The sequence below is a fragment of the Triturus cristatus genome, chromosome 5_2 (assembly GCF_964204655.1).
Source record: "Triturus cristatus chromosome 5_2, aTriCri1.1, whole genome shotgun sequence".
NCBI classification, from domain to species: domain Eukaryota; kingdom Metazoa; phylum Chordata; class Amphibia; order Caudata; family Salamandridae; genus Triturus; species Triturus cristatus.
In genome coordinates this window covers 630,178,782-630,250,870 of record NC_140588.1, presented here as the reverse complement: position 1 = coordinate 630,250,870, position 72,089 = coordinate 630,178,782, and positions in this window count along the sequence as shown.

Here is a 72,089-nt window from a genome sequence, read left to right as displayed (position 1 = left end):
AACTAGGAAGTGTTGGCCGCCATTTTGTGATTCCATCAAAGCGAGTAAGGGGAAAAAAGGGCAAAAAAAGTGGGAAAGAGGAGGGTAGGAGCACTGTAACCTCTGTGGGGTGTTTAGGGTGTGCTATAGACGGGTTGTGAAGCAAAGTATTCACCCCTAGCAGTGTGAAAGTGCTGAGCTGCAGAAATTAAGGGGCATATTTACAAGCTGGTGATAAAAATGTATCGCCGCTTTTGCGTCCGTTTTCGGCAGAAAAATGGCAATAATTTTATCGCCTAATTAGCAAGGCCACGGTAACGCGTGAAACCTTGCTTTAGCGTCAGGATTCCTAACGCCCAGCTTTGCATCTCTAATGAGATGCAAAGTGGGCGTTCCTGACCTAACATAACAGGAGAAATGTCGCTAAGCGACATTTCTCCTATCATCAAGCCCCACGCTATGAAGCATAGCGTCAGGAAAAGTAGCGATAACCCCTGTTATCGCTACTTTCCTTACGCCTGCTTCAGGACTGACTTAGCCATGATATCCTATGGAAGGTGGATATCATGGCTAAGTTTGTGAGTCCCTATCAGCAAGCTAACGCCAAACTACGTGAGATTATCACTGGGTTTCCAGCGATAATCTCACGTTAGGCAGTTGGCGTGAGGATTTTTATCGCTGAAGAGATACGCGTTGCTAATAGCATGCTATCTCAGCGATAAAAATCCACATTACCCGGCGATAATTATCCTCATGCGAAGAGCGCTGAGCGATAATTATCGCCGGTTGTTGCTGATATGCCCCTAAGTGAGGTATTGCCTAGAGTCTGATGCGGCTAAGGTGAGCTGGTGCGGGAGTTGGGGATTAAAGCGTGAGCCCTGGCCGCTGCACTACACCTGTGGAAGTAGTGTCAGCATGTGTTTATACCTACTAGGACGAACTACTGACCCGTACTGGTCTAAAAGTCCTGGGGGATGGAAAATATGTGAGGTATAGTGTACATTCTCATGGTGCTAGGCTGAACTGCTGCCGGACTCGGGGATGAATGCGTGAGTCCAAACAGAGTGTCATATGCTGTAAAGCCATGTGCTCAGGCCGCTGTGCCACATCTGTCCAAGTAGTGTCAGTATGTAGTTATACCTACTCGGAGGAACTTTTGTTTTGAACATTGTAACTTGTGTATGGTACTTAATGTTATACAGGGAGTGCGAAGGTAAATTTGCGCATATCAAATCAATTCGGTATTTGTAAAGTACAAACTACTCACTCGTATGGGTCTGATGGCGCTGGGGGCGTAAGTTGAGTTGCTGCCGGACTCGGGGATAAAGCCACTGAACTACTGACCCCTACCGGTCAGAAAGTATGGGGTACAGAAATTAAGTGAGTTATTGCCTAGAGTGTCATGCTGCTAAATTAAGCTGCTGCTGGACTCGGGTATGAAACCGTGAGCCTGTGTTTGCTATGCTGTGAAGTCATGTGCTCTGGGTGCTGTGCCACACTTGTCCAACTTGTATATGGTGCCTAGGTGTTATGTTATGTTATGTTATTTTTCATTTATAAGGCGCACAGATGCCACAGCCAAGCGGCGTCCTGGCGCTACAAAGGACGAGCAACACAACCAACAGATGTAACATGCTAACCAAGATCGCTAGACCAAAGGAAACAAGAATGTTTTCACCGCTTTCCTAAAAGGAAGCAAGTCCGGAATGGATCGAACACTGAACGGCAATGTGTTCCAAAGGCTGGCCGCCAAGACACCAAATGAGCGTCCGCCCATTCTGGCTTTTTTAAAGCGAGGGACTGTGGCCAAAAATTGACCGGTTGAACGAAGTGTTCTAGCCGGTGTGTAGTAGGAGATAGTCTGAGACAAAATAGGAGGGGAAGCCAGTTTCAGAATTTTAAAAACCAGGCAAAGTACTTTAAATTTTTTCCTCTGCCTAACGGGCAGCCAGTGAAGATCAGAAATGGCGCTCCTAACTGAGCAAAATTTAGGCAGACCTATCAGCATACGAGCAGCTGCGTTTTGTACGCGCTGAAGGCGTGTGAGCTCTGCTTGATTGGTGCCCAATAAGAGTGCACTGGCATAATTCAATCTGGAAAGAATCATGGCCTGCACTATAAGTTGCCTGGTAGAGGCATCGAAGAATTTAAGAATAGGCCTGAGACTCTGAAGAACGCCAAAACAGGTGCCCGCAACTTTCTTTGTGTGGGGGGTGAATGATAGATTGGCGTCAAGCAGAATCCCAAGATTCTTCACCTGGTTGACTGGTGTGGGAGTTGGGCCGAGCTCTAAAGGCCACCAGTCGTCTCCCCAAAGATGGATTTCCTTGCCCAGCACTAAGACTTCTGTTTTTGTGGCATTAAGTTGGAGACGATTGTCGGTCATCCAGCTTGCCACCTCTCTAAGAGCTTGTTGAAAATTAGAGGAATTCAGCGTGGTAGAACCATTAAGAGCCACAGCTAATTGGGTATCATCGGCGTAAGATACCATAGTGAGACCCCATTTATTGGCAACTTCCGTCAATGGTCTCACGTACAAATTGAACAGGGTCGGACTAAGTGCCGAACCCTGCGGAACTCCTTGGGAAATAGGGCGGGGAGAAGACTCGTAAGGGGGAGTACAAACCTTGAAGGTACGCTCGGCCAGAAAAGAGCGAAACCAACCCAAAGCAGTGCCGTTTACTCCCGCTTCTCTCAGCCTCTGGAGCAAGATCGGGTGGGAAACCGTGTCAAAGGCGGCACTGAGATCCAGCAGGATCAGTCCCGCCGTCTGACCAGAGTCTAACATAGTACGAAGATGCTCAACCATAGCCACCAGGGCTGTCTCAGTACTATGGCCTGCTCTAAAGCCATTCTGGGAGGGATGAAGGATACCTGTATTTAAAAGGTGGCCAGAAAGGATGTTATTGACATGAGCCTCAGCGATCTTGGAGACCCATGGAAGCAAAGAGATGGGCCGGTAGTGCTCTGGCTTCGCAGGATCTAATGTAGCCTTTTTCAGTACCGGCATAACCATAGCTTGCTTCCATTTTACAGGTACCGACCCAGTACTGAGAGATAGCTTAATGAGACTGAGAAGAAACGGAAGACACAGCTCTGACAGGTCCCTGAATTGTGCGGGTCTCAGAGGGTCCATAGGAGAGCCCGACTTGACCCTCACAACCAGGGAGTCAAATTCTTCCTGAGAAGGCGCAGGAAGCACCAGTAATGGACTAGAAAAGTCATTCATAGACGTTACAAGGTTAAGAGAAGAAGAAGGGGGGGGGAAAGATCTATAAATCGCATCCACTTTTTCAACAAAAAAAGACGCTAGTTCATCACAATGAGCCTGAGAGCCATTCCCCAACGTAACGGCTTTCCTGCTAGTTAAATCTTTAAGAACCTTAAAGATTAACTTAGTTGGATTTGCACTGTTCCTGAATTCTAAGGAATAGAAGGAGGCACGTGCTTTGCAGATGGCTCGATGGTATGCCTTGACCTGGCTCGATAAACCTGCTTAAGAGTAACGTCATATGCCTTACGCCAGGCTCTTTCTGCCCTTTTACAGGCAACCTTAAGGAGCCTGAGAGATTCGTCATACCAAGGGCTAGAGTGGCCAGGTCTAGTCTTACTCCAGCCCGCTGGAATTAAGGTGTCAAGAGCCTGGATAAACCAATTGCAAAAAAGGTCATATCCAGAGGTGACATCAATGGGAGGTTCTGGTATGTGTTGTGACAGCAGCAGCTGAAAAGCCTCCAGGTTCAACTTCCTCCAAGGACGTTTAAAAATGACAGACAGATGTAGTATTTCTAGGAGGAGAAGCAGCCAAAGTAATCCGAATGTCAATAAGATAATGGTCTGTCCAGATAATTGGTTTCGGTGGCAGTGCTTCCACGCAATCCAAATTCGTCAGGAAGGGGTCCAAGGTGTGACCCCCAACATGAGTGGGCCCATGGATTAGCTGATGTAGTCTAAGTGCCTCAAGATCTGTGAGGAAACTACCCACCACCGAGGATAGAGGAGCATCCATATGAATATTAAGATCTCCAATTACACTGAAATTAGCTGATCTAAGGGCTAAGGCAGAGACTACCTCTGGAAGGGCTGACCGAAAGGCGTCGTCGGGACAAGGGGGTCTGTAAATAACCAAGCCCGAAAAAGTAAACTGGGGAGTCAGCGAGATAGCGAAGTGGGCACTTTCACAGCCCACAATGCTCACAGCGTTCCATAGACAAGGATAGCACGTTCTTAAGACCGCTGCGATCCCACTACCTCTCGAGTTACGGTGTAAGGTGTGCATGGTGTAGTCTGCAGGCAAGGCAAGGTTAATTGCCGCCGTGGCATTATCGTGCAGCCAGGTCTCTGTTAAAAACATTATATCCGGCTTTTCATCCGTGAGCACAGTAAAAACATCTAGATGATGACAGACTAGGGATCTTACGTTTAGGTGAAGTATTTTGAAGGTGGACGAGCGAGGGGGGACGAGAGGGCGGGTAGCAGAGTTACTATCATTGGAAAGGGGCTCTAAAGCCCTAACGGGCATGGGCAAAGGAAGTTCAAAACTGCACCCAGGGCATTGGTAAGGGCCCGAAAGGGGGTCCAGAGGTCCATGCATACAATCACTCACCCTGTTTCTGAAGCTGCGCAGATTATCAGCCGTAAACATGGTCGTCCTCCTGCGCAGCCTGCCGAGCCCTGCCGAGGCGCGGACGAGCGCAGACGGGCAGGACTCTGGCACGACTCCGGCGCAGTGAGGGCGCCCACCACTGCGCGTCACCGCTGCGCGTGTGAATGGCTGATTTAAATGCGCCGGCCTTGCCTAGATAGCCCGCCTACTCCTCCAATATGGTGCCCAAGAATGCCCTAGCAGTTCCCAAACCAAAATGGCGTCTGCAGGTCATCCACACTTTCCCAATGATGAGAACCCGCAAAACAGCGGTGATGGTAAACTTTTAAAGTGCAAGTATGAGGAACATGATGTGGTAAGATCAGGGAGAACAAAATAAAGACCAAAGCAAATACAATAACGGGAATCTTAAAAGCGAATAGCGAATAGCGCTAGCGTTGTTAGCAGGTAGAGGCACAGTCACCTAGTCCAGCTGACGCGAGCGAGTGCCCGGTTTAAATGCGCCGGCCTTGCCTAGATAGCCCGCCTACTCCTCCAATATGGCGCCCAAGAATGCCCTAGCAGTTCCCAAACCAAAATGGCGTCTGCAGGTCATCCACACTTCCCCAATGACGAGAACCCGCAAAACAGCGGTGATGGTAAACTTTTAAAGTGCAAGTATGAGGAACATGATGTGGTAAGATCAGGGAGAACAAAATAAAGACCAAAGCAAATACAATAACGGGAATCTTAAAAGCGAATAGCGAATAGCGCTAGCGTTGTTAGCAGGTAGAGGCACAGTCACTCCCTGTACAACACCTAAGTGGTGTTGTACAGGGAGTGCGAAGGTAAATCAAGACGGTAATTGTAAAGCGCACACTACTCACCCCTATGGGGGAGTAGAGGTGGTGATCAAAGTGAGAGCTCTGTGCTGCAAAGTCAGATGGTCTGGCCGCTGCGTCACAGCTGTGTGGAGAATACATTTTGGCGAGGGTCTGGGAGTTGCCATTACCTCGCCCTAAAATAGCGGGCCTAAGTTGTCAGTTATAGGGTGGCTCTAAAAAGAGCCCTTGTGTTGATTAGTTGGAGCTACATATAAGTGCGGATGCACAGCTTCAAGTTATTCAGGAAAACTCAATTTCCGTGATCTGTGAAGTGTACTCCATCACTTCTGTAGATACCAGCCATATCAAAACATATGTTGTTGTTGTAGATGGACCCCATTTTGTGGTCTCTGAGGTATGCAGACACAGCTTTGTTGAGTTTCTTCCTAGATTTTTCAATCTGAGGACAAAATTGTTTTGACCATTTCCACTTCTGTCTTTGGCATATATTGGAATATACAAAGACAGTTTGTGGGAAAAGTAACATCAATTGTCCAAAGGTGTCCTTCATAAGCATTTCCAAACCTACCCCAGTCAATGTGCCTAGGTCGTTTCCATCACAGCACACAATCATGAGGTCAGGGTGTTGGAGATGCAAACAGGATTTAACCAAAGGCAACAATTGGTGCCACTTCAATCCTCTCTGTGCAAACCATTTAATGTCCACATTTTGTAAACCTAGGTCTAAGTCAATACGTCTCTGTTCTGCTTACCTATTGCACCAGAAAATATAGCTATGTCCTACGATCCACACTAGCATTTTGAAGGTATGGCTGGAAGGAATGGGAAGATGTCTGGAGCTCATGAAGTTCCTTGGTAGAATTAGAGATATGTTTAAAGATGGGGAACTACTTTTTATTGCCATACAAAACGATACATGATTGGGAGACGAAAAGCATTCTTTTTTAAAAGTAGGGTGCAGATTTGTTTTGTGGAAAAACATCTTTGTGATTTGTTCAGAAAAAGCAGTTTCAACATGGAGTACATTTCATAGGATAAAAGTTGTCAACTCAACCACACCTGCTACTTGCATTTGGAAGGCACTGTTTGAACTTAAAACAATTGTGAACTTTTAACCTGCACGTGCCGTCAAATGTTCGTGAAAATGCTACAAAAGAATATGGTTAAGTTTAAAAAGATTGATGAACTTTTAACCTGCACGTGTTGTAGAATGTTCTAAAAAGTGTGTTGATAGAATACGTTGCACTTCTGACTTCTATGTGTTGTTGAATATTATGGAAAATTAAAAAGAAACCAAGCGAGAGATGTTTTGAAACCTAAAGGAATCAAGGAACTATTCTAATTTGTTCTTTACATGTATTTATGTATGGAGCAACAAAAGTATAGACAGAACAGCACTAGGAAGAGGAAGAAGCAGGGAGTGGGGGGATGGGGGAGATGGGCAGAATGGCAGCTCTGCACAATTAAGTATAGCACAAGTATAGACAAACAATGGCCAAAATGAAACACACCAACAAGGAGCACAAGTCACACAACTCGCCAACATCACACCAGTGAACGAGCATAGAAGTGAAAACCATGCTGCATTCATAGAGGATGTGTACATAGGTGGGTCGTTGATGTTGTGGGATGTCTGCGACCATGGTCATCATGGATGAGATGCCCAGCACGTGGCACATGGGCGAGTTCACTGTCTGTTACTTTGCAAACAGCTGCTCCTCCCTCCCACGAGCTCCTACACTTTTGTACGGTGCGCTGTTGTATCATGTGCACTCGTACGGCACACCATTGTAATGCCTATTTGCGCATGTGCTGCTGCATTCCAACTACACCATCACAGTGCCGTTTGGAGGTGGTGCATGCCACTTTACAACATCAACTGCTGCGGACCTAGTGGCAGGCCACACCAGAACACAGAGACACACTTACCGCATTTCCTGTACATGGAGATGTCCGTACACCCCGTTCCCATTGTCGGATAGGCACACCCCTAAGGGGGAGTGGAGGTGGTGATCAAAGTGAGAGCTCTGTGCTGCAAAGTCAGATGGTCTGGCCGCTGCGTCACAGCTGTGTGGAGAATACATTTTGGCGAGGGTCTGGGAGTTGCCATTACCTGGCCCTAAAATAGCGGGCCTAAGTTGTCAGTTATAGGGTGGCTCTAAAAAGAGCCCTTGTGTTGATTAGTTGGAGCTACATATAAGTGCGGATGCACAGCTTCAAGTTATTCCGGAAAACTCAATTTCCGTGATCTGTGAAGTGTACTCCATCACTTCTGTAGATATCAGCCATATCAAAACGTATGTTGTTGTTGTATATGGACCCCATTTATTGGTCTCTGAGGTATGCAGACACAGCTTTGTTGAGTTTCTTCCTAGATTTTTCAATCTGAGGACAAAATTATTTTGACCATTTCTACTTCTGTCTTTGGCATATATTGGAATATACAAAGACATTTTGTGGGAAAAGTAACATCAATTGTCCAAAGGTGTCCTTCATAAGCATTTCCAAACCTACCCCAGTCAATGTGCCTAGGTCGTTTCCATCACAGCACACAATCATGAGGTCAGGGTGTTGGAGATGCAAACAGGATTTAACCAAAGGCAACAATTGGTGCCACTTCAATCCTCTCTGTGCAAACCATTTAATGTCTACATTTTGTAAACCTAGGTCTAAGTCAATAAGTCTCTGCTCTGCTTACCTATTGCACCAGAAAATATAGCTATGTCCTACGATCCACACTAGCATTTTGAAGGTATGGCTGGAAGGTATGGGAAGATGTCTGGAGCTCATGCAGTTCCTTGGTAGAATAAGAGATATGTTTAAAGATGGGGAACTACTTTTTATTGCCATACAAAACGATACATGATTGGGAGACGAAAAGCATTCTTTTTTAAAAGTAGGGTGCAGATTCATTTTGTGGAAAAACATCTTTGTGATTGGTTAAGAAAAAGCAGTTTCAACATGGAGTACATATCATAGGATAAAAGTTGTCAACTCAACCACACCTGCTACTTGCATTTGGAAGGCACTGTTTGAACTTAAAACAATTGTGAACTTTTAACCTGCACGTGCCGTTAAATGTTCGAGAAAATGCTACAAAAGAATATGGTTAAGTTTAAAAAGAATGATGAACTTTTAACCTGCACGTGTTGTAGAATGTTCTAAAAAGTGTGTTGATAGAATACGTTGCACTTCTGACTTCTATGTGTTGTTGAATATTATGGAAAATTAAAAAGAAACCAAGCGAGAGATGTTTTGAAACCTAAAGGAATCAAGAAACTATTCTAATTTGTTCTTTACATGTATTTATGTATGGAGCAACAAAAGTATAGACAGAACAGCACCAGGAAGAGGAAGAAGCAGGGAGTGGGGGGACAGGGGGAGATGGGCAGAATGGCAGCTATGCACAATTAAGTATAGCACAAGTATAGACAAACAATGGCCAAAATGAAACACACCAAAAAGGAGCACAAGTCACACAACTCGCCAACATCACACCAGTGAACGAGCATAGAAGTGAAAACCATGCTGCATTCATAGAGGATGTGTACATAGGCGGGTCGTTGATGTTGTGGGATGTCTGCGACCGTGGTCATCATGGATGAGATGACCAGCACGTGGCACATGGGCGAGTTCACTGTCTGTTACTTTGCAAACAGCTGCTCCTCCCTCCCACGAGCTCCTACACTTTTGTACGGTGCGCTGTTGTATCTTGTGCACTCGTACGGCACACCATTGTAATGCCTATTTGCGCATGTGCTGCTGCATTCTAACTACACCATCACAGTGCCGTTTGGAGGTGGTGCATACCACTTTACAACATCAACTGCTGCGGCCCTTGTGGCAGGCCACACCAGAACACAGAGACACACTTACCGCATTTCCTGTACATGGAGATGTCCGTGCACCCCGTTCCCGTTGTCGGATAGGCACACCCCTGCGCTGACCTGTGTACTCTGGACCAGCACATGCCGGTTGTGCATCCAGGAGGATGCGTGCGTAGCTACATGTCCAGGCTCACTGCCAATGCTGAGGTGATTGCACAGTGTGATGTTGCAGGGCTGGGGCCTATCATGCTAACACAATGACCAGAGGGACACACTTGCTCAGATGCGGGTTTGGGGGGCTTTGGCGGTCCCAGAGCTGTTCAGACGAGTCTTGTGGCCCTCATGGGTATCCCTGTATCATTTATTCTATGGCACCTGTGGGTGTTCTGGTGTGGCTCTTGGCTGTGTTCTCTTTCATGGTGCAGGTAGTCGTCCTGCTTAACACCATCAGAAAGAAGGTGTAAAATCCCTGGTGCTAACGTGGCTTATCGCCGAAGTTGGTGTGAAAGTTGTGATGTGATTTTTTGCGTGTGCAGGACAATATACGAACTGGGCAGTGTATCTCGTCAAGATCCAGCACCTGACGCCCGATTCCCAATCAATATAAATACAATGAGGTTTTGTAAATGATTTTGTGTGTACACTGTGAGTGCAGCCACTACGTCAGTGCAATTCAATACAGGATTTTAGTATTTAGAATAAATCGCAAAGGTGCACCTCGTGTCTTTTTGCACTGGAATGGCTAGTCTGCATTTCATTATCAGCACTTTAATGGAAGTAAAGTTGAGATGAATCTAACACACTATTCAGAAGTTGGATGAAACTGCAGACATCACCAGTATTCCCACGATAAGTCCTCCAAAATGTAAGACCATGGTGGACTTCATCAAATAACAGTAATAAGAACAAGAAAGAGTTGCACAGCAGTTACGAAAACAACCAGAAACATTATTTTTTTTTTCAAACTTTATTTTTTTATTAACATATATCAACAATAAAGTAATAAACAAAATTTATCAAAAAAAATACAAAATAACAAGGTGGAACACTGCTGTGGGGACCATGGATGTGGACGAGAGAGCCTGGAAAATAAAGCACAAAATAAGGATGTGTGTAATGCGCATATCAAAGGAGAGAGACATAGAGAAAAAGAGAAGGGAAAAAAAGCCAGGGAAGGAAAGAAAGGGAGTGAGAAAGGGAGAAGGAAGAGAGAGAGAGTTAGATAGATAGAAGGAAAAGAAGGAAGAGAGAGAGGGGGAGAGAGAGAGAGAGAGAGAGAGAGAGAGAGAGAGAGAGAGAGAGAGAAAGAGACACTGCCACCCCTGCGCATCCATGAGCATATAATTTCATGGTGCCACCGGAGTGTGAGGCAGTGGGCACTCCACGTGCCCGTCAAAACTCATCCCAGATATGTCTCTGAGTCCTGAGTAATGAATGGCAGAGACCACATCAGGTGCTTGGCGGATCGCACAGATGTTGCTGAGTCCTGAGTTATGAATGGTGGAGAACACATCATCTTCTCCACGGCCCGGCAGATCTCACACATGTTGCTGAGTCCTGAGTCATCAATGGCGGAGACCACATCAGCTTTTGGGGCTGCTAGGCCTGTGGAAGTTATGTTCGTGCCTTGTGGTGGTAGGCCCCTGATGGCCATATGAGCTTCGGGTGGTACTAACCCTGTGCATCTCAAGTCCGCGCAAAGGGGGTGGTAGACCCCTGAGGGCTATACAAATTAGGGTGCGAGTAACCTTCTGCACAAGTGTTGAAAGACTCTTTATGGTTAAGACACGTGGAGCGTCCGGCATCTAGTCAGCACTGGCAATAAAGGATGTGACGTTGTTGATCTATTATATTTGCGTGGTCACATGGCCTGTGACGCATGTGCCAGACGGGTGTGGTGTGTGGGTAAAGCTGCCCTCACGGAGTGGGCGGGAAATGTGGAGAACTAGAACACTGACCTGCACAGGAACAGCGAGTACGCCTGTGACAGGTAGGTATGTGGGGCCATCCCCGGAACGTATTCTGAGTGGCGTGGCGTGGCGTACGACAGAACAGGGCAGGGATAGCTACAATGGTGCGGACGGCTCATAGTGCTGCATCTGTGAGTGGAGTGGATGGGTCGCAGCTGTCCCTCTGCGAGCCTGGGTGCTAACTGTTCATAACTCACACTACATAGGTATTGAAAAATCATTGTGTGATTCAGTCTGTCAGCGGGCATTTGTCCAAGGTATTTGTGAAAACATATCGGAGTTCTTTCTGTGATAGATACCCCTTTGACGCTGCCTCTCCCCACATCAGCAGGTAACGCACCCTCTTCCCACATTCTCATCATACCCCAACAACCTTCTTGGGCCCGGAAGTGTCCCTGTACGGTTGGACAAAGAAGAGTCTTAGACATGTACAGATTTACATATAAAAAAATTATTTAAAGAAAAGAGCAACAAATAAGATTGAAGGGAGTCTGGTGCAGTGGTCGCTGCCACGAAGTTGGGGTGACTGCCATTCAGGATTCAGCACACAGTTACACATGTGAGATCGGTTTGTGTTAAAGAGGGTTAGTGGCACTCCATGTTGCCGGCCTTGCATATCAAAATATGCCTCACAAATCGGAGGGAGTATTTTGTGTGGTTGCTTCCTCGTACTTGGGGTCACTGCCATTCAGGACTCAGGACACAGTTACACATGTGGGATCGGCCTCTGTTAAAGAGGGTTAGTGGCACCAGAAGTATTGAGAGTGTATGAGCCTTTGATGAGGCTTGGTGTGGACGGACCACACTGGGAGCAATGTGTCTTGGCTATAGGACTGCATCATATGGAATCACGACTCTATCTGAATTGTGAGACCTGCTGATCGTAGTGTAGGCCAGAGGTAGCGGTGAGCAAGGGCCCACAGCCACGTGCATAAGTTGGTGACCTCACCGGCCTGTGTAGTGCAGGTTCAGTGGCACCACTTGTCACCAGCCTTCAATATGAAAATACCCCTCACTAATCGAAGGGAGTGTGGTGGTGTCGTCGCTGCCATGAAGTTTTGGGTCACTGCATATGGAAATATGTCTAACTGATCAAAGAGAGTTTGCTGCTGTGGTGGCTGCCATGGACTTAGGGTCACTGCCATTCAGGACACAGGACACAGTCACACATGTGGGATCGGCTTGTGTTGGACAGTGTTAGTTGGCACCACATGTCCAAAATTCAAATTGCGAGGTCTGCTGCCCGCAGTGTAGACTGCTGATTGTTCGTTTGTACTTGAAAATTAATTTGGTGATTGTAGTAAAGGTATAACTGATATAAAAAATGTTCAAGAAGAAAGGATACTAAAAGGAAATTATGTAGATTTAAGGCCTGTAATAGTTACTTGCCTAGTGGACTCTGTAGTTAATGAATGAAGAAATAATTTCCATTGGGAGCCCTAGTGAGTGCAGAGTAGGCGTATGATGAAAAGATGAAATAAGTATAGAATACACTGACAAAGTGTTGTATTTTCTGAGTACAATCTTGTTAGAAATTAGCATTTAAAAATGGAATTGCGAGCTGCACTGCCTGCAGTGTAGACTGCTATTCCATTTTAGTTTTCATTTGAAGATTAATTTGGTCATTGTAGTAAAGCTATAACTGATATAAAAAAAAGTTCTTGAAGCAAGGATACTAAAAGGATAATATGTAGGGTGTAGAACTGTGATACTTATTTGCCTACTGGAGTCGGTAGTTGCATATGGAAATACCCCTCACTGATCAAAGGGAGTGTGGTGGTATGGAGTTTTGGTCACTGACATTCAGGACTCAAGACACAGTTACACATGTGGGTTCGGCTTGTGTTGAACAGAGTTATTGGCACCACGTGTCGCCGCCATTGCATATGGAAATATGTCTAACTGATCAAAGAGAGTATGCTGCTGTGGTTGCTGCCACGGACTGGGGGTCACTGCCATTCAGGACACAGTTACACATGTGGGATCGGCTTGTGTTAAAGAGGGTTAGTGGGACTGCGTGTTGCTGGCCTTACATATTGAAATATGCCTCAGTGATCGAAGGGAGTGTGGTGCTGTGGTCGCTGCCACAGACTTGGGGTGACTGCCATTCAGGACTCAGGAGACAAATACACATGTGGGATCGACTTGTGTTAAACAGGGTTAGTGGTAGTACATCTACATTCCTATTTTGAATTTTATAATGAATTTGCCAGCAATAAATATAAACATAGTTGGGATTTTCACCAGAAACTATTTTAAATTTTGTTATTTCTTTTTCAAACTTCACAACTTTATTATATTCCATTTGTAGATCAACACCTAGACATATCCAACTGTTTTTTTCTGTACAGCTCTCTTGACTAGCAAAGAAACGTAAGTCTATATTATCACAAATTTGTTCTTTTACATTTATATTAAAACTCGAGTTATAATATAATATATATGTAGACTTATCCAGATGGTTCCTGTTGACTTTGAATATAAACTTACAGACATCTATCGATCCGAACATTGGTAGGATCCAATTTCTCGATGTGAAAGTATCTTCAAACTGAAGCCGTACATTTTTTTCCTAAGTGTCTTCTGTGACATTTCTTCCCACATTTCTTTCAATTCTGTCTTCTCAGAGTTGGTAATATATGACGTAATATAGTGAGAAACAGCAATTGAGTTATGTGCATCATATTGTATGTTCATATTTGCATTTCACATCTTCAAAATCTCCGCATTGTAATCATTATTGTACTTCGATGCTTCTGTTCTTTTTAAATTATAAGTATTTTTGGGTGATTTTCGAGTGATGGTATGTCTCATGGCTGACATAAAACTGTTCACTCTTCCTTTGGAAATTACTGGACGTGGAAAGGGAAATCGACAGTTTGTGTAAAATGTATCTTTTGCGTTATCTTTTCGTCGTCAATACTTTCCACATTGAAGACTTCGATATGCAAATATGCCACACTATTTGAAGGGAGTCTGGTGCTGTGGTCGCTGGCAAATTGGGGTCACTGCCATTCAGGACACAGTTCCACATGTGGGATCAGCTTGTGTTGAAGACAGTTAGTGGTACCATTTGTCGCTGGTTGCCCACAGTGTAGGGCAGAGGTAGTGGTAAGCTAGGGTCCACAGTCATGTGCATACGTTGGTGACCCAAACAAACCTTGCGTAGTACAGGTTCAGTGGCACCACGTGTCGCCGGTCTTCCATGTGGAAATACCCCTCGGTGATCGAAGGGAGTCTGGTGTTGTGGTCGCAGCTATTGAGGACTCAGGACACAGTTACACATGTGGTATCAGCTTGTGTTGAACAGGGTTAGTAGGCACCACGTGTCACCAGTCTTCCACAGTGTAGGCCGGAGGCAGCGGTCAGCAAAGGCCCACAGGCAGGTGACGTTGACTTGAGCTGCACAGATTGGGAACATTTGGTCTTCTTAACCCATTATAGTCTCTTACACAATTTGCGTCACTACTAAAGTTGAATTGTGAACCATGTAACTACAGTGTAGGGTGGAGGCAGCGGTCAGGATGGGAGCACAGCAACGTGGCGTTGAGTTGAGCTGCACAGTTAGTGGCACCTGGAGTACTCAGCGTGTGCGCACCCCAGCGATGAGACGTGGTCCCGGCGGGCCGCACTGGGAGCAATGTGTGTTGTCTAATGAATTCTGCATTGATAAGGCCACGTGGTGATGACTTATGGTGCAGTGAGCTAGTAGTACCTGAAGCACACAGCGTGTGTGCACCCTGCGATGATGCGTGGTCTGGGTGGGCCGCACTGGGAGCAACGTGTCTTGTGAACTGGACTGCGATATCTGCAATCGCCCCTACATTTGAATTGTGAGCCATGCTGTCCGTAGTGTAGATCGAAGGCAGTAGTCAGTACAGCCATAAATCTGCAGTGCTGTGCCGCTGGATTCACAGGGGCGCTTTGTCGAGTAGGCCCGCAGTTATGGCCGCTGCCACATGAAAGGGTGAGGGCTGCCGTTCTGACAGACTCATTGGTCTTCCCACAAATGAACCACGCCTAGGGCCTGGTCTATTTATTCATACTCCTACGCTGGAGTGGCGTACATTGGAGCAGCCCACTTCGCTTCCACTTCCAGGGGGGGACAACACAGCTACATGACCGAGATCTTCCCCACTGCCTGAGGTAACATGGTTGCATCCACTGTGCACTACACTACAAGTATCAATAGTATATCTCCACATGGAGAGGTTTGTGCTTTGCATAGTGAGGCCTGTGCAGCACATGAGCATTACACTTGGCATTGTGTGCTTTATCAGTGATGGGTGACTTGCCTCCTTCATATATAGTTGGTTGCTCATCTCCCAACATTCAGCTATTGTGTGGCAGAGGGGCATGGCGTTTTGGGAAGGTCCGTTGTTCTGTTTTTTGCTGCCTCGGTGGTAGTAGGAGGGGTGCTCCGGGGGAGGTTCTGGTGGTGGTGGGGCTGGGTGTTGTGGCGTTGGTGGGTGTCGGAGTTGCATGATCAGTAGCTGTATCACGTGTTGGTCTTTAGATGTGGCTGTGAGTTGGGTCAAAATAACGGAGTAGATAGTCGACCTCCTTACACCAGTTAGAGGTTGATGGTAATTTGTTACTGCTAACTTGGCTTTTCGCCTGCTTTTTGGATTGCATTGCAAATTTGGCTAGTCGTTGAAAATATGAGGAAGTGGTGTTTTCATGATTTTTTGCACGGGAACGCCTACTGTGCATTTCATTAGCGTTAGATGTGGCTTTTGTTTGTTTGAGAATGGGATGATAATTAAAAAAACACAGAAAAAAAGATAGATTTAATAAACGTTATAAATAGAAATGAGCATTTAAAAAACCTTTGAAATTCACTGAAAAAAACATAGGTTTCAGGGAAGTTATAGTTAGGAATTAGCATTTAAAAAAACCTTAGAAATTCACTGAAAAAACCATAGGTTTCAGGGACGTTATAGTTATTAATTAGCATTTAAAAAAACCTTAGAAGTTCACTGAAAAAATCATAGGTTTCAGGGATGTTATAGTTAGGAATTAGCATTTAAAAAAACCTTAGAAATTCACTGAAAAAATCATAGGTTTCAGGGACGTTATAGTTAGTTGCACATTTGACTCATAAAACCAGAGAAATTTGCCTGTTATAGTTAGTTGAGCTAACTATAACTCGCGCCCGTGCAATGCACTGCTGATGACATCGCATATTACATCACTCATGACATGGTCAATAACATCACTGATGACACCACTGATGACATCTCAAATGACATCACTGATTACATCACTGATGACATCATCCACTTGAAAATCAGATGCACCTGATCAGACCCTAATCAAACACTTGATACCCCCAGTCTAAAATACAGACTATAAATTTCGAAACCGTGAACACACCAATACCAGTTAGTGCATATCCACTCTCTAATTTGTAGGTCTACACACATCCATTCATTCACCTATACACTCACTCATACATACAGTCAGCCATCAATATAGCATTATCATATCCAGTAACATTTCTATACAGACACTCACACACTGCCTCTCATTCTTAGAGTTATTCACACACCTAGTCAGCAATGGAAATAATCAATAACACTTTCATTTACTCACCTATACAGTTATACATATAGGCGTCACTTATTTAAACATATACTAACACATACTTACACTCTAATACAATAACTAATACAAGGACACACTGATCCATACAGACACTCTCACAATCACTCATTCTCACATAAAGTCATTTATATAGTCCAACACTCATATATACTGCCTTTCACATATGGAGTTACTCACATGTACCACTGAGGCATCCATTCAATCACCGAGACACTCATACACACACTCACTCAGCCATACAGACCTTCACAGATACAGACTTGAACACATATACCTAGTGAATTAGCCATTCACACCCCCCCACATACCCACACAGATACTCATGTACTCATACAGGTACTCAGACAAGCAACAAATTGCTCATATAGATCCTCATTTAGTTATTAACCAAATCATAGAACTGCTTACACACCAACTAACAACGTAAACTGTGTGAATGTCTATATCAGTCGCAAACACATGCATTAAGCAAGACACAATTAATTAGTCACTTATACAGTTAATCACACACCTACTTAATCCTCCATCCTGAGTCTTATACACTCATTCATTCTTCAATACATCTTGGCATATATATATTTATAAAACATATTTAAACTTTACAGAAACACACATTCACTGGATGATGTCATCAGTGATGTCATTTGAGATGTCATCAGTGATGTCATCAGTGATGTCACTGACCATGTCATGAGTGATGTAATCTGTGACGTCATCAGCTGTGCATTGCGGGGGCGCGAGTTATAGTTAGCTCAACTAAATATAACAGGCGAATTTCTCTTGTTTTAAATAAGTCAAATGTCCAACTAACTATAACGTCCCTGAAACCTATTTTTTTCAGTGAATATATATATATATATATATATATATATATATATATATATATATATATATATATATTACCTACTGGCGGTCGCCAGTAGGTAGTTATAATTAGGACCCCTTTTCCATAGGAAATCCGCAACATTCTATTTTGAATAACTTTGGCGCCGGTCGACGAATCCTCGCGAATTTCTCAAAATAGGTGGGGCGCTGCGCTCCGCTCCTACCCTGAAAGTCTCGGGGGGATTCGTCAAGCGGGGGCTGAGATAAAAGGGGGTCCCAAAACGCGTTTTTCCCATGCATTTTTCCATAGGACCTTTAGACAGGGCTACAGCCCGAACGGCTGAACAGAATTACTAGAAATTTGGCAGAGAGGTAGTCCTCAGGTCAAGGAAGTGCCTTTTGTAGGTTTGGTGTAAATCTGTTCAGTAGATTCTGAGAAAATAGCCTTTAAATCAATATATATATCTGAGCCAGCTTACGGTACGCTTACCGTAAGCTTACCGTACGCGTACGGTGGCGTGCGCGAGCGAGATTCTGATTGGCTCTTAGATCTTAGTAAACATTCGAAACAGCCGAAACCAGGAAGCGGCGGCCGCCATTTTCTCTTTCGCACTGAGAGCTAGGTTGTTAAATAAAACCAATAAACATATAAAGGGGCTGTTTAGACAGCTCCCACACACATAGCCATGTTGAGGGAGTCCCCAAAGACCCCCCAAGATCAAAAATGCGATTTTTATTTTTTCGCTAATTTCACCGATTACGCTTACCGTACGCGTACGGTAAAAAATCTAAAAAAAAAAAACACTATCCACACTCTCCCCACCCCCTGTGCTTTTGGTGGCCGCAGGCCCCCAAATGTGCAGGGCTTATTTGAGGTTGTGAAAAACCACAATATTTTAAACAAAAATAATAAAAGAAAAAATTAACAACACTCTCTCCACCCCGTGTGCAAATGATGTCCGAAGGGCACCATTTGTGCATGGCTTATAAAAATTACGAAAAATTTAAATATTACCTTTCAAAACGAAGTGCATCATATGTCCTCCATGTGCGCAAAGCGCATCTTGCGTACATGGCCCATCTAGCGTAACGTGGGCACGCGGTGCGCGTAGCGCACCGCGTGCCCACCGTGCGTGCACGGCACTAACTGCGTAAAGTGGGCGCGCGGTGCGCGAAGCGCACCGTGTGCTTACTGTGCGCGCACGGTGCGCGAAGCACACCGTGCGCGCACCGAACGAACTGCGTTAAGTAAAGTAACTTAGCATTTAAAAAACCGTACAAATTCACTGAAAAAACCATAGGTTTCACACACGTTATAGTTAGGAATTAGCATTTAAAAAACCTTGCAAATTCACTGAAAAAACCATAGGTTTCACACATGTTATAGTTAGCGGAAATTTTACTGATAAAAAACCAGTGAAATTCCCCCGTTATAGTTAGTGTAGGCAACTATAACTCACGCGACCGCAATCTTCTGCTGATGACATATGTGTCTTTAGGAAAAAAAAATATTTGAAATATATGTATAGCTAAAAATGTATGGAAGAAGACATGGGCAAATAAGTGTCTAAATACAGTATTAGCATCAGCAGAGGATTGCGGTCGCGTGAGTTATAGTTGCCTACACTAACTATAACGGGGGAATTTCACTGGTTTTTTATCAGTAAAATTTCCGCTAACTATAACATGTGTGAAACCTATGGTTTTTTCAGTGAATATATATATATATATATATATAGATATATATGTTTATATTCCAAACCAAAAGTCAGTCTTGTACGCTCTCAGGAAGAATACAGGCAAGCAACAATCTTGATATCCAGTTTTAATCCACACAACGCGTTTCAGCGAAAGCCTTGATCATGTGATATATATATATATATATATATATATATATATATATATATATATATATATATATATATATATATATATATGTATATATATACAACTTTTTACCTCCTCAGAAATGCCGGTACACAAAAGCGGTGGTGCACCTCAGGGTCCGAGGTCACCCTGTTTCCTATTGCCACTCACTGTACATCCAAGCACGCGTGTACTCCTTCCATCGATTGACACCAACTCCACAATGCTTGAAAGAATTTATTTAGAATGCATCAAGCCAAAAAAAGCAAACCCAACACGTTTCGGCAGAAGCCGCCTTGCTCATGGGAGAATTTGTTCTTTGCAATCCGACATTTAAACAAACATTTTAGCATTACGTCCAACGTGATAGTCAGTGACATAAAAAGTGGACTAGTGAACAAAAAAGCTGTCGGTCATCTTGTAATAGCGTTTTAAATAATCATAATATAAATTTAACACATACTGCTACATAATAGTGAAGAAATAATCATCAATGCATGAGTTTCACATTAAAAATCAGACCATATACTTTTGTGTTCTCACACAAGGTAAATTCCTTTTCAACAATCGGATTTCCAATTAACGTTATCATCTCCGTGAATCACATCCCAGTACTGTTTTATATTAAAAAAGTACAAGCATAATTGGTTCATGGATTAATTTACATCCCCTTAGTCTCAATGTCATAATGGTTTGTCATAAATAGCAGAAATGCCCCTATAGGGCGGAAAATAAATACATGTATTTCATAGCGGTACCCTCATTACACTGATGTCTACCACGTGACCATTGATTAGGATAGATACAAATGTAAAACCAGTATCACCGCCTGACAATAATTGCATTATGCCAATGCTGAAACATAATTGCTGTGAGTAGTCACTACCGACTTCCCATAGATGAGTCATACTTTTATAACTTTAAATTTTCTTACTCGAGTGGAATCAAGTCTTCTATACTCCAGTTCTCCACATTATAATGTCCATCTTGACTCTGAATATTATAACACTGTTGGCAGCAAATACAATCAGATTCCCAAGTGGGTTAATAATCCTATCAATATCAAAATAGACATTTAAAAAAATACTAGTAATAAGTCACTGTTCATATATCGCCCCAGTGGGCATAAAGTCTTACTTCCCTTTCAATATTATAACCACTATACATAGTGTTCATTCTGGTATTTCTGCATCCAGATTGTTACACCACCTAAGAGAGGGGCACACATATATAAAATTCAAGGCTCGAACAGTATCTTTTTAAACATGGCCATCAATAGTGAACGTGAATTAAGAAAAACATTAAAATTTGTACAGATACATCATACAGGAGGCATTCAAGAGCAAAATCATTATCACAATATTTCTTACATTATAGTGTTCACAGACAATTAATATAAAAATAAATAAAGAAAAAGAAAAAGAAAAAGAAAAAAGAGAGAGAAGAAAGGAGAATAGATGAAAAACATTATCAACAACCAGAATGAAATCCCTATGTGGCTTTCCTTTCCCAAATACCAGGACAATTGTTCCTCAGAATTCAGGCCCCCAGGAATTCTAGCATCAAGTTCCAAAATATACTATATATATATATATATAGGATTCAAGGGGGTTATAGTTAGACTGACATTCCACTTGTACACTGCACTGCTGATGACATCACGTTACATCACTCATGATATGATCAGTGACGACATCATAGATGCTATCTCATATGACATCATCCTCTGAGTGTGAGTGTTTATAAAAAGTTTAAGAATGTTATATGTATATATATATATATCCAGTTGAAGGCATCAGCCGAAACGCGTCGACCGTCCTTTCATGTTGCACTCATGGTGTAGAGAAAAAATTAAAATACCTCAAAGAAACTACTGTGGATTCTCTGTGCTGTGGATACATTGGTGGTGATTGCACCAAATTCGTTCTGAAGATATATAACCTACTGGCGGTCGCCGGTTGGCAGTTATAGTTAGGACCAAGTTTCCATAGGAACATTTTTTGTTTTACTTATAACTTTAGCGTTGTTTGATGAATCTTCATGAAATTTTCCAAACAAATTCTTTGTTCATATCAGCTCCTATGTTGAAAGTTTAGGGGTGATTTGTCAAGGAGGGATAAGAAAAAAGGAGGGGCCCAGTTAATTTCCATTGGAAACTTTAGACAAAGCTATAGGTCGTCCGGGTGAACGGAATTACCCCAAATTTGGCAGGGAGAAAGTCTTGGTCTAGAAAGCACGCTTTTGTTTATTTGGTGTACATCCATTCAGTAGTTTTGGGGAAATATCAAAATTTGCAATTATCGATATTTGGGAATTCTGCCATCTGATTGGCTGAGGCGTAACGAGCACGAGCTTGATGCTTATTGGCTGTGAGCTGTTGCAACTAGGAAGTGTTGGCAGCCATTTTGTGATTCCGTTTAAATGAGTAAGGGGGAAAAAGGGTGAAAAGAGTAGGAAACAGGAGGATAGGAGCACTGTAACCTCTGTGGGGGAGTGAGAAGCGAAGTAGTCACTCTTACCGGACTGAAAGCGCGGTATTGCTTAGAGTGACATGGTGCTGAGATGAGATGTTGCTACACTAGGGTATGAAACCGAGAGCCTAAACTGCTGTAAAGTGATGTGCTCTGGTCTTTGTAGCATACCTGTGGAAGTAGTGTTAGTAGGCATTTATACAATACAGGGAGTGGGAAGCGAACTACTGACCTCTACCGTGCGTTTATACTATACCGAAAGTGGGAATCGAAGTACTCATGCCTACCGGTGTGAAGAATCGAGGATCAAACTAAGCCGATTGCTATAAAGTGATTTGCTCTGGGCACTGTAGCATACTGGCTGCTGTAGTATAACTGTGTAAGTAGTGTTAGTATGTGTTTATACTATACAGGGGTTGGAAAGCGAACTACTCACCCCTACTGGTCTGAAGACTCAGGGATTAAACCGTGAGCTCATTGCTGTAAAGTAATGTGCTATGGGTGCTGTAGCATACCTGTGGAAGTAGTGTTAGTTTCCGTTTATACAGTACAGGGAGTTGGAAGTGAACTACTCACCCCTACCGGTCTCAAGACTCGTAGATGAAACCATGAGCTCATTGCTGTAAAGTCATGTGCTGTGTGTAGTACTCCAATGTAAGTTATAGTAGAATGTTAGTATGTAATGCTACTATAAAGTAAGTATATAATGTTAGAATGTAGGGCTGTCATGAGGGGAATTTTGGGGAGTTTGTACACGGTGCTGGAGAAGACGGTTGCCTTGCTGTCTGCTCCTGTTGGTGGCTGTTTAAGCTGTCTTCTTTTCCTGCAATAAATCTACTTATCGGATCCACTGCTGTCTTCTTCTTCACTACATAAATTTAGCGACGAGCGGGAGAAGGTAAAAAGAAGGCAGCACTCCCCAAGATTTTGAGCTGCCTTGCGTTCTGCTGAAGACACGATTTCTTGGTGAAGCTGTTCATCCCAGGATCGTCGGCTCATCGAACTATGTGATCCTACCTCTGGTAGGATTTATTTTTTTTGGTTTTGGGCTTCCTCTGCCTCTTCACTACACTCTAGTTGGTGTACTACACGTGTGCAAGTAGGGTTAGTATGCGTTTATACTAATTATGTAGTTATGCAGTAACCAATGCATCATGGCCCTATGGAGCGCCACCTCCCAGGTGCAGCTCATACAATGTCCCAGGTGTGCATCCGCGGGACATTTATGTTTGCTATTACAGGGCGGAAGCATGGCTTCCACCCTGTGATAGTAAATTATTGTTTGCTTTATTGAAGCGAGAGGAGGAAAACCTCGCATCGCTGCGATAAAGCAGATCCAGATGGTAAAAATGGAGAAAAATAAATGAAGCGGGGTCTCACCCGTTCATTTAAATGCGCCCACTGGTGGGTAATGTTCCAGGGCCAATCCTATTATTATATTGCGGGGTCTCTGCAGCACTGGGGACCTTAATCTCACAAGTAAATTAGGCATGGGAGGGCACAGAGACGTTTCGCAGCCGAGGAGATCGCCACCTCCCCGGGTATTGTTTACAAATTATGCGGGGGACTTCGAGGCCAACTCAAGACGGGGATCGGCAACCTCCGGGACTTTACTTAAAAATGCAGGGTGGGTCTCGCCAGTCCTTGAAGCCTCGGTGGCTCTAGGCAGTGCCTTATTGGTTCTGTAATCACACGGGCAGTACTCTGGTGTTATAAAGTGATACACTCATAGAACCCTTGCCGTTGTAGAATTACCCAGGCTTCATTTATGTAATAGTCTGTTGGTTTATATTTGGTAGGTGCACTGCAAAATTACAAATGTTTTCCCTCATAACCTCCTATCAACCGCCGATTTTCACAATAAATTACAGACAAGTGTTGTAAAAAAAAGAAGACCCATACACTCACTTATTTATTGGTAAAAAAATACCTTTTACTAAAACAACACAAATGCATGGAAACATAACTTTATTCGAACAAACAACAGTAAAACATGAAAGAAGTGGGTGGGACTCCTCCGGTAGCAGTGTACAAAACCTGCAAGAGAAAAAAGAAACAGAAGTATGTGTGCCATGTACAAGAGAAAAAGAAAGGTAGTCAGAATGAAAGGAAGAAAGTGAGAATGGGACAGAGAGCGAGTGGGGGAAGGGAGAAGGGGAGGGAGAGTCAAAACAACAGAGGGAGGAGGAGACAGAGCGTCGGCCTACTGCACCCAGCCCTTACTGTTCACCTCCCGTCACCAGTGTGTCTGGGATGCTGGGGTCCGCAAGAAACAGTGCAGTACAGCAAATCTTTAAAATGAAACAGAGATATGAATGAGGCCAGAGATTATAATATTATCTACGGCAACATCGCTTGCCTGCACCTGTGCACCCAGGCTGCTGCACCCCAGCCCCTTCCCCCGCACTGTGCTTGAATGCAGCTCCTGCGCACCGAGGCTTCACTGCTCACCTGCCACAACTGGTATGTCCAACGATGTGCCTGTGCAAGCTCTGTCTCCGGGGTGCCTCTCAGGGTGGCACAGCAGGTCTCCGTTCTGGGACGGTGTCTTGACACCACGATGGAAGGCGTCAGAAAGGCCAGAGCATCATCACCGGTTGAGAACCTGCTGCGTGCTTTACCGGGCAACTAACTTAGGGGCATATTATCAAGCACGGAGTTAAAATTATCACCGCTTTAGTGGCAGAAATTTGCCACTAAAGCGGCAATAATGGGCTTGATAATATGCCCTCGAAAATTCCAATAGAAGCCCTTGTTGACACCAGAACATGGGCTTCTATTGGAATTCTCAAGGGATATTATCAAGCCCAATATCGCCGCTTTAGCTGCAGTTTTCTGCTGCTAAAGCGGTGATAATTTTAACGCCGTTTCTTGATAATGTGCCCCTCAGTGTCTGAAAAGGGAGAAATAATATAATGGTGGAAACGTCTTAAGGTAAATGAAGGTTTATTTCAAGCTTAAGAGAGAATACCAGTTCAGTGCATCCTTCCTTCTTGAAGTACGATCTACCAACTGTTAGTGGTAATCGTGGTTCAAGAGGAGTTGGAGTGCACGAGAATACACAAGTGTAAATAATAATATGTTATGCCAATGTTCACATACAAAGGAACAGAGCGCATGCTTGAATCATAATGTGCACGTGCAATGCAGTGGCGCAAGCCTGTGTGCATGTACACTTAGTAGTCAGCTCACAACAGTGCCCCAAAAGCCAATGTCACGTGTCTGTAGGGCAGCGCTGCCCACTGGCTCAGGCCTACAGTACAGTCCAGCAGGTCCTTAAAATGAGACAGAGATGAGACTGAATGAGGTCAGAGATCACATCATTACGCACAGCAACATCGCTTGTTTGCATCTGCGCACCCAGGCTGATGCACCCCATCCCTCCCGCCGCAATGCGCTCAATTGCAGCCACTTTGCACCCAGGCCCCACTGCTCACCTGCTGTCACTGGTGTGTGTCCAAACACGAGGGCCAGCAGGGTTCACAATTCAGATGTAGTTTTGATTGTCAGGATGATGTACTCCTCATGGATCCCTTTTTATTATTGCGCATTGTGATATGCGAGGTGGATGCGGCCATATCACCTAAAGCAGTATGGAAGAACTGCGACATGTGGCGGCGTCGTTATCCTATTTATACGTACGCAAAGTGGGCTGGGCTTATGTACGCCAGGCCAGCGTAGGGGTGTGAATAATTATTCCGGGGACCTGGGCGTTGTTCAGTTCCTGCCTGGGCAGGAGATGTACTTATGTGTGTGTCCCTGTTGTAGTTTTGACGTCGAACAATCCGCAATTTACATTAATGTAGGATGTACCGGGAGGGCGTCAACTATCGCTAATGAGATGCTGTCCGAAGACATTGAATGGACAACATCACATGTCGTTGTCAAGCTGGTGGCTATGCGCAGACACACATGTCAATGGTGTGCGGTATTATTGAAAGTGTTGCTATCGCGAAGCGCACACATGTGAATGTGCTCGGATGGAGGGAGGATCAGCAGTGAGGCTACGTCATACACAGTGATAATGCTCATTACAGTCAAGCAATGCATGTCAAATGTGAATCTGATAGTCTCACATATGACACACTACTATACTGCTAAAGCCTGACAACCGAGCATACTGCAACACAAATCTACACATTACTCTTTACTATTTGTCACATGTGATCTAGGATGTGCACTCTGCCCGTGGCTGATGATACCCCTTTGAGCCACCAATACCCAGGCCGAAAGGCAGCACAATAATGTTTACATACACACCAGGGGCATCGTGTAACACACATTTGTTTTTTGATGTAACGTTTCAGATGCATGGCTATCACACGTGGAAGGCTACTGTACAGAGCATGATTATTGATGAAGATGATTGTTGCATGTTGTGTGTACTATAAGATATGTGTACAAAGCAAAAAACTTTTCAAAAAAGCTCTGTAAGCAGAAGAGGTGTCTCTCATCTAACGGTGTAGAGCAAATGACTAAAATGGGTGGGGTCCTCCAACTGTTACAATGGGAAACGTTATGAACCAATCAAAAGCTTTTTTTTAAGCTCACATGGCAATCGGCACCGAGCGCAAGGAGGCCGCACCCGACGTGATTTTGAGAAAATATATTTACCGTAATATAAGTTTATTACAGTTAGAAATATATAAATGTGGAAAATATTTTAGATTATTGCTTGTCTCATATACACTTTAAACCCATTTAGAAATAGTTTTGAGACATAAAAAAATAAATGAGGGAATGGCGTACCCGGTGTGATACCATGCGTCTATGACATAACACAGGGCCCGGCAGCGTGCACTTGTAGCATACGGAACACGCAGCCAGCGCGACCCTATAGGTATATGACGTACCGCATGGATTGGTACTGCGCACCCGTCGCATACCAAACTAGGAGCTGGCACGACCTTATACATATATGATGTTAGGCGGGACACGGTGCTACAAAGCCATCGGATACGAAATGCGCATCCTTAACGAGTTTCGCAATATGGCGGATAGGATTCGCGTGGTGATGGAGCTTGGTACACTACTGGTACAAGAGTCTAGTTTTCTCAAAATAAAAAATATATATACATACTTTTTCTGAAGATATAAAAAATTACATACATTTTCAAATAAAAAAAGGATAATAGAGTTCCAAAATATTACAAAAAAATAGAAAAAATATAGGTTTTATAAATATTAAAATATAAAATTAACAAAAAAACCTTTGAAATTTACTGAAAAAGCATAGGTTTTACAGACGTTATAGTTAGGAATTAGCATTTAAATAACCTTTGAGATTCACTGAAAAAACCATAGGTTTTACAGACGTTATAGTTAGGAATTAGCATGTAACAAACCTTAGAAATTCACTGAAATAAACATAGGTTTCAGGGACGTTATAGTTAGTTGGACATTTGACTCATATAAAACCATAGAAATTCGCCCACTATAGTAGGTTGAGCTAACTATAACTCACGCCCCCGCAATGCACTGGTGATGATGTCACATATAACATCACTCATGACATGGTCAGTGACATCACTGATGTCATCACTGATGACATCTTAAATGACATCACTGATGACATCATCCACATGATAATCTGATGCACATACGGATGCCCTAATATAAACTTTGATGCACCCACTCTAAAATACAGACTACTGTTTTTTTAAACCATTCACACAAGAATGCCAGATACTACATACCATCCACTATTTCCTAGGTCTACACAGATCCAGTCACTTATACATGCAGTTAATCATCAATACAGTACTATAATATGCACTTATATACCTCTACATAGAGTCACACTCTGCCACTCATCCATAGTTACTCACACACCTAGTCAGTCATGCAAAGAATCTATCACATACCCATTTACTCATGTATACAGTTATACACTCCAACTCAATTAATTATACACACACCACATCACTTATTTATGCAGATACTAACACATACTTAGTGTCTTATACAATCACTGATATAGGCAGACAATCATTTATACACTCACTCTACAAATAACTTACTCTCACACATATGTAGTTACTCACACATATACAACTGAGACATTCATTCACTCACCAACACACCCATAAACACTCTAACTCACCCATACAGCCCTTCCCAGGTGCACTTTTTAATCCACACAACCAGTGAATCACCCACTCAGACATCTATGCACATAGTCACACACCCCCCACCCACCCATACAGACACTCAGGCACCCATACAGATACTCAGACAACAAATCAATAATCCATATAGACACTCATGTAGCTACTCACCAACCCATGCAGCCGCTTATACACCAACTGAGACACTAATACAGACTTTCACACAGTTTAGTCACTAACCCATTCATTTAGTAACACATGTTCAATCACTCACTTATACAGTCAGTCACGCTCCTACTAAATAATCCATTCAGGCACTTGTAAATCCACTCTTTCTTCAATACACCTTGGCATAGATATATATGAAAAATATTTAAACTTTACAGAAACACATTCACTGGATGATGACATCAGTGAAGTCATCAGTGATGTCATTTGAGATGTTATCAGTGATGTCACTGACCATGTCATGAGTGATTTAATATGTGACGTCATCAGCAGTGCATTGCGGGGGCGCGAGTTATAGTTATCTCAGCTAACTATAACGGGTGAATTTCTATGGTTTTATATGAGTCAAATGTCCAACTAACTATAACGTCCCTGAAACCTATGTTTTCTTCAGTGAATTTCTAAGGTTTTTTAAATGCTAATTCTTAACTATAACATCTGTAAAACCTATGTGTTTTTCAGTAAATATATATATATATATATATACCAAGGTGTATTGAAGGATGAGTGGGTGTATGCGTGTCTGAATGGATGATTTATGGGTACATAACTAACTGTATAAGGGAGTGATTATACATGTCTTAGTGAATGGATGGATGAATGACTAATCTGTGTGAATGTCTGTATCAGTCTTCCAGTTGGTGTCTAAATGGCTGCATTGGTTGGTAAGTAGCTACATGAGTGTCTATATGGGTAAATGATTGGTTGTTTGAATACCTCTATGGGTGCCTGAGTGTCTGTGTGGGTGGGTGGCTATGACCCCCTGCTTGGACGTATGAGTGGCTGATTCACTGGGTGTATGGTTTCATGAGTGCATCTGTGAGGGGCTGTATGTGAGAGTGAGTGTGTGTATGGCTGTGTTGGTGGGTGAATGGATATCTCAGTGGTATATGTGTGAGTAACATAATGTGTGAAAGGCAGAATATGCGAGTGTTGGAGTATATAAGATACGATATGTGAGAGTGGGTGATTGTGAGACTGTATGGAAGAGTGTGTGCTTTTGTCAGTGATTGTATTAGGCAGTACTTATGTGTTAGTATCTGTATGAATAAGTGAGGTGGTGTTTGTATAACTGTAGAGTGAGTAAATGGCAATGTCATTGATTCTTTGGGTGACTGGGTGTAGGTAACTCTATGGGTGAGTGTGAGTGTCTGTATGGGTGTATGAGTGCATATATCAGTGGCTGTATTGATGAGTGACTGCCTGTATGAGTGACTGTATGGGTGAGTGGATGTGTGTGAAAACCTATGAATAGGTGAGTGGGAATGCACTGATATTGGTGTGCCTATGGTTTTGAGAATAGTAGCCTGTATTTTATAGTGGTTGTATGAAAGATTATATTAGGGTGTGAAGAGATGCAGTACATATTAAGTGGATGATGTCATCAGTGATGTCATTTGAGATGTCATAAGTGATGTCATCAGTGATGCCACTGACCATGTAATTAGTGATGTATTATGTGACGTCATCAGCAGTGCATTGTGGGGGAACGAGTTATAGTTAGATCAGCTAACTATAACAGCTGAATTTGTCTGGTTTTGTATGAGTGGAATGTCAGCCTAACTATAACGGCCCTGAAACCTCTGTTTTTTTCAGTGAATATTCATGGTTTTTTAAATGCTAATTCGTAACTATAACATCCCTGAAACCTATGGTTTCTTAAATTTTTTTGACTGCTGAGTATATAAAAATAGCAATAAAGAAGGTATCAATTAGTTTTAGAATGTGTTTAACAGTTTGTTGTGGACACAATGGTATTTCGTATCAGACACAGATATATGCGTTGGGTGTGCAAATCCGTTAAATGAATGTAACCCTAAAATACATACTTACACTGAAATAATATATTTTTAAAACAAAGAGGTTTATTAATAAATCCTAAAAATTTGTATTAGTGTCCTTGTGCAATATTTCTTGAAGATGTTTAAAGCACATTTCTATGCACGCGGCACCATCACACACCAGACGCACATGGGTCATGGATCCTGCCATCACCTATTACCAGGATCTTGTATGCGGTGTGAGTCTGGTGTTATTTTCAAAAGTTTACATATCTGGTTTACATAAAGACTTTTTATTGAAATACTTATTGGTTAAATAGGTTTCCATTTTGTTGGTGGGTGGAACCAAGTCCTCTTACACTCCTTTCATTTTGGTTGTGTCTGGCTTATAGACTACCTGTTTTGTAGGCTCTGTCAATTTTGTATTCTTTGGGGTGTTTTTTGTTTTGTTTTGTTGCTTGTGTTTCTTTATTGAAAAGAAACTTTAACTTTAATTTTTTGTTTACAAATGGTATATACAAAACAAATATAGAATTGCCCCCCTGAAAAAAGGTTCTAATGGAACCACCTAAACTGGTTAAAAATAAAAATAAAATGTATGTAGTGAAAGTGATTGCTTGTATGAATGTGTGTATGATCAATGTAAGAGTTGATTGCATGAGTGCAGGGATAGTTTCTGGGTGATTGGACGAGTGTATGGCAAGTACCTGAGTGAAAGTATCAGTTCAAGGTATAATGCCTGGGTCATTGGATGAGTACAACAGCAGTGCCTGAGTGATTGCATGAGTGCATGGGCAGTGCCTGGTGATCACATAACTGCAGGGGTACTGCCTGAGTGATTGGATGAGTGCATGAGTAGTGCCTGAGTGACTTTATGATGAGAAGGGTAATTACTGAGTACGTAGATCAGTGCATAGGTGGTGCCTGAGTAAAAAGATGACTGCAAGAATAATACCTGGGTCATTGGATGAGTGCAAGGGTATTGCCTGGGTGAATGTTTGAGTCCAACATTAGTGCCTGGGTGATTGTATGATTGCGTAGATAATGCCTGATTGATTGGGTGTGTGTATAGGTAGTTCCTCCTTAACTGTATGAGTGCATGGGTAGTGCCTGATTAAAAGGATTACTGTAAGAGTAATGGCTGGGTCATTGGATGAGTGCATGGGTAGTGCCTGAGACAATGATGAGTGCATGGGTAGTGCATGAGTGAATAGTTCAGTGCAAGAGTAGTACCTGGGTGATTAGATGAGTACAGGGGTAGTGCCTTGGTGACTGTATGAGTATATGGGAAATACCTGAGAGAATGTATGAGTGCAATGCTAATGCCTGGGTCATTACATGAGTCTATAGGTAGTGCTTGAGTGAATGGATGAGTTCATGGGTAGTGCCTGAGTGAATGGATTAGTCCATCCCTAGTGCCTGGGTCATTCCATGAGTGCATGGGTACCACTTGAGGGATTGGATACATACATTAGTAGTGCCTGAGTGAATGTTTCTGTGCTAGAATAGTTTTCTGTCTGATTCCATTAGTGCATGGGTAGCACCTGTGTGATTGGATGAGCGATTGAGAAGTTCCTGAGGGAAAGTGTGAGTGTAAAGGTAATGCCTGGGTCATTGCATGAGTGCATAGGTAGTGTCTGAGTGAATATATGATTGCATGGGTAGTGCCTAAGTGAATGTTTGAGTGGAAGAGTAGTGCCTGAGTGATTGCATTGATGTATTGTTAATGAATGAGTGATTAGATGTTTATGTATAGGTAGTGCCTCCTTGATTGCGTAAGTGCATGGGAGTGCCTCAGTGAATGGCTGAGTGCAAGAATAGTTCCAGAGTGATTTCATGAGTACATGGGCAGTGCCTGGGTGCCTGGGTGATTCCATAAGTGCAGTGGTACTGCCTGGGTGACTGCATAAGTGCATGGGTAGTGCCTGGGTATTGCATGACTGGAAGACCTATATGTGGGTGCTTAGATCAGTGAATGGATAGTGTCTGAGTAAACGAATGACTGCAAGAGTAATTCCTGAGTCATTACATGAGTGCATGTGTAGTACCTGAGAGAATGGATGAATGCATGGGTAGGAATATGGCTCTTTACAATGCAAACTATTACTTCGCAAGTCATTTCAATGACTTACTGTAGGGGACGCACTAGGCTTAGGAATAGTATTATTTACTATTCCTACTCCAGTTTGTGCAACAGCAGGGAAGGTGTTGGCTTGTGAATCCAACACCAGCGTGCCCCCTACAGCAAGTCGTTGAAACAACTTTGAATGTAATGTACGTTTTTGAACAACGCAGTCGTTGTTACGACCGCAATGTGAAGGAACTGCGTTGTGGAGACAGCTTGTAAACACTGTTTTCCATTGGTACTATCTGAGTGACTGGTTGTGTGCAAGAGTAGTGCCTAAGTGATTGTATGAGTACATGGGTAGTGCATCGATAATTGCTTGAGAACAGAGGTAGTGCCTGGGTGATTGGATAAGTGCAGGAGTAGTGCTAGGGTGGTTGTATGAGTGCACTGGAAATACCTGAGTGAAAGTATGAGTGCAAGGCTAATGCCTGGGTCATTGCATGAGTGCATGGGCAATGCTTGAGGAAATAGATGAGTGGATGGGTAGTGCCTGAAAGAAATAGATTTTTCCAACTGTAGTGCCTGCATGATTGCATTAGTGTATATGTAGTACCTGAGTGAATTGATGAGTGCTTGGATAGTGCTTGAGTGAGCAGTTGAGTGCAATAATTGTGGTTGCATGGCTGTGTAGGTAATGCCAGATTGATTGAATGTGTGTATAGGTAGTGCCTCCTTGCTTGCATGAGTGCATGAGTGCATGAGTCGCACCTGTGTGATTGCATAAGTGCAGGAGTACTTCTTGGGTGATTGGATAAGTGCATTGGTGGTGCATGAGTGAATTCATGAGTACAAGAGTAATAGCTGCCTGGTCATTCAAAGAGTGCATAGGTAGTGTCTGAGTGAATGGCTGAGTTAAGGAGTAGTGCCCGAGTGATTACTTAATACACGGGTAGTGCCTGGGCGAATGTATTAGTTGATAGGTACTGTCTGGGTGATTGGATGAGTGCATAAGTACTGCCTGAGTGAGTTTATGTATCCAAGAGTAATGTGTGGGTGATTACATCAGTGCATGGGTAGTGCCTGAATGAATGGTTGAGTGCAAGGGTAGTACCTCAGTGAATGCATGAGCATGGGTAGTGCCTAAGTGAATGGATTAGTGCAAGGGTAGTGTCTGGCTCATTGGCTGAGTGCTATTGTAGTGTCTGGGCGATTGCATGAATATATGGGTAGTGCCTCGATGACTGCATGACTGCATGGGCTGTGCCTGACTGAATCAATGAGTGCATGGGTAGTGCATGGATGAATGGGTGACTGCAACAGCAGTGCCTGAGTGATTAGATGTGTGTATAAGTAGAGCCAGAGTGACTTTATGAGTGCAAGAGTAATGCCTGGGTGCTTAGATCAGTGCATGGGTAGTGCCTGTGTAAAAGGATGACTGCAAGAGTAATCCATGGGTGATTACATGAGCGCATGAGTAGTACCTGAGAGAATGGTTGAGTAGTGTCTGGCTAATTGCATGAGTAAAGGGTAGTGCCTGGGTGATTGGATGAGTGCATGGGTTGTGCCTATGTGAAAAGAAGAATGCAAGGATAATGCCTGGGTTATCCTATTATGCTAGAGAGAATAGATGAGAGCATAGATAGTGTTTGCGTGAAAGAATGACTGCCTGACTGACTACATCAGCAACACAAGGATAGTTTGCAAATAGTGTAAAGGATCAACATTATTTATATTAGAAAAAATAACATATAAATCACTATATCATCCATATTATTTTATGCATTCTTACCTTTTAATTCATTTAGGCACATTACTCAGTAAATGTATTTTAGAGTTGTATTGTCCTAAACAGTATTAAAACTCTTTTCAAACTTCACCAGTAGCTACTATAAAGAAGAAGGAAAACTGTTACTTTATGTAATGTATTAAAGAAATTATAACATTCTCTTTTTAAGAACATAAATTTAGAATTACATAACAATTTCAGTTTCCCTTTTTTGCTGTTCTCAGATTTAACATAACCTCACCATACACAGTGATTTCAATGTAGTATCATCATTGAACAGCGGGGGGAAAAGCAACTTGATTGTAGAAAAAAAACAAATCAGCATAGAGCATTATTTTCAATATGTGTAGCTATGTGTTTTCCTATCTACACTTTGTTGATTACTTCTTTCATCTACATTAACTCTATTATTTATCTCAAATACATTTGCCAAAATGCAGTCTCTCATTTACATCTATTTGGTAATTCATAAGGCAATCTAGTGGGCATCATTGTAACGTGTCCATCCTTTATTACACTTTAAATACACAGTATAGTGTCCAGATGTTGTAGGAGGTCCATCATGGAAAATAATAGCCACTGCTTTAAAAGTTATTCCTGAAATAGATGTTTGAGTTCCGTTAAAATTTATAATTTTGGCTTCCAATTTTCTTCCATTAGCTCTACAACGTTGTAGCATTAAAATGAGGTATTTCCCAAATCTTTCTGTATGTAATGTAGACAATATCTCTGATCTACAATGCGAACATTTCATGTCCTGATTAGCTGTTTTTATCAATTTGCTAAAAAGTACTGATTTGCAGTCTGGTATCATGAAGTATATGAATCGTTCCGTTCGTATTTCGGTGGTGGAAGTAAATGACCACTCTTTACATTTATGATCCCATCTGTAACTTAGTCCAAATACGTTTTCAGTCTGTATTCCTTCATGTTCTAATACTCCAAGCATAAGCATCTTGTTGTATATTGAGAGTAAATGTCAATGAACCAGTACATATATCCAAACGATGCCGAATGCCAGAAGCAGTATGGGCTTTACTTCTGTTAGTTACCAACTGCTGAAATACATGATGTAGTAAAGAACAGAATCTTTTTTCATAATTTTCCATGATTTAATGATGAAGCTCTTGTAGATAAAACACAACATTGAATCAAATAAGCATAACAGTTGATACCTAAACTATTTTCCAACTGGTATCCTACAATGTAATCAACAGTTTCCATTTTCTTTTTCTTTACACCTTCAGGTTTCTCTTCAGTTGATCTTTTTTTTTTTAACCTCAGTTGAATGTTGAACATATTTCCATTTTGGACTCACTACACAATTCTCATATATGGGATATTCACCTAAATCACATGTATAAAGTCTTCTAAAACGATTTTACTCTTACACAATTTGCATTAGCACTAACTTTTTTCTCATTGAAATCTATCAAAAGCAAACCAGACAATGTTCTTACTCGAGATAACGCATGATATACCATTCCCTCTTTGAACACTGTACTTCTAATATTTACAAAAGCACTGTCTATACTTAAACCTTGAGATTTATGAATAGTTACTGCATATGCTAAAGAAATAGGAAGCCATTTTCTCTGAACATGCAAATCTTTTACAGGCAAAAATGTACAACTCAACGCCCAATCTGTCTTACCTCTCTGATCTGATCAAAATTTATAATCAAAAATTCTATTCCATCTCTGCTTCTCATGTTTCTCATTGCTCTATTTACTAAACCTTCTTCTACATTCATATTACGCCGTAAAATTACCCAACAGTTTATACATACATGTAAAGTCTTTTTTAAGCCTGCAGTTTTACATACAGACTTTTCCAAAGAATGCAATTTAGCCTGCAGTTTCTCTGTGAGAAGAATAGTCACTCCCTGGTGTTCAATTTTATCAATAGCTTCAATCTCCACTATTTGTTGTTTTTCAGTTTCAAACGTTCTTGATTAAATGTCGATCACTCTTGCAGTGTAGGCATTTGGCAAACTATAGACTGCTTTTCTCCAAGCATGTTGTACATTACTTCAGCTGCTGTCTTTCCAGTTGTAAACAAGTTCCTTAATAGCCGACTTTCTAAAGCTAGTTTACCATGGTTCATCAAGACACCAATTCTTATGTCTTGAAGAAGATTTACGTAATCTTCAACACATGCTTGTCACTTTACTTTACTTTAGAAACTTTATTCGATCTTTCCAGTTAAAATCATAAAAGTACATAAAAACAAAAAACTTCCAAAAGACTACAGCAGTCAACTTACAATGCCAATTCATGTTGGTTAAAAGAAATCCCAAGTAAAAAGTTTGTTATGAAAATTCCTGATGCATATGCACATACACCCACTTAAAATATGGGTTAAAATACCATTTATCTTATCTTGCTTGTCACATATTCTTAATAGGTTCTTTTTATTCAAAATGGTACAACATGTTCTCATTTCCAATACTTCCCAAAGATTTCCTAGTGTCTTCAAGGACAAGAGTTTTAAAAGTAGGTTGTCCTTTTTCAGGAGTTAGTTAGTTAGTAGATCTCCGAATGCAATTACATGTTTTCTTATATGTTTTCTTCCAAATAGAACTTCTTAATCTGTTTTTAAATGTTGTTACATTCTCAAGTGTACAAAGGCAAGCATTAAGTTTGAGACCATGCTCACCTCATTAATGAATGAAGGTTTAATTTTCTTCAGTACTCTTGACAGTTCATAACAAGCTTCTCCAGATAGCTTCTGATATTCCAATTTATCATCATGGTCAACTGATAGCATAAGTGATCTATGTAAAGTAATCCCTTTAATGTTGGGTGCTGCTAATTCAGTTGGAGCTGTTGAAACACAAGATAAATGTGATTCTGTTGTTTTGTATAGATAAGTGGTCAAAACTTTAAGTAGGAAACTTTTTTCTGTTCTTGCTTGACCATTAATGTACATTGGGATAGGTTTAAAGATGAAAATTGGCATTCTTTTTTTCATGCAGCAAACCATATTCTATCTGTTTTCTCACTTGCAGATATATTTCTTTTTGCTCAATATTTAGTTGTTCTTCTAACTTTTCCAACGGAATAATATCCTGTTGTGCATGTTGCATTGCAGTTTCTACCTCATTTATGGCTGTTGCTGCTTCATTTTCGATAATTGGTTGTCACAGGGGATCTTGACTTAGTGGACCAGAACTTTGAATTTCTTGAGAAGTCTCTAGCTATTTCAACTGCAATAGTACTTTGTTGTTCAATCTCATCATTTAACATTTGTAAATATGTAGGGAAAATTGTGCATTGGGTGTTATCTTTACTTTCATTAAAAGAATCTTCATAACAGTCGAAATCGCCAAGTAATTCAGTTTCACTAAGCTATGGCTTGAATAGTTGCAGAAGAGAGTTTTCTGTGGTTAAGAAGATTTCCTTTGGCATGTTTTACTAAACATCTGTCCCAACCAATTACTGCATATTTTCCTTTTATAATTTCTGTAACTTCTCTTTTAAAGCAGTAATGTTGAAGTATTTCATACAGACATAGGTTTTCCAGATGTGGACGCTTTTTGGGATAGTATGTATCCAACATATTAGTTGTAACAATATCTGTACATTCTGGTTCATTCAGTGCTAAGTATTCGATTTCTTGTAAAGTTTTCAATTCTCTATTTTGTGTGGAGGCAAGACATAAACTTAACCAACTGATTTCTCTTGACTTTGAATAGAAAGTAGCAAGCACAAGCGATCCAAACATTTATAGGATCCAATCTCTTGATGGGAAAGCATTTTCAAGCTACAGCGGTATAATTCCTTGCTAAGGCTCTTCTCTTGTGAAATTTCTTCCCACATTTCTTTCATCTCTGTCTTTTCAGATTTGGTTATATATGATGTAGTATAGCGAGCAACAACAATTGAATTATCTGCAACATATTGAATATCCATGTTTGCATTCCACATTTTCAAAATCACTGGATTGTAGTCATTAATATACTTTGAATCTTCGGTTCTTATTAAGTTGTATGAATTCTTCATAGATTTCTGAGTTTTTGTATGTCTTACTGGTGACATAAAACTATTTACTCTTCCTTTAGAAATCCAAAATGACTTTTTACCCTTTTGACATGTATTTTCTTCAACAGTATTTCCCACATCAATGATTTTGAAACCGTAAAACTTGTTGTGGCAAGCTTTTTTCACCTTCTTCTCTTGGAATGGCACAGGTAACATACTGTTCGATTAAAGACAAACTCTTTCATCAGTATCAGTTCTAAATTTTGGAGTATTCTTTATCCATAATAACAGGTGTATCTGAGAAGCACCTCTGGCTTGGTACTCTTTTCTCCAAAAGAAATCAGTAACTTCTGCAAGATGAGGAATATATTTCTTGCAGATAAATTACATCATACTTTGAAACCTATGGTTACAATAACCACATCATACTACACTCCTGAGGCGGAAGCCGGGAGTCTTCTTGTTTTTAAATAATTGGATTGTCACTGTTATAATTGTGTTTTTAAAACCACTTACCCTCTGCTACCTTCCCGGATTTGACAGCGGATTTAGCGCTGCTCGACATCGGAATTAGACACCCTCTTGCTAGCACTTTGCCCAGGCCGCAGGCCACGTCCCCTTTTCGGAGGCCACGCCCACCGCCACACATTATAAAGCGACGCTGACTGCTAGCGCCGCCATTTACATCATACTACATTCCTGAGGCGGAAGCCGGGAGTCTTCTTGTTTTTAAATAATTGGATTGTCACTGTTATAATTGTGTTTTTAAAACCACTTACCCTCTGCTACCTTCCCGGATTTGACAGCGGATTTAGCGCTGCTCGACATCGGAGTTAGACACCCTCTTGCTAGCACTTTGCCCAGGCTGCAGGCCATGCCCCCTTTTCGGAGGTCTCGCCCACCCCCCCCCCTTCCTCCTTCCATAAATCATGTGTCTCCCTCGGACGCGCAGCGGACGAGCGCAGCGGGCGCGACGTTTGCGCGCCGAAGGCGCGCCAAAGGAAAGCCCGTCTGTGCCCGTCCGCGTCCGAACGGGGCTAGGGGCCGGCTATTCTGCCCACTCTACACAATACTCCTCCGCACAGCTGACCAGTCTCCAAGGCCCGTGGCTGCTGGATGATATCGTCACAGCACGAATCAAAAGGCTGGGCCTGTCTCCCCCATCCGCTTCCCCCTATTCCTATCCCATATCCCCGTCTCCTGCCATATATTCTGACGTTGCTCCACCAGTCTGTTCACCCCCCGTCGCCCTCTTGACTTTTTACCTTAATACCAGATCAGCTGTCAAGCATCACCATGAACTCTTTACCCTACTCGACTCACACAAACCAGATCTTCTATTTCTCACAGAGACTTGGCTCTGCGACAGCTCCCTCCCTTCCCTACTATCTTATTACGCTCTTCGAGCCGACCGTCCTCCCGGTAAGTCAGGAGGCGGCGTCGCCCTGATTGTCCACAGAGAAATTACTTTTCAAACCCTAGTTTGTCCTTCTATTGGATCATCGGACTGTCTAGTGGTCCGCTCACTTTAATTCAATTCCCCACTTACTTGTGTTCTTATCTACCGTCCCCCCTCTACCCCTCAACTCTTTCTTCCGAGCTTCAAAGATCTGGTGGCCACCCTAGTAGTAAACAATTCCTCCATTGTGGTACTAGGTGACTTCAATCTCTGACCCTCGGACCCGGCCGAATGTTTAACATCTAAAGAGTTCTCGGAGTCTCTCCGCTCTCTCAAATTCATTTCCGCTGTCCACGCCCCAACCCATAGCCAGGGTCATATCCTTGACCAGATCTGGTCCCTCAACTGCCCGGTAACCTCACTGTCTATTTCTCCCTGCACCTGGTCCGATCATTCCCTCATTTCCTTTTCCTTATGCCTTAGCCCAGCTCTCAAGCCCTCTCTCGCCAAAAACATCTGGGCGCGCTCATGGAACCGTGTCGATGTGGCTTCCCTGTCTGCCACACTTTCCGCTTTCAGCCCAGACCTCCGTGGGCTTTCATCTCTCGGCCAAGCGGACTCCATCAACGCGTGGCTTTTAGCAGGCTGCGATTCAGTCGCCCCTTTAAGGCGGATTTCATCTAGGCGTTCTAAAGACGCGAATCGCTGGTTCAATGAGGAACTGAAGGCTCAAAAACTCAACGTCCGCCGGGCTGAGTGCTCTTGGCGGCAAGACTACTGCCCGATCCTTAGAAATCATTATATCACCCTTTTGGCCCTTTACAAAAACTCTATTTTGATAACTAAGAAGGCTTATTTTTCGTCCATAATCCACACCGCCGAAAATCGGCCTAGAGAAATTTTCACCATTGTGCACGACCTCGCATACTCCGACAGGGCCACACTCAAACCCTCCCCCTCACAGCACCTCTGTGATTCCCTCAACTCTTTCTTTCTCGATAAAATAGCTGCTATTAAAGCCAACATCCCCCTCCCCTCCCCGTCCTTTGTTAGCCCCCAGTGTCCCCCAGCAGCAGCCCGCCTCGAATCCATCCCTCTTCTTACAGAAGATTCCTTTCTATCTCTTCTGCCTTTGGTTAAATCCGGCTCCCCTCTAGATCCTTGCCCAGCACACATCCTCAAACAAATCTACTCTACCTGTGTTCTGCCACCTCTTACCTTTCTTAATAGCTCCCTTTCACAGGGCATTGTCATTTCTCCTCTTAAATCGGCCGTTATCCTACCCATTTTAAAAAAACCTGGTGCTGACCCCTCAGTGTCTATCAACTACCGCCCCATTTCACTCTTACCTTTTCTGGCAAAGGTACTGGAACGTTATGTAACCAGAACACTGAGCACCTTTGTGGAGATGAACAATGTATTGGCCCCCAGGCAGGCCGGGTTCTGCCCCGCTCACTCCACGGAATCCGTAGTCTTGTCGGTCCTTGACAAACTTAGAGAGGGCATGGACATCAACCATCCTCAGGCCTTGGTCCTCCTCGATCTCTCCGCCGCTTTTGACACGGTTGATCATGCCATCTTACTTTCCCGTGTCAGAGCGGCGGGAATCGAGGGCTCGGCCCTGGTCTGGCTGTCCTCCTTCCTGCATGACCGCTCCCAAGCAGTGCATTTGGGTGATTATTCTGCGGATTTCCGTGCAGTTCAATGCGGGGTTCCCCAGGGATCCTCCCTCTCCCCTCTGTTATTTAATTTGTATATTGCCCCTCTTATTTTCGCCCTTCAACAGCTGGAGGTCTCCGTTTACAATTATGCGGATGACCTCCAGCTTATTTTCTCCCTATCTTCTTCCCCTGAGTCAATATCCAATTTCCACTCAGTCATGACTTTCATCCAAGACTGGATAATTCACAACCACCTGAAGCTAAACCCCGACAAAACAGAGTTGGTGCTGACAGGTGGTTGCTCCAGTCCTTGGTCTTCTCTCTTCTGGCCCCCCTCCTTAGGTTCCCCCCCATTCCATCTTCCTCTGTAAAAACTCTTGGATTCAACCTCAATGATCAACTCTCTATTCATTCCCAAGTCAGTTCTGTTGTTTCCTCATCTTTTCTTTCCCTACGTACCATCCGTAAAGTCTCTCGGTTTTTCTCCCCCTCCGCACTCAAACTCATAGTCCTGGCGATGGTTACCTCCCGCCTGGACTATGGCAATGCCCTTTACTGTGGCATGCCCGCGTACATCGTGAGACGTCTTCAGCTGGTCCAGAACCAGGCGGCCCGCCTGGTTTTCAATTTACCTAAATCACACCATGTCACGCCCCTCCTCAAGTCTCTACACTGGCTCCCTATTCAGGAACGAGCCCAGTTTAAGCTGGGCTGCATCATCTTCAATGCCCGGTGCGGTTCAGCCCCCGCCTGTATCACTTCCGAAATTCATTCCTATGTTCCTCCCAGGGAGCTACGCTCATCCACTCAACAATTGCTCGTGGTTCCCCGTTTTAGAAGAAAAAAATGGGGAGGCTCCAAATTCTCCACACTTGCTCCTGCATTTTGGAACTCCCTTCCGGCCCATTTGAGATCCTGCACCCAGTACTCACTCTTTCGCAAGGCACTCAAAACTTTACTTTTTACCCAAGCCTTCCCTTCTTAATGCCCTCAAGGTGACCCTGTTCTTCTGTTCCTCGGGAACTTCGTAGTACCTCACAGCGCCATGAAACCGCTCGGTGTACGTGCGCTTAAGAAATATTTTAAACTCAAACTCAATAACTGCAGACATTTACAGGATCCAAGCAACAGAGTTCTCCAGGTGTCTTCAATTCAATATTTCTTACATTTGAATTTGCTTCTTGTAGAAATTCAAGTAAATCTTTCCACGCATATTCAGCACAGCTTAGTGTTACAAAGAATGTTGGTGTACCTAAGTTTCTTAACATACATTTAAGTTCACGTTGACAAAGAAACTAATATTCATAGGTACCAAGTTGACATGCCATCAAAATAATTAACTGTGATTCTAAATATTCATCTCTTTGTTGAACTTTGTCCATGAATTCTTTTGCAGAAACATGTCGAAGATGAACTCCTGTTTTTAATATTTGGTTCACTCCATATGAAAGTGCAGACAAATCACTTTCAAATAGAAGATGAAATATGTATGGAATGCACTGTTGAAATCCTGGATCTTCGGAGTACAATCTTGTCGAGCGGTATTCTGAAGCTGGAGTCCATACAGCTCACTTCCCCAGTGGGGAACAAATATGGAAAACAAACAGCTTTCAAAACTGTTTTCCATACACTCATGGGAGTTTCCTTCTCTTCCTTCATTTGAAATATTTCCATACTGTTTCCTATCATTTATTTTGAATGTAGAGGATGTATAGTATAATTTTCAAAAATCTCTTCACTCCTAGGCTTTATCCACTTTTTCTATTTGACCACTTGATATTTATGTTTCATCTTCTAAGCATATTACCGGTTCATAAACATTTACATTCTTATAATAAATATTATTCTATACTAGATATAATGTAGCCTTTTGAAGTTTATTAACATCGACTCTTGCCATATTTTCTGACTCTTTGTTGTTACACCATTAACTAGAATATCTACTGGCTCATTTTCCTGCCTGTCTACACCAACAATTTAAATATTTTTCTTAAAATCTAAAGGTAAGTGCACAACTCTTCCTTTTAGAGCTCTTTGTAAATCTGTTGGTGGCAGGTTACCTCTCTTAGGCTCCATACGAACTATAGTCCGAAATGAGTACACAGATTGAATAAGAATGGACTCATATGCATTGAAATCTGCCAGTTCTGGAAGAATAGCTATCAGCTCTAAGTTGTTATGTACTGCTCTAGCTGGCATTTTGTTCTCTTCTAATTTGTTGTAACAATATTTACAAATAACTTGATCAGTAGCCAACTCAAACCGACCTTCTACCAACAAATAAGCAACAAATTGCTTTCCTTTTCACTTTTGAAATATAAATGTACATTCCTAGTTTGATTTCTATATAGAGTACGTCAACAACGTAGAAACATAGTTTGGTTTTTCACATGAAACTGTCTTAAACTTTGTAATTTCTTTGGCAACTCATCAATACTCATCAATACTAATGTCTTTCCTAGGTTCTGTAACACCTACACATATCAAGCTCTCACTTTCTCCACACTCCAAAAAACGAAACTGAATGTCATCACAAATGTGTTGTACATTTGAAACTGAACCATGCAAAAGAGCTGTGTTCATTTCATGTAAGCATGATGCAGGCGTTTTTATATAGTAAAGTCTCCTTACTAACTTTTGAGATTCTGAGTGTAGTGCTAACATTCTTAAATGACAAAAAGTACTTTTACACACTTTTTTTGGTAAACAAGCCAGAGAATGACCCTGCAACTAAGTATATTTTCTTATTTTATACGGATCTATTCCTTGTAACATCTAATTCTTCTATTTAAGAATTATTTTCTACCCCAGTAAAAAAATTGCAATATGTCAATAGATTCCTGTGGAATACTTCAAATACTGCTACAATCCCAATTATATAAAGGAGCTTCTGTATGCTTGCCTTGAACTTCTTCAGCTATTACTTCTTCCACACTCCTAACAACCATTTTTACTTTTGGAATAGAACAACCATCTTCCATCTCATAGCATCTACCACTAGTATCAACTACACGCACTAATGTGTTCTGTTGAAAATAGCTTTCTTCATTAAAGGAAGGCTCAGTACTGGAAGTATGCTTCCATTCACCAGAACATGTTTAACAAAGGTTACTTCTATTAACCAGTCTTTTGCTTTTGCTTTTCTCCTTCATAAACACCATTGTTTTATCCAATGTTCTTATTCCCTTAAATATTAATATAAATATTTTTTGTTTCAATTCAAAAGCAGTATCTACTACACGTTCCATGCTTCTTCTTATACGCTGCTGATCTTTTTTTATATTTTTTACAATGTTTTAATACATTTTGAATCACTCTACTTCGAGAAATTCATATACGTATCTCTGTAAATTGTTTTTGTCATCTTTTAACAGGTGTTTTGTTCTAATAACTAATGTTTTGTTACTATTAAAAATATTCTTTTCCTTCTGCTTTGTTGTAAAACTTTCCTTTTTTCGTTCATTATTATTCTATTTCTTTAATCATCTTGCAACTGAGTTAAGAAACTCTTTTAGTGATCTTACCAGAACAGTCTTTATACTTGGTAACATTTTTGTCTTTTTCTAATACACTCTTTTTGCTTTTGTTTAAATTGATCTGTTTTTTTTGTTGTCTTGTCTTTTCTTTTCATGTTTTCATGTTTTCTTGCCGTCTTCAATTTGTGATCCAAAAATCTTTTTTTTCTAAAAAACAAAGAACAGTTTAATAGTTTGTTACAGGAAGCAATTACTTACAATTACATTGCTATTCTATTTATTACAAATAAAAAAACACAACTGTAGAAACAAGCAAGAGGACTGCAGAAAGAGAAAAAAAGGTGCTAAAGAGAAAGAAAGCGACAGAAAGAAAATAACATGTTTAGAAACAACAACAAATAATACACAAAGAACACAACTATCAAAAAATGTGGGAAATAGAGAAAGAGGCAACACAGGCGAGCAAAGAGACAATAAGGGATGCGCAAATAAACAACTGAGGTGCACAAACATGCAAAAAAAAAGAGAAGTACAAAACAGGGAAGATACTGTAATAAATCAACAGCACTTAGAAGCAAACATTAGGACTCATGGGCATGGTTACCATCCCTCTCTAGCAGGCATGGGTTCAAAACATAAACCTTAATTTTCTTCAAATATGTGTTGAGGTGATGATCCCTAGGATAGCCCTACAAGTAATTTACATCAAACTTCAAGCTCACTGATGTCCTATCAAGAAGGGCATGTCATTAAAATAAAAGAGCATTGTAATGAGCTTGTTCATCAGTTGAGGAACTTTGAGTGGTTTCACAAGATGACCGTCAGTGTGCATATTTCAAGATTGCCTAAGTGTTATTGGATAAAAACTTACAATATAAACTAGCCGACTTGGAGTACTCAATACCAGCATTTGAGATCACAAATTCTATACATTTACAGCATCAAATGCATTAATCCAGTGTACGCACCATCTAGCAGCAGCGAAGCCTACCATGATAAAAATGTTGCTGCATTATGCAACTTAGGAGATATTTGCTCAGAATCATGTCTGGGCTTCAGGGTCAATAGCACTGCGTTCCATTCTCTCCAGTATCTGTAAACAAACAATAGGTAGAAGGACAGAACATCAACAATGTTTTTTATTTGGAGAGAGGGTGATGTCTCTCTCCTATCTGAGGACTATTATTGCATCATTTACCAGACGATTCCTTTAAAGTCAATGTCAGTTCCTAGTGGAACATAAGATTTGTACAGCACTATATAAAGATTGATAATTTCAAACTAAAATGATATTTTTCAAGATATTGCTTATCACTAAATCATCACGGTCAACATCTAAGTATTCCTTCTGCATACCTTGTGATACAGTGGTTAGGTACATGTTGTTGTCTCCCAGTACTTCTAATAAGAATAACAAAAATATTGTGTCGAATATCACTGAGGTGAACATTGTCAAAAACAAGGTAAGAATATCTGAATGTTGGGCCTGATTCACAGAACTAACTTAAGACAAAATCTAAACTTACTACCATGTTGCTATTCACAGAAGACAATTACTCATTTTGATATTCACAGAAGGCACTTACTCTTTTTGATATTTACAGAAGGCACTTACTCATTAATGAGTAAGTGCCTTCTATGAATACCATATACATATATATATATATATATCCCGCTCAACTGCACCTGAGAAGCGCGGCACGCTAAAGGCGGGTGCTTCAAATGCGGTGGTGCCCCACAATCTCTATTCACGCTCCATGACTCCTTCAAGTTTACAGAAAAGGATCGAGCACTCACGGGTAAGTAGTATGGCAGCTTCGTTTAATTCGGAGAAGTAAACAACAGACGCGTTTCGGAGCTAGTCCTTCCTCAGTGTTGTTACTAAGTTCATTACAAGCTACTTCTTATATACATCATGCAAAAATAAACATAGAAGAGGTCGGAGGGGACAGCAGTCCGGGATTTTTGGGCGCCATCTTTGAAGGGTCAAATTGTAAATTAATTGTTCAAATACAAATGTATATAAGTGTATGGTTACGGATTAACTGTGAAATTTAACAATTAATATTATTCGAAACACATAAACATTTCATTAGTTTTTGTCCGATAAAAATGCAAAACAAAATTATCACATTGGATATATTTCACAGTACAATCCCATATTTATGAAGCCGTGGATCGGCAGTCCGCCTATATTAGGCGATTAGTGACCCTGCAAAAGGTGCCATCTAGAATTGTCCAATTGACCATAGTCATGCACCTGTCTATATTTGCCGTGTATCGGCTTGATGCTGACTGATAAGTTGTGTGGTCAAGGGCAATTAGTTTAAAGGAGAAAAAGGAGGAAAGGTGCAGGGAAAGAAAGAAAGTAAGGGAAAGGGAAATTAAGAACAGAAGAAAGATGATGTGACACATATTTCGAGAGTCAATGCTAAACAGCATATTCAATTGATACACAATGGGTCACAATCATAATTACAATTAATGATTGGTAGGTCAGGTATTTCTGAGTGGCAGTGACTCCTGGAGTGTCTACTATCTAGGTCCCTAGATGTACTATCAACTCTTCTCCAGAGTTCAGCCCATATGGGGTCTTAGTTTGGAGATCGATTATATATCTTGACTCCAGTCGTCTCAATTTCGCTACTCTGTCACCTCCTCTGGCATGTGCAAAAACACAGTCAATCGCAAAAAACTGCAACAGATCCCTGTTGCTATTATGTTTTATAGCGAAGTGTCTAGCTACGGGATAGGTAAAATCTTTTTTTGCTATCGCTCGCATATGTTCCAGGATTCTGAATTTGACACTGTTCACTGTACTCCCCACATACATGAGTCCGCATGGGCATTTTAAACAATATACCACATATGGTGTTTGACAGGTCAGAAATTTTGCAATGACTCTTCCTTTTGGTAGGCCTTTGACATTGTAGTTAAAAACTCTTTTGCTAAAGGCGCAGGCTTTACACTTTCCACAGGGAAAAAAGCCCTTCATTTCTTTTAAAGTGCCCTGTTTGCGGGGAATGGGATCTAAATGGCTATGTACCAGATTATCTTTTAAAGATCGAGCTTTTCTGTATGTGATTTGGGGGTCAGTGAAACATCAGACCCGATAATGGGATCAGTTTTTAGTACATGCCAGTGTTTTCTGAGGATAGACCTCAACCTAAATATGTCGCTGGAGTAGGTCGTAATAAGCCGGAATTGGCCCTCCATTGCTCTATTGGATTGTTTAGGTTGTAAGATTTGTTCCCTAGGTGTTTTTCTGACTCGTGCAAGAGTGTTCTCTAGAAGATTCGTGTTATAACCTCTCATCTCGAATCGTCTGAGACTGCTCTCTGCTGCTAGCTCAAAATCGCACTGTCTTGAGCAATTCCGTTTCAATCTAAGGAACTCGCCATATGGAATGCTATTTTTTAATTTCTCAGGATGGGTGCTAGAGGCATGGAGGATGCTGTTCCCTGCTGTGGGTTTGCGATAAAGGTTGGTTGTTAGTTTCCCTTCTTTAACTTCCACCTTCAAATCTAGATAGTTTACTGCCACTAAACTAATCTCCCCCGAAAAATGTAGATTTGCATTGTTTTTATTAAGATGTTGGATGAAATCATTTGCTTTACCCATGGAACCTCTCCAGATTATAAAAAGGTCATCGATATATCGATGCCAGGATACTATCTCCCACCAGCCTACGAACAGATTCGCATAGCCCCCAGCTATGCGAATCTGTTCGTAGGCTGGTGGGAGGAGCAGGTAGTCTGGAGCGCGGCAAATTCGGAATGGACAAAGGAGATAGTATCCTGGCATCGATATATCGATGACCTTTTTATAATCTGGAGAGGTTCCATGGGTAAAGCAAATGATTTCATCCAACATCTTAATAAAAACAATGCAAATCTACATTTTTCGGGGGAGATTAGTTTAGTGGCAGTAAACTATCTAGATTTGAAGGTGGAAGTTAAAGAAGGGAAACTAACAACCAACCTTTATCGCAAACCCACAGCAGGGAACAGCATCCTCCATGCCTCTAGCGCCCATCCTGAGAAATTAAAAAATAGCATTCCATATGGCGAGTTCCTTAGATTGAAACGGAATTGCTCAAGACAGTGCGATTTTGAGCTAGCAGCAGAGAGCAGTCTCAGACGATTCGAGATGAGAGGTTATAACACGAATCTTCTAGAGAACACTCTTGCACGAGTCAGAAAAACACCTAGGGAACAAATCTTACAACCTAAACAATCCAATAGAGCAATGGAGGGCCAATTCCGGCTTATTACGACCTACTCCAGCGACATATTTAGGTTGAGGTCTATCCTCAGAAAACACTGGCATGTACTAAAAACTGATCCCATTATCGGGTCTGATGTTTCACTGACCCCCCAAATCACATACAGAAAAGCTCGATCTTTAAAAGATAATCTGGTACATAGCCATTTAGATCCCATTCCCCGCAAACAGGGCACTTTAAAAGAAATGAAGGGCTTTTTTCCCTGTAGGAAGTGTAAAGCCTGCGCCTTTAGCAAAAGAGTTTTTAACTACAATGTCAAAGGCCTACCAAAAGGAAGAGTCATTGCAAAATTTCTGACCTGTCAAACACCATATGTGGTATATTGTTTAAAATGCCCATGCGGACTCATGTATGTGGGGAGTACAGTGAACAGTGTCAAATTCAGAATCCTGGAACATATGCGAGCGATAGCAAAAAAAGATTTTACCTATCCCGTAGCTAGACACTTCGCTATAAAACATAATAGCAACAGGGATCTGTTGCAGTTTTTTGCGATTGACTGTGTTTTTGCACATGCCAGAGGAGGTGACAGAGTAGTGAAATTGAGGCGACTGGAGTCAAGATATATAATCGATCTCCAAACTAAGACCCCATATGGGCTGAACTCTGGAGAAGAGTTGATAGTACATCTAGGGACCTAGATAGTAGACACTCCAGGAGTCACTGCCACTCAGAAATACCTGACCTACCAATTATTAATTGTAATTATGATTGTGACCCATTGTGTATCAATTGAATATGCTGTTTAGCATTGACTCTCGAAATATGTGTCACATCATCTTTCTTCTGTTCTTAATTTCCCTTTCCCTTACTTTCTTTCTTTCCCTGCACCTTTCCTCCTTTTTCTCCTTTAAACTAATTGCCCTTGACCACACAACTTATCAGTCAGCATCAAGCCGATACACGGCAAATATAGACAGGTGCATGACTATGGTCAATTGGACAATTCTAGATGGCACCTTTTGCAGGGTCACTAATCGCCTAATATAGGCGGACTGCCGATCCACGGCTTCATAAATAAGGGATTGTACTGTGAAATATATCCAATGTGATCATTTTGTTTTGCATTTTTATCGGACAAAAACTAATGAAATGTTTATGTGTTTCGAATAATATTAATTGTTAAATTTCACAGTTAATCCGTAACCATACACTTATATACATTTGTATTTGAACAATTAATTTACAATTTGACCCTTCAAAGATGGCGCCCAAAAATCCCGGACTGCTGTCCCCTCCGACCTCTTCTATGTTTATTTTTGCATGATGTATATAAGAAGTAGCTTGTAATGAACTTAGTAACAACACTGAGGAAGGACTAGCTCCGAAACGCGTCTGTTGTTTACTTCTCCGAATTAAACGAAGCTGCCATACTACTTACCCGTGAGTGCTCGATCCTTTTCTGTAAACTTGAAGGAGTCATGGAGCGTGAATATATATATATATATATATATATATATATATATATATATATATATATATATATATATATTCACTGAATAATACACAGCTTTCATGGGCTTTATAGTTAGAAATTAGCATTTAAAAAACCTTAGAAATTCACAGAAAAAAAACAAAGGCTACCGGGACGCTATAGTTAGGCTGAAATTTCACTCGTACAAAACCAGAGAAATGTAGCCGTTATAGTTACCTGAGTTAATTATAACTCACTCGACAATGCATTTCTTATGACCTCCAATATTACATCACTGATGACATCAGTGGTAACATCATCCAGTGACTGTGAGTGTTTTTAAAAAGTTGAAATTTATATACCTAGGTGTATTGGTGAATCAGTGAGTCTATGAGTGACTGCATGGATGACTTAGTGGGTACTTGACTGACTGTATATGTAATTGATTAGGTGTCTCAGTGAATGTATGGGTGAGTGACTGGCTGTGTGAATGTGTGTATCTGTCTGTCAGTTGATGTCCAAGTGGGTGTATGAGGGTGTTAGTGGGTATGTGCATGGCTATATGGATGATTGATTAGTTGTCTGACTATCTCTATGATTGTCTGGGTGTCCTTGGGTGTGGAGGGGTGTGACTGCCTGTATGGATGAGTAAGTGGGTGAGTCAGTGGCTGTATGGGGTAGCGAGTGCAAGTGTGAGAAACTGTATGGGTGAGTGAGTGTCTGCATGGCTGTTTCGGTATGGGTGATTAACTGGGTATGTGAAAGGCAGTAAAGGTGTGTGACTGGGTATATGAGTGACTGTATGCATGAGTGAGTGAATGTAAGAGCAACTATATGGATGAGTGCATGCTTCTGTCAGTGACAGTATAGGTGAGTGAATGTGTGTTACTATTTGAATTGGTAAGTAAGTGGGTGTGTATGTAACTGGGTGAGTATGTGGCTGTTTGGTTGACTATATGGGTGAGTGTCTAGGTGTGTGAGTAGTTCTATGGCTGACTCATTCAGTGTGTGAGTGCATATATGGGTGTATGAGTGGATATGTCAATGGTTTTATTAGTAAGTGAGTGGGAGTATGAATGGCAGTATGGGTGAGCGAGTAAATGTGTGTGTAGATCTATGAATCGGTGAGTGATTGCATAAGTACTGATATGGCTCTGTGAATGCTTTGTGAATGGTTGTGTGGGAGTGGCAATAGGTATATAAAAGATTCTATAGGGGTGTGAGTGAGTGTGTCAGAGATGCTGTGGATGATGTCATCACTGATATCTTCAGTGATGTAATTTGAGATGTCAACAGTGATGTCATCAATGATGTCACTGACCATGCCATGAGTGATGTAATATGTGAGGTCATAAGCAGTGCATTAGGGGACATGAGTTAAAGTTAACCCAGGTAACTATAAGGACTGAATTTTTCTGGTTTGGCATGAGTAAAATCTGACCCTCTTTTTTTTAGTGATTTTCTAAGGTTTTTAAAATTCGTTTTGCTAACTAAAACGTTATTGTAACCTTTGTTTTTTTCTCCGAGAATTTCAAAGGTTTTTTTAAATGCTAATTTTTAACTATAACGTCCCTGTAACCTTTGTTTTTTTCAGTGAATTTCTATGTTTTTTTAACTAACAATCACGTTTGCAGAGTGGTGGAGAAACGGGGCAGGGCCTCCAACCACCTCTCAGGACTTACTCTGTAGGACTTACGGGAGGTACTTTGAGGGCTTCTTGCTGCCAAGGTTCCTCTGGACCCAAGAGGACTTAATCCCCCAACTAGTAGTGCACTGGGAGGCACGTTTGCAGAGTGGTGGGGAAAGGGGGAAGGCCTATGACAACTTCTCAGCAATCCTGCTGTGTGAGACATACTGGAGGTAACAGGAGGGGTAGTTGGCCAGCAAGGGCATCCTTGTGGGGCAACTACCCCTTCCATTACCTCCAATAAGCCCCATACAGCATGATTGCTGAAATCTGATAGCATGCCACACCCCTTTTACTACCACTCTGCAAACGCAGCTCCTGATGCACTACTAGTAGTGGGGGGTAAGTCCCCAAGGCTATTGATAGTCTGTGGGGGCAACCACCCCTCCTGTTACCTCTAGCAAGTCCCACACAGTGGGTTTGCTGAGAGGTTCTTGATGGCCACACCCTCTTTCTCCTCCACCCTGCAACCGCACCTCCTGGCAAATTTCTATTTGGGTGATGAAGTATCCTTGGTTCTTGAGAATCCTTGGGGGTCAACTAGCCCTCCTGTTACTTCCAGTAAGGCCCAAACAGCTGGATTGCTGAGAGGAGGCCACACCCCATTTCTCCTCAAATCTAGTAACGAACCTCCTGGAGCACTGCTGCTTGGGGGATAAAGTCCACTTTAGTCCTGATGCCCTCAGGAGGCAAGTGAACCTCATACCCCACCAGCTGTGCACTGAGAGGCAAGTTTGCAGACTGGTGGAGAAAGGTGCATGGCCTCTGACCACCTCTCAGTAATCCCACTATGTGGGACTTACTGGCGGTAACTGGAGGTCTTGGTGGCCCCTAAGGACCTTCAGCAGCCAAGGGGACTTTATTCCCCACTCAGCAGTGCCCCAGAAGGCACGTTTGCAGAGTGGTGGAGAATGGAGGCGGGGCTTTGCCGATTTACCAGCAGGTTTTTTTTCCCTATTTTATTTTACCAAGGGGGGCTGCATACCCCCCTTTCCTGGACCATTTTGGGCCTCAGGTACCGCATCCCTGTGGCCTGGCCCATTTTTAATAAAGCTCAACAAAAGGGTACCCCATCCCACAGGGCGAGGCCTTCATGTATAGTTCTTTTTTAAAAGGGAGGGGGCTGAGTAGTCCCCCTCCTCAGGCCTATTTCAGCCCAGGGGACCTCCATCCCCTAGGGCAAGGAGCTACCTTTTTGCCAAATTTGGTGTAATTCCGTTCAGCAGTTCGGGCCATAGCCGTGTCTAAAGTTTCCTATGGGAATTAACATGGAGAAAAAGCTTATAAGGACCCCCCCTTTTTCTCAGTTCCCTCTTGACGGATTACCCCAAAATTTTCAAGACAGGAGCTGAAGTGAGTGTCAAATTAGTTATAAAAATTTCATGAAGATTGGTCAAACGACGCCAAGTTATTGGCAAACAAAAATCAGCTTTTTCATAAGACTTGGTGGAGTTTGCGTAGCAGTGCTCTGCAGAACTCCGCGAAGGGGTAAAAAAAACTCAGCGACACTAAGCGGAGTTCCGCAAGCATGCGGAGTTGCTTGTTCCGCATATTCGTTAGCCGTTTCTGATTTTCGCCAATGTGGATTACGTGCTCAGGGGAACTATCATGTGAACTTCAACACGGGGTCGCACATGGGTGTGGCCTTCTTGTTTTCTTGTCTGTTATGGTTGTGGGCCCGTTTTTTTTAATCCTCCATAAATCTTTGCAATTCTTTGTTCCTAAAACTTTTTTCTGATCTTTTTTATTTATTAACTATCCCTCTCTCTACTTAAGTGTATATTTTGTGTTTTTTCTACATTTTGTGTGTGTTTTTAGAGCGTTTTTGTACTGTTTTTCTATTACTTGCTTTTTAATTTTTTTTTACTTCCTGTCTTCTTCTCCTCACTTAATTTTTTCCTTTCTACATTTTCTTTTCCGCCCCTGCCATCCAGAATCATGGCTAAAATTCAGAGTGTTACCCAGGGAGAGAGGAGGAGACACCTTCCTTGCTGAAGGCATCGCCTGGAAGGGGTGCAGCCCCGGGCCTTGTTTTCGGAGGTGGAGTTGGCTGCACTTGTATTTTTTGTGCAGCACCACATCCCCTTCACCCTAGCAGCAGGCGGCAGGCCTGGGTCCTGGTACGGGCTCCGGGAGCATCAGCAGCGGTGGACAAGGGTGCGCTGCGCAATGTATTGCTGCTCTGGGGTCCGACTGGGTTGTAGGATATTTGTGCCGAGCCAGTGATCCACACAGAAATGTGAGGAAAATGTGTCTTTTGGCTACATTTGAGGTTTGTAAGGGATTCTGGGTAAGAAAACATTGGGGGATAAATGCAAGTCACACCTCCGTGGACTTTCCAAATTGTCTAGTTTTCAGAAATTACTGGGTTTGTTTGGCTTCCGTAGATGAATATTTAGCGTGGGACAAAAAACACGGGTGTCCCCTTTGCAAAACCACGTTGTTTTGTGCTAGATAATTTTGATTGCTCCACAACACAATTTAGACCTTTTCTTGTCACGGACATTAGGCCCACCAACACAAGGGATGTAGCATTTTTATTGAGAGATTGGGGGAATGCTGGGTGGCAGTATATTTGTGCCGGCCTGGTGATCCAACAACTTTCCCACATAAAAATGTTAGGAAAATGTGACTTTTTAATAAATGTAATATTTACAAGGGATTCTGGGTAAGAAAACACTGGGGGGTCCATGCAAGTCACACCTCCCTGGACTTCCCAAGTTGCCTAGTTTTCAGTAATGAATGGGTTTGGTTGGTTTCCCAAACAAAATGCATTGTGGCTGCTCCCCAAATTGAATAACAAATTATCCCTGGTTTCTAGTGGGTTTTGTCCCCTTGGGGGGCACATCAGCCAAAAAGAGGAAATGCCAAACAAGCCCCCAGGAGTGGCCCAAATACGGGTACTGTATGACCCCTGGGAAATGACCCTTTCCTAAAGGGGGGCTCCCCCAAACACAGATCCATGAATCCCTGGTGGTCTAGTGGATAGATTTCTTCTCCATGATCACACCCCACCCATGATCGTGGAGACGCAATCCACTCCAAACAGGCACAGGGGGAAAGGGAAAACTCTTACCTTCCCCATGTCAGTTTTTTTTAAAAAGTGAAAACACTCTGAGAAGGACTCACCTTTGGGAGCTCCTTTTTCACGATGTTCTGGAAGCAAATAGGTTCCAGCTTGTTGCCTGCCCCTTATGATGAAATCCGCATGCTGTGCGCCTGCTGACATCATCAGATCACCAATGGGAGGATTGGGGATGGCAGCAGAAGTGCCACCGCTGCCATCCCTCCAGCGCTTCCCGCGTGGGTGCCAGGATGACTTGAGCAGGTCTTCATCACATGCCTGCCATGGCCAATGATGGTCTCAAGCCTTCCTCGGCAACAGGGGTTTTGGTTAAATTGCCTTTCATACAATTAACCTTTTATTATACTTGTCCATAAATCCCGGGTATATGGTACCAAAAATCTATAGAGGGCATGTAAGGTAAATGCCACCTATGGAAAGCAGTACCTATTGTACCATCTGCAGAGTGGGCCTGGAAAAGATGACTTCAGGTCCACCATGTGCAGCCCAACTGAAGCAGTTTAAATCTATCAATACTGCCAAATAAATCTTTTTCACAGGTGGGAAACCTTTCTTTTAAATATTATTATCAATCCCTAAGCAGACATTGTTACCTACAGGGTAGGGTTTCTGATATTTAAAAGTGGAACATGCGCACAATTAAAATTGACATGCTCCTCCAGTGCCTAGACCCTAAAACCAGCTTTACCTGAATTCTATAGAATGTCACAGTCCATATTATGAAATTTGATTTGCAACTTTTGACAGAAACTAGCTAAAAAAGTTATTCAAAGACTAATTTTAGCATTCATTAAAATTCCATTTCAATTGTGAAGTCCAGTTTTTAAATTTTTTTTGGCTTGAACATGAAATACTTTGAAAAGAAACATTTGGCAAAACAGGAACAGTTAGTTTAATTAAACAGAGCGGTCATGAACAGTTACAGGTTCAGGATCTTAGGACTGTCTCAATTTACAATCGATCTGAGACTTTCTTATATACAGATCATCATAAACACTAAAGGTTTTTGGTGCTCCTTGTATTGGCGAGGGATTTAAGTTGCTGCCTTTGGTGTCATACATTATTTGTCTAATGGATAATACAGTTGTGCCTCGAGCTTACATGGAAACAATGCAGCCAGTGAGTAACAGAACCAGATGTCTAGCATGGGGGAGCATGTGATCACTGCATGTGCTGTTTTCTGATTGGCTATATGTTCCTAACTTATGTGGCATCTGACTTCATGGTGTTTTAGAAGTGTGCTAACCCCTTCCATAGGTGCTTTTCTGAGTCCAACCTCCCTTGACCATTAAAGTGTAGCTGCACCTATCTGTTGTTTGTCCGCCGGCTATGTGCAACCCCAACTGTGACCTATTAATCAATAACCTTGGGCCTAGGACTCAGTGTTTGCTAACTACATATTTGCGTGTTGGGGTGATGTGGAGTTCACAACAGGCAAATTCATTAGTAAAGATGCAGTTTCATTCACATAAATGAATGCATAGTTTTTCATATCAGCATTGACTTTTTGCATGTTAATATTCCATCTAGTGGATTTTTAACTACACTATGTAACCCACAATTTTTGACAGTTGTTTTATTGCGGCCTGTAGGACCTGGGGTCTCCAGTCCCTATGGGGCGGTAACGTGACACGAGCGGTCGGGCCACCAAAGGTCTTTGTGTAAAGCAACCATACAACCCGCACCTCTCATGAAACGAGGAACACACACAATAAGGGACGCCACACTGTAGAAGTTATGTAAATACTCAAGTTTATCCAGGTAGATCACGTCAGATGCAGTTCATGAGGTAGCAGCACATTTCATAAGCGGTTAATACAATTCCTAGCAATGTACAGGTCAGTCAGGAGCTATACATGCTGGTCATACCATAAATGCAATTCATGAAATATCAGTACTGCCTGGGGTACAACTACCATTCACGTAGATGTACACGCGCGCTTCACTTTCCTGCAGCGCCTTGGGGGGGTGGTTATAGCGCTATGCGCGCTAACCGGTGACGACCTCAGAACGGGGCATCTAGCACAGAGAGCTACTCGTAATCAAGGACATTTAGCACTTCAATATGGAGCATGAATAAAAGAGCGCTACTCGTAATCAATAGCACGTAGCACTTCAATATGGAACATGAATAACAGAGCGCTACTCGTAATCAATAGCACGTAGTACTTCAATCTGGAGCATGAATAACAGAGCGCTACTCGTAATCAATAGCACGTAGCACTTCAATATGGAACATGAATAACAGAGCGCTACTCGTAATCAATAGCACGTAGTACTTCAATATGGAACCTGAATAACAGAGCGCTACTCGTAATCAATAGCACATAGCACTTCAATATGGAACATGAATAACAGAGCGCTACTCGTAATCAATGGCACGTAGCACTTCAATATGGAACCTGAATAACAGAGCGCTACTCGTAAGCAGTGACATTGAGCATTTCACTACGGGGCATGAATGACATAGCGCTACTGGTACTCAAGGACAGTCAATGCTTCACACGGGCTGTTAGCAGGGAGCGCACAGGACTGGCGGAGCGAGTCTCTCGGGCTCCGGTGCAGTTCGTAGGGCACCACACTTCAGTACAGTCAAGGGGGGCACCAGGAAAGGATCCCTCGGCGGGGTCTCTCCGTCGCGATGACAGGGGGGACTCCCACGGAGAGGGGACCCAGGCTCAGGGTACGGTGTGGCTCCCAACCAGTAGGGTGCGTACCGGGGTCAATCCCAGCCTCCGGGCTTACCTCGATCTCGACGTCGGGAGGGCCGTTCCAGCGATGATGGGGGAACTCGGCCCCGGCCACGCTACCTTCTCACGCAGCTGCGACGGCAGCGGCGGGGCCCCGGGCTTCTCCGCGGGCCTCACGACTCTGCAGGGCACTTCTTCCGGCCTCCGGGCCGCGACGGTGAGCGCGCTGGCTTCCACGTCACTGGGGGGTGCTCAAGTTAAGGAGGGGTGTTCCGTGCTCAGCGGAGCACGCTGCCGGGGGTCCCAGGCCAGGTCTGGGAGCGCAGGGGTCACAGCGCTAATACCTGGTCGATCCCTGGTAGTTCTTCAATCTGCTTTGCATACGGCTTCAGGGGTCAGTCTGGACACGCAGTCTCAGCGCTTAGCATATAAGTTCAGAGTTTGGTCTGGACACGCAGTCTCAGCGCTTGGCATATAAGTTCAGAGTTTGGTCTGGACACGCAGTCTCAGCCTTCAGTTTCTGTTCTCAGCTGTTAGATGAAGTCTTGTTGGCGCAGATGTATCTGGTGCCCTTAAGGGGTTCTGTTACAGGGGGGTAGGGATGGAGAGGGCGACTAGGTCCTTCCTAGTCAGGCAGGGCAGAGGTTCTCTGGGTCTTCCTACTGCTGGGCAAGATCAGTGGGTTTCACAGGGTCCCTCACTCACTTAAGAGGCAGCACCTAAATCCTGTCACTCTCAGAAGCATAAGTCCCTGGCTAGGCCATACCGCCTACACTCCTGCGTGGATTCTTCCAGCTCTGCTTCACCCCACTGGCCAACTCAACCCAAAAAGTTCCCTCCCTCACTTAAGTAGCCCTAGGTCAGGTGACCTCTAGCCAAGGCGGCAAAAGTAAAAACCCACCTCCCTTCTAGAAGGTTCCAGCACATTCCAGGAGCTTCCCCACTCGACCTATGGGACAAAAAGGCGGGCTGGTGTCGCAACATTGTTGTGGGGTTCCAGCCAGCTCCTGGCAGCTAGGGTGCTACTATGATGTGGCAGCCATCTTGGGAGAAGGGAGCACCTGCACCTTAACACTGATTGTCAATGAAAAGGCGCCCGGAGACCTAGTCCAACATAAAAATGAGGGTGGAAAAAATGAGGCACGATCAAAAATAGAAGGGGAGACCACCCTAGGGCTGACAGGGCCAACACGGCCTGTTGTTCTTTATGCTCTCTTTTGAAAACCACTGACTTCCCAGTTATGTACATTTGTCACATTTTGAGGACTGTGTTTTTATAGCAGGTAATCCCCAATTTTACAGATCGGCACAAAAATAGGAACACAATTAAAACTGGCAACAGTGATGTACACAAACCGTCGATCCACCAGGGGAGCCAGGAGAACCAATTCAAAAACCACTCCTGCTAAGGGGCACCTCTGTCCTCACGCTTATCTCTTTGTAAGTGGTGCAGTACTTGGATGGCAAGTGTCAATGTTCCGTTGTCTGATTCATTCCCTGGAATGAAGGTGCAGCAGTCAACACCGATCTTGGCGCAAACCCCTCCCTCCATTGCGGTCGACAAGTCCAATACATATTGATGCTGCAATATCATGAGCCGGATTGTTTCTTGATTGAATTAAGGCCATGCTCAGTGCTATTTATAATTTTAGGCATTTTGTTAATGTTAATGTTAATGTAAAAAAGATTTGTAAAGCGCAGGTACACCGATTGGCTTCATGGCGCTGGTTTAAGAATAGGCCGTTTCCAGTGGAGAGAAATTATTTGTAGGCCTGTACAAACAGCCAGGTTTTAAGGGTCTTCCTGAAGCTCAGTAGGTCCGTGCAAGACCGGATCTCCAAGGGGAAGGAATTCCACAATATCGGAGCAAGAGAGGCTAATCTGCAGCCTCCCTGAAGTTTTAGGTTAAACATAGGGGTAGACAGAAGCAGAAGGTGAGCTGATGGTAGATTGCATGAGGGGGTGTACCTTAGTATCAGATTGTTAATAAATTTGGGGCTACGACCGTGAAGAAATTTGAAAATCAAGCAACCAGTTTTAAAAACGCAGCGTTGAAGGATGGGGAGCCAATGCAGTTTCCTCAAGAGAGGGGAGGCTGATTTCCACCTAGGTTGCCAGAGGATCAGTCTGGCTGCCTGGTTCTGAACCATCTGCAGCCGCTTGGTAAGGAAGAGTGGCATGCCCAGGTATACTGAGTTTGCATAGTCCAGGTGCAACAGCACCGTGGCTATTACGATCTGTGTCAGAGCTTCCTGCGTGAGTAATCGGCAGATCTTCCTAATCTTTTGTAGCTGAAAGAAGCATTTAGAAATCACTGATCTGACTTGCGTTCTTAGTGAAAGATCATTGTTTAAGGTGACACCGAGAGTTTTGGCAGAAGGGAAGGGGATGGGAGGGGTTCCTAGCTCCGTCGGCCAATAGTGTGGGCCCCAGAACTTGTGGCTACCCCCAGTTAGTACTAGTTCCATCTTGCCTGGATTTAGCTTTAGGTGGTTATGATCCATCCAGTGTTGGAAGTGCAACATGGTGGCCTGGAATTCGGTGACAGATTTTGGTGAATTGTCAACGGTGAACACCAGTTGTAGGTCATCGGCATAATTAAAAACGGTCACGTTCCTTTCCTTTAGGGGCTGAATCAGGGGGAGAAGGTAAAGGTTGAACAGGTGGAGGGAAAGTGAGGAGCCTTGCGGATCCCCACATGTTGTTCTTCGCTTGGGAGCTGTGAACTGGGCTGAGAGGACTGCCTGGGAGCGGTCTTCTAGGAAGGAGCTAAGCCATCTAGAGGCTGTGCCCTGGATGCCGGCCAGGCTGACACCGTCTGCCAGTATATCATGGTCGACCGTGTCAAAGGCGGCTGAAAGATCCAGTAGCACCAGGGCCTGAGGGGAGCCTCTGTCAGCTTTATCTCGTAGAGTATCTAAGACCACTAATATCACTGTTTCCGTGGAGTGCGCAGGCCGAAAACCCGCTTGATGTGAGTCAAGGTAGTTTGAGTCTTCCAAGAAGTTGGACAGGCACCTTGCTACATAGGCCTCCCGTAATTTAGCCAGGTATGGGAGCAGGGAGATGGGACGGTAGTTTGACGGACTCATAGGGTCTGCTCCAGGTTTTTGCAGGAGAGGGACCACAATGGCTTCTTTGAATGCAGTAGGAACGCGACCCAGAGAGAGGGACTCGTTCAAAAAGGCGAGTGCTGGGCCTGAGAAGATGGAGATGGCGTCTTTTAGCACATGTGGTGGGCAGCAGTCCGTGGGGGCTCCTGATTTAACTTTAGACAGGAGGTTCTGGAAGGCCTCAGTGCTTATGGCTGGGAAATAATCGAGCGTACAGTTATTGCCGTGCATGGTGGAAGGAGTCATATTGGGGGGTTGTTTAGGGATGTTAGCTTTAATGGTGGTAATCTTTACAATGAAGTAATCGTTCAGGGAGTCACACAGTGCTTGAGTTGGAGTGGCCATGGGTAGGATTCTGTCTGGGTTGGACAATTCATTGACAATCGAAAAGATTTCTTTGGAACTCAGATGAAAAGTGAGCAGATTTGGCCGAGAAGATGGCCTTCTTATATTCTTTCCATGCTGTCAGGTAGTGGAGTTTCCTATCTGGAGAATAGTTCTGTCTCCACTGCCTGTCCAGTTGGCGAAGGGCCAATTTTTGAGATTTTAGTTCATGGGAGAACCATCTCTGAGCATCAGCGCGGCGGGCCAATTTTACTTTTTTGAGGGGTGCATACTTATCACTGGCTGCTAGTAGCCAAGCCTTTTTATCAAGGGTGTTCCATTTCCTGGCCATCCCCCCTTCAACCGTTGGGGTTTTACCAGTGGCGAAGTTCTTTATAGTGAACTTTATTAAATGATGGTCTGTCCATATGCATGGGAGGATTGTGGGTGCAGATATTATCAGGTTGTTGGTCCAGACTTGGTCCAGAATGTGCCCTTTGATGTGTGTGGCTGAGGACACTTGCTGGGTGAAGTTTAGGTTAGTTAGGAGATCGGTCAGCTCAGCTGACTGCGGCCCTCCATGTGGGTCATTGTACTGAAAGTTGAAGTCACCCACAAGTAAGATTTTTGCGTGATTGATAACAAGGTTAGCGATCTGTTCGCTCAGTGAATGGGGGAATAGGGGCATCTGGTGTGGTGGCCTATAAACTAGCATGCAGATGATTGGGTCGGAGGCAGATTCCAGTTTGATTACAATGTTTTCTGCTTCCGAGAGGCAGAAACAAGTTAGGGCTGTGAATTTGAGCTTTGTATGGATAATGGCTGCTACACCCCCCCAGTTTGCCTGCTTGACGGTTGGCGTGAAGGATGTAGTAGTCATTAGGTAATGCAGCCAACATGTCAGGGGTGGAATCGAGTGACAGACAGGTTTCTGTCACTAGAAGGATATCTGGTTTATCGGTCGCTAGGAGGAGAAAAATGTCAAACTGGTGCTTAAATAGGGGGTGGGTGTTTAGATAGTATATTTGTAGTGCCGGGAGCCTATGTTTATCAAGTCCCAGTGGTTGCTGAGTGGGGGGGGTAGATTTACGGACTTCGGGGAAAAATCTCCGCGTGTGGAGGATTTCCATGTCATTTAATTGAACACAAGTGTCGGGGGAAGGGTGTAATGTACAGAGTGGTGTTGTCTGAGTGCCACAGAGGAGTATGTGATGAATCACGCATAGTGGCTGGCCCCTGGGCCCGGATGTGCGTGGATGGGCACAGGCGGGCTTACCTTTGGTGCCCCTTTGGCGCACCAAGGGGCACCCTCTACGCACGTCTGCTGCGCTCCCGCACTGCGGCCGACATATGTGTCCGGTCCGCACCCACTGCTCCTCCCTCTCTCAGTGTGATAGGCTGATTCAGAGGGGTGTGATCGGATGTAGCTGGGAACTAATGTTGGCGCCTTACCCGCAGTTCGATTGTTTCCCAAGAACACAGTTTCAAATTCATACAGTTTTAAAAGCAGCTACGAACAATTTAAAAGGGATTCTGAGTATTTTTCTCTCTACCTGGTAGCGGCACAATCCTAGAGTGCCTGCTCCCGTGATGCAGCCGTCATATTTATCCGGTCCCCGCCCACTTCTCCTCCCTCTGTCAGTGTGATAGGCTGATTCAGAGGGGTGTGATCGGATGCAGCTGGAAACTAATGTTTGCGTCTCACGCGCAGTGTGATCATTTCCCAAGAACACAGTTTCAAATTCATACAGTTTTAAAAGCAGTTAAGAACAATTTCAAAGGGATTCTGAGTATTTTTCTCTCTACCTGGTAGCGGCACAATGCTAGTGTGCCCGCTCCCAAGCTGCGGCCGGCACTGCCCACTGCTCCTCCCTCTCTCAGCATGATAGGCTGATTCAGAGGGGTGTGATTGGATGCAGCTGGAAACTAATGTTGGCGCCTTACGAGCAGTGTGATCATTTCCCAAGAACACAGTTTCAAATTCATACAGTTTCAAAAGCAGTTAAGAACAATTTAAAAGGGATTCTGAGTATTTTTCTCTCTACCTGGTAGTGGCACAATGCTAGTGTGCCCGCTTCCAAACTGCGGACGGCACTGCCCACTGCTCCTCCCTCTCTCAGCGTGATAGGCTGATTCAGAGGGGTGTGATTGGATGCAGCTGGGAACTAATGTTGGCGCCTTACGTGCAGTGCGATCGTTTCCCACATCATTTGCAACCAATGGGCTTTGGCTTTTGTATGCAAGGTGAAAAAGGGTATTGACCCACCTGCTGAAACTTGTGCATTAATAAACAGTCTGAATTCTTCAGGAATGTCGCTGTACTGAGCCCGTCCAAAATTGTCTGCTGTTCGTTTCTCATGCAGCAAGGATTTCTTCTTCCTTAACGGGTTCTGGTATGAATCCAGTAGATCTTCTCCAGAAACAACCATGGTCCAGGTGAACAGAGTCCGCCCCATCCAGAAATGAGCTGAGAATAGGCAAACTCACCATACAGCACTACGAAATGTGCATGTTTGTTCCCATTGGAAGCATCCCTTTACCTCTGAAACACAAGGAATGCAGTGTACGTTTCCGCACAATTAAGGGTTGCCCCTTCCCTTCTAGCCAAGTGTATCCAGCCACCTCAGTGTCCCTCCGCCAGCGACTGATTCCCTTTGCTATCCTCTAGCTGAGTGGCCCGACACAAGGACTCTTGTTGTTAAGGAAGGTTGCCCCAGACACAAGAAGGCCCACTGTGGGTCCACAGATGGGTGCGGGAACGGAGGTGTTTGTGCATTGAGTTGGGCTTTTTGCTACCTCCAAGAATTGCTTCTCTGGGAAGTCTTGAGGCCACACAGTATTCTCCCCTATTGTGCCCTTTCTGCGCATCCTTTCTAGCTTAGTTTGGATGTCATTCGGTCCGGTAAAGAGGTACAATGCAGTTGGGTTTGGTTCATATCTGGTCAAAATGACTACTACCTGATGTGGTTCCACCTTGTTGGGTTGGATCTTTACCCTTATCCTACATAGGTGTGGGTGGTTAAGGCATTTTGCTTTCTCAGGGGCTACCTCTTGAGATTAATAGAGCCTGTCTCCGTATACTGCATGCAGGATCAGTGAACAAACATAACATGACCTGGCAGATGTTTGTGGGAGCTGACTGTGGCCATGTGTTGGTACCATGCATCGTGCAAGAGGGCACTGTGCAGTGTGTGTGGGATGCTGGTGTTCTGTTGAGTGCAATTGTGGGTGACATGGAAGAGGTACCTATGCCAGCACTTTGATAACTTTTGAACTGACTCTATTTCACTTGGCATCTCTGACCATGAATAGGTGGTGTAGCACCCATAATAGACAGGGGTGCATAACAAGGCAAAAAGACATAACTTGTCATTTGACTTTACAGTTCTTGGTATGGGTCCCTTGGGATGCATCTGTGGTTCTCTGGTGGCTGTGGTTTCCTTTATCAGTTCAAACAAAAAGTTATAGTGTTAGTTCATAATTCTTAAGTGCAAACACCTTGTCCTGGCTGGGGTGTTGGCTGCAGCAGCTGTATGTTGGTGCACTTGAACATTCAGTGGTTGACCTATATAAGAGCTTGGTTCATTGCTAACTCAAAACATTACATGTGCGCTGTACTCTGGGTTCCTGTATTATATTTTCTCTAGGGTTGTGTCTTCCTCTCTTCCCTGGTTGCGATTTTGTGAGGCATCACCAGAAAGTGACCCTAGTTGGGTATCTTTTCATAGTTCTGGGTGACTAAGGAGATTGTTGGTGATCTAGGTTATTTTAGTCTTTTTTATGAGTGAGGGGATCGGATGCTACTTTGTGACTCCCTTTTCCCCTGCCTATGCTGCCTTCTGATGTCTGAGGTCAGCCCTACTGCTTTCGCTGGATGGTGCATGAAAGGTTTGGAAGCTTTTTTAGTCAACATGCTTGATCTGGGGGTTTGTGTGCATCCTGTGCCCAACCCGTGTCTAGAGCTGCATTGGACATTTAGGACCACTCTGCCAGCTTCTTCTCCTTCAGACCATACCCTGCCGAATCTCATCATGCTTGGCTTGCTGCCCCTGGCTGGGGGCTAAGTTCTCTATAATTCATGGGTTGTAAGGGTCTGGCATGGTGACTGAATTTCGGAAAGGAGGGCTAGTTCGCAAGGAGTTGGGGAAAACTGGATATGGCATTATTTGCCTTGTGACCTCAAAAGCGTGAACTCGGGATTTTGATTTTTTTTAAAAATTGGAAACGTCTGCCTGGTGATGATGAAAAGCAACTATCTGGAGACTTCTTTAGCTATTCTGGGATGTATGGTTGCCCTGGTAAATCTCCCCACTGGAGGCTTAGACTTGATGCCCTGTGGATGCTTCGCAGCTCATTGGTTCAATGTGCGTGCACTGTGGAATTGGGTTTCTATTCTCCTAAATGCACATGAGTCCTGGTTTCTGCCACTGAAAACAGCTTTGCTTTAGAACTCCTTTGGGAGGAGGCGTTTAGATATTTTTGAGGTCCTGTTTGATCTGTGCCATGAGAGAAACATTTTTCCAAATGCCCGAGAATGTGGACCTAGTGACTTGGTCATTGGAACCCATACTGATTGACTTTGGATGCAGGGACATGGGTGTCTGCTCTTTAAATGCTTTCCCTGGACGACACCATGTCCCTTATCAGTCTGACCTCCCCCTATGGTGTGGCTAGCTGATCCCGGCCTGGAGGATCAGCAGCAGAGTGGGCGCCTAGCTGAAGGAGGCCCCCTGATGTTGAATTCTAATGAGGATACCCGATCGACAGAACACACTTAGTGGCTCAAAGATCCAAGACCCCAATAAATCTATTGATCCCTATTGCTGTAGGTCTGTCTATTTAATTTCCAGAGGGAGGGAGATATTAGTTGCATCTGCTAAGGTTTTTGTTGGTGGTATTATTATTACTTGTCTTGTCTACTGTGAGTTTTGGTTCTGTGTTTGCGTGAGGGTGATACCTCCCCATACTGTTGCCTCACCCTCCCAGTGCTGTGGGCCCACTCCCTGATGTACTGAATTCCCTGTCTGAGGTTGTTGATGCCACGTGTTTGGCCAACTACCTGACCCCTGCTGTTGGGGTGTGGTGGATGGCAGACCTCCCTGAGAGTGAGTATAGGGTGAAATCTGATTTCCCTGGGCTTGTTTCTGTGGATGGACATTTATGGTGTTCAGTGGCAGTGGGCCCTGGCCCATCGATCTCTGCTCATGGTATGCCTTTAACTGGCACCTGTCTGCCAGGTGGCGAGCCTGTGGCAGTAGTAACACTTCCTAGGGTCCGCTTTTTGCCAACCTGCCTGGTCTCTACCACCATCGCTGGGTTGGATCCCTCTGGGGTTCTGTAGTGGAGTTCTCCTGGACATTAGTGTCACTTGCACTGTTGCAGCCAATGCTGCCCACTGAAGGGAGGTCTTTTTCAATTTTTTGTTGGACCAACTTAGTGGCGTCTATCTGGGCTTGTTTCTGTTTGGGGATCGTCCCTGTGGGTCAACTAGTGAGGCCATTTTCTTGCCATAGGTTTCTGGCCCCATATGTGCAGTATACTTTACTATAGATATAAATTTGGGTAATCGACAGCTGAAAGGGATCCTTAGGCATGGCGAGTGCCCTGCATAGCACCAGGTAGCCTTGTCTTCACCACCTTCAGGTGCATGGGGATCTATGGTGGTGATATAGGCTGGGATCTAGCCATCACAGCCATTGACCTCGTGTGCCTTACCCCCGTTTCCTGATTTGTCCTAGGTTGCCCAGTGGGCATGTGTGCAGCACAATCACAGCTCTTTCTTTCATCCAATACTTTCTGGGCTCTAAAGGATTTTGTCCTTTTTGTAGCCTCAAGTAGGAGACGATGGGTATAAACTTGTATGTTCGATTGCACTGGCGTCAAAAGTTCCCTCTTTAGGCCAGGGAAATATGTGGACCTTCGTGTCTGCATGTCATTCTCAGCAAAAGTTTCTTTCCCTGTGTGGGGAACCTGGTTTCCATGTGTTTTAATGGGGAATCCATGATACTTTTGATAGTTTTGTGGGAAAAATATGACAACAATTTTTGGGCAGTCTCTGGGCCAGATTCACAAAAGTAAAGTGAGACAAAAGTATACCTTTAAATCTTTTGGTATTCAAAAAGGGCATTTACTATTCGTAAATGCCCTTTTAGAATATGTAAAGTTAGACTTTCATCTCAATTTAGTTTTGTGAATCGGGCTCTTAGTTTTGAAATGATCATGGGGCAAACGTATAAGGTGCACTCTTACAGTTTTACTCATTATGAGCTCTGCGCTATCTACAGATGCATCAACAATTTAATATGGCCATTTCAAAAACACAGATGACAATGCATATGAAGGGGTGTGACATAGCTGAAAACGATGCAATGAAACGGTATCTATACAATGTCAAATGTTTGCAAAATTCAGTTTCTAATGAATAACAACACCCTCAAATGAAGTATAAACCCATGGACGACAAATTATGAAACCTGGGAACAGAATCTGCATGATATCAACTATGTGCTCATTTCAATAAATAGTAGCACCATAACATCTTAGGTACATTACCAATTCAACAAAAAAGCTTACAGAAAAAAATGTTTTCTTTGACAAAAATCTCTCCTAGTGCATGCTATCCTGTCACCAGTGGGAGCTCTGTGCAGTACACGGTATTAAGTAAGCATGAAAATCTGCCGATATCGGCTCCAAGACATTGGTAATGGTAATAGATATGTTAAAAGCAATACCTCGAGAGCCACAGGCCGCTCTGGTCCATATACAAATTAAAACTTGTTCCCAGGTCCAAATCGTTCTCCCTAATTGTCTGAATACACCCTGTATCACACCCAGGGGCCAAGCGTACCTTCTGTGTCATGTCCAGTCGTCCACGTGACCAACAACTCTTACTCTTTTCAGATACCACCGGTGTTATGAAACCAGTGGCCCTGAGACTTTTAGACTAAAGAATATGATATTAAGTTGCCACCTCTAACCAATCAGGACAGCTCTATCACACAAAAAGCATCCTGGGAGCCTTAAAGGGCTATACAATAAATATTCACTTTTCCTAGCGTGCTGACTATAGAAAAAAGGTGACTTCTGCGGGATCGCCTCTGAGGCCGCCTTGTGCCTACTCAGCTAGGACATATAAAATAGGTAATATGTCAGATTCTGTCAGTGGCAGGCCGCTCAGGCTATCTTTTTATGCTTCTCCCGACTTTGCCATACTCCAAATGCTTTAAATTAGGTTCTAATGTAGTCTCTTACCTTCTGTGATGGCTGCTTAAGGACTGATCTCAGTCCACGTATTAACCAGAACTTTCAATCAACTGTGGTGTCTGCTCACCTTCCTTGATGTGCAAATGTGAATCCTTCCAGGCGGGATCTTCTTCCTTTGGCTGCAGTCGGGTTTGAGGTACCAATCGGCTCTGATGGTGGCTTGCCAAAATGTTGCTTGAACATAAAAAACCTTGAAAAAACAAGACAAGAGGCATTTGGCAAAACAGGAACAGTTTGGTTCTTTGAACAGAGTGGCTGAAAGAACAGTCACAGGCGCAGTTTACAATCAATCTGAGACTTTCTAATATACAGTTCTTCATAAGAAATCAAGATTTCCAGTACTTCTTGCATGGTGAAGAATGTAAATTTCTGCCTTTTAAGTCATAAATTAATTGTCTAATGGAGAAGAGGTGGGCCTGGATCTTGTGTAGACACAATGCAGCCAGTGGGAAACGTGTCCATATGTCTGGCATGGGGAGCGCATATTCACTGCACGTCCTATGTTCAGATTGGTTATATGTTCCTAACTTATGTGGCATCGGACTTTATGGTTTTTTAGGAGCACTTGTACCCTTCTGGCCATTTGTGCTTTACTGGGGCCAATCTCCCTTGACCATTGCAGTGTTGCTGATCTATCTGTGAGATTTATCTGAGGTTACCTGCCCATACATTTGTCTGGCAGCCACATGCCACCCCACCTGTGACCTATCAATCAATAACCTCGAGTCAGGGGCTTCAGTGTGTGCCTAACTATGTATTTGCATGTTGGGGTTGATGTGGGGTTCACAACGGGTGGATTCGTTAATAAACGGTTTTGTTCACATAAATGAATGTATCATTTTTCATTTTAGCATCAACTTTTTCCAAATTAACAACTTTAGGAAAAGTAAGTTTTAGAAAGTTACCTTTTACTTGCCTGAAGCTCTGGGAGGCACATTTAAATTAGCTCTCTAACGGCTGTCCAGCCAAGTGCTTGACCGTAATGAGGAGTGAAAACTGCCCACAGAGCAGGGAAAATGGCATGGGAATGGGGAGGTGTTTGCCTTCCTCTGGCATTGAGACCAGTTTGGACGGTCTCAGGACTCTGATAAACTTCAAAGGTGCCTGTCCTGTCAAAAGTAAATGTCAGGCACCGAACCCAGTGAAGAGAGCTACCCTCAGAACTGGTTTTAAGATACCACAGAAGAGGGGACTGATTATTACCCTGGTCACACCTTTCATGGGCACAAAGATTCTGCAAAAGGGGAGAAGGGTTTCCCCAACTTGTGTTCTGGAAGTAAGGTTTACTATGGGATTTTTTTTGTGGCAGGGCAAACAGGATCTGTTGCAAAAATGGATAAGGTTGTCCATGGGACCTTTCACACCATTAGATAATGAGGGGAAAGAGGTAACCCCCAACCCACTATCTGCATCCAAGCATAAATGTGTTACCCCAAGACCATGGAACTGTGGAAGAACATAAAAGGGCTGGACTCTTCTTGCTGGACCAGAAAGGAGCTCTGAAGGACTGGACCTGCTCCCACTTGTACCCGGGACCAGGAAGTTGACTGCAAGGATCAGTAGGCTGACATCCTCAGTGGCTACAGGAGCAAAAGAAGATGAGAAAACTATTTTTCCTGGAAGACCAGCTGCCCAGTCCCAACTGGACCTGCCCTGAACCCTGCAAAGTGTTAGCAGGGTCAAACCTTAAACATCCTAAAAGCTTCCCCTTAGTTTTGGGAGACAAATGAGATCAGCTGTGGGAAAAAGAGAATGACCCTTGCAAAATAGGGACTTAGAAAATGTTTGGACTTTCAAACATCCGGAGGACTGGAACCAACCACCAGAGTCAATGTGGTGAACACACTGCCTCCCTGGGCTGAACACAGGTTTTTCCCACTTGGAGCTTCCTAAAGCAGTAAATCTGCTTCAGTGAGATCTTGATGTGAAGATTTCCATTCTCATGGAGCCTTGTGGAGAGAAAAGATGCCGCCTTGCATCGTTGTAGGAATCTGATCTCTGAAAAATTGACTAAGTCCTAATATAGAAATTGGAAATGGGCGACAGTGCTAAATGTATCCAGCCGACAAGATAAATTCTATGTGTTCAAAATGTTAACTTTTACCTCTCAGAGCTTCTCCTAGAAAAGCTAGTGGTTTCACCTAGCCCTCACTCACCTATCCAATATTGGTACCCTTTTTAACTCAATTTCACTAAAAAGTTTAGAAACTCGTATCTCTGTCCTTTTGGTGTCATTTTCTTCATTCAGTCAGTCAAATAACTTTATTTGGTTTGTTTGTACAAAACCATCAAAGTATACATAGTATAAAAACATTGACAAATCACAAGTTAAAAAATATAAAAACAAGTACATTTTCGAATAGCTTATTTGAAAGGGGCGATAGAGATGGACAGTCAAACATACATCAAAATACATTAAGAGACAGAAGTAGGTACATAAGGTGCATATTCTACAAGACAATTCTTAATACAGTACAATCTATGATAAAAGCTTTCTTCATTCAAATATACCCTATTTCGACTTCCGTTTTAGATTGTTATTGTTTGTTGTTTGGACTTCATTACTATTTTGGTACTGTATAAAATACTTTCCACATTGCTCTAAGTTACGCCTGTCTGCTCTGTGTCATACCTCCCAGGGGGTTGGGCTCAGGTTAATTGAGGGACTTTAAGATTCACCCTGACAAGCTAGTGGCATTATTCCTTGAGGTGGGCGCCTGCCCATTCCACATAATTATACTCTTTTTTACACTATAAAACTGAAAAGTAAACAAAACTTGCCTTAATTCAGGGGACATAGATGACCTGGTGTCAATAGGAACATAAGTGGGGCATAAGCGCAGATAAAGTATGGCGTGTTTGAACTGCTGTTATCTGATACCTTCTGGGTCCTTTTGGACACAAGCATGTTGGTTGCTAAGCCCCACTCACACCTAGGACACCTTTCGACTGACAACTACTCAAATTAATCTCAATGATCCCAGATCTCCAAGATGAGGGGATAAACTCCTGACTAGTGACCTACTCTTTTAAGACTCGACCCAGCCAGTAACAAGTACAAGGAATAGTACTAGGACCATGGCTGCAAGACCTAAAAAGATGGGCATTTTAAATTAGACATAATCTTGTATGTTGATGACACATTTTACATTTAACTTTAATTAACAATCAAAGGAGTCCTCTAGGGTGTGGTTATGTTATCTCCAGATTTATGTGCTGAGGATCCCGGGATTCTCACCCAACTGCCCAGAAGCACCCATCAACACTGGCAGAATGCAGATGTAGGAGGTAGGAGAACATCTGCCTTGTGGGACTTCAGGGTTAAATGTGCTGTGTTTATCCAGGTATATTCTGATCTGACAGTATGTTGAAGGGGAAATATGAGTTGACCAAGGAAAACAAACGAAAACCAGTGATGGACCTTGCAGGACCATGAGAAATTTGACATTGTGCTCTTGGAATATGAAAACCTGCCACTAGCTATCAGTCTCCTCCGAGCTTGGTGATAGAAGTAAGCCTACAATATGGGCAGGGGCGCTATAGTTTATTTAATAACATAGCAACACTAACACGCCTGCAGCATCTGGCAGGCGTACCCAGCCCCAATATCTCCACACAATATGGTAAAATATAGGAAACAATAATTTTCAACAAGATTCAGCAGACTGTCCACTAGGAATGTTCATCCCAATGACAAAACATGTATGAAACATATTATGTCTTCTAAGGCTATCTTCTGAACAAGTGTAAGAAACACCCAAAAT